Raw genomic sequence first — 67,991 nt, 5'->3', positions numbered from 1 at the left:
TAATGTAGAGTACTCGGTCGGTAATGCAGATTGCGCTGTCGGTAATGCAGTACGCTTGGCCGTAACGCAGAGTGCTCGGTCGATAATGCAATTATTTCACTTTTCACTGCGTTTTCCCATACTTTTAAGCAAGATCTAGTGCGTATTCATATAAATAGACTAGAAATTATTTCACTGCACCTTTTTGGAAATCGGTTAAATTTTTGTTCCAAAAAATTATATTATCAACGTAGATGAAGTTTCTCTTTTTTTTTCGAAAGGTACGAAGAGTCGAGGGTCGCAGAGCGTGGCTGGCCAATCTCGCAGTTTTCGAACGATTTCGGAAAATGGTTCCTTGGGACTTCGTGATCGAGATTTTCGAACTCTACGTTAATATTTATGAAATATTAATTGAATTACGAAGCACCTGACTCCAGATAAACGAAAGTTGGTAACGCAACAAAAATAGCAAAGATTTCTTGTTAGAGAAGCGAAATTAAACTTGTAATTTATCGATACTCTGATATGAAAGAAAAACAACTTATCTCTGAATATTTTCATCGAGTAATTAACCGACTTATCTCGGATAATTTTTTCTCTCGGAGGAATGCCTCGAGCAGGGATGGGGGAAATTCTTCAGATAGAAAATTCTGGTCCTCCAGCGAACGAATCCTTTTTTTTTTCAAAAAGGAGAAGGGTTGGGAAGAAGTTTCACCGCGTTGTTTGTTGAAGATCTTCAAGGACCTTCGCCGAAAGGAGTCCTTTATGCAAAACGAAAGAGGTAAGAAATTTCTGAGAAGCTGTTTTTCACTAGAAATGTTTTTCAGGGACCATTATTCGGAGAATTCGTTTTTTAATAACAGGTCGAACCACCTTCTGAAATCCAGAGGATAATTTCTTTAAATGTTTATATTTATTTAAGATTGCGCGACATGGATTTATATATACAAAGTACAATGAAATAGTGTTTTATTAACTATACCTTTAGAAATCAATAAAGAACGTGCTTTCATCGAACATACGATCAGTACTTTTCCAACTAATCAATAATAACGTGGAATCCTTTGAAATAATAATGCGAACCCATCATTTAACCGTATGTATGCTCGACAGTGATGGGAACGATAATCGGTTTCATAATCGACCGCGTGTAATCGCGGGCGGAAAACATGCGAAATTACACACCGCCGTCCCGCTCGCCGTATAATTATCTCGTTATTGATTTTAACTCGGACTACCGTGTAATTTATCGCCGCTTTGTGATAACTTTCAGCGTCGAATTTCTTCAAGGAATCGAGGGGGTTAACAATGCACACGCGTTTCATTTGATTCGGTGTACGCGATAGAAAGCGTTTGGGCGCGTTGTACAAACAGCTCTCGACACTTTCGATTCGTCCTAGAAAACATGCATACGTAACGTGATAATAAAATTCAAAATGAATTTCCCTCGCGAATTAGGCAATAATTACAAGGACATTCGAGGTGGCACGATCACGAACATCTACAAAAATTAAAATATCATTCGGTGGACTACCAATTTTTGCAATGAAACGATTGTTTTCATTTACAGATGCTCGACATCGTGAAAAAACATGAAAAATTTTACAAATCTAACCCTGAAGTTGACACCACTCTTGAACAGATCCACTCTTCTCCTCGCAAGGGTCAACCAGTATCCTAAGTTAAGAATCTTCTGCCAAATTGTGTTTCGAGCGTGAAGGTGTTAAGAACCACTGCTGTACCTCGTCTTGCGTCGATGCATTCTCCAGTTCGGTTGGTTGGATGTAAAACAGGCATCCTGAGACAGTTTGCCGCGGCTTTGGACGCCGTTTATCTCAAGAGTGGCTCTCGTCGCGGATGCCTGGTCGCACGGTTTGCATGCGTGTGTGCCTCCACGAGCAAGCTGCAACGATTAACGTGCACGGGTCGCTTCTGTTCCTCGGCCTGGTGCTGAGAGTTTGCCGCGTACCCTTCACCGGATTCCGATCGGATGCAGTTCGTGCGGGATATCGTTACGTGGGATCACGATCGCTTTGTCGAGATATGGCGGCCAATAATGATCTTAAAAGGAAAAAGAATGTAATTGGCTTCCGTTGAATGGCCATCGATACCGTCGCCATTGCTGCATTGTTGCGCTGCGATTAGGGATCCTTGATTCCAGCGGAAAAAATCAATTCTTAAATTTATACCAGGTCCAGACGGAAAGGTGGTGGAGAATTCCATCGAGGTCCCCTAGCTCCTGTAATATAGTACACGTAATTAAAACCTTTATTTATTTTTAATAGAATTCGTTGAAGAAGAGTTCAAAAGGGCCAGGACAAGATGGTCTGTTATCAAATGTTCGTTGTCCTTCGTAGAAACAGAACCAGGACAAATTCGTTAACGCGATAGCGTACGCGCAAAACTGGTAGCAGTGCGTTGGCTATTTAGGTTACTGCTCGCAATGATAATGCTCGATCCACATTCAGCTTATCGGAGGTCAGGTACACGATTGCGAATGCTACACTTTACTATCCACGGTGGTGTACGCATTCCTCGAGCTCGCCACCCTGGTTGAACAAAGTTATATATCGTTAGTGTTATCAATGCCGGAATTCGTACTGTTAGACTTGCCGCACAACTGCGTGAATTGGATCGACTAAACGCGAGTGGTATCCTCTGGAGGTTACGATTAGGTAAAGGTAGGATAAATATTTCGTAGAATGCGATGTGACGTTCGACACGTTTTTCAGGAAAATTTTTCACATTCATTCGCGCGAAACCATTAGCGTTATTAATTATACAGTCACAATTTCTGCGCAGCAGATTCGTTTTTATCACCACCTACCATCGATAGTTTCGCAGAGGTATCCATGTTTGAACGAGGGAATCGAACGGAAACATCGTTAGAAGTAATGGTTGCACAAGCGGCACCTTATTCGATTATCGAACGCCGATATACCGATCCCCGTAAAGATCTTTTTGTCGGCGCTCTTATGAAACGGGTGACACGCAACACGACGTACAAGATTCAGAGAGTGTCAGCTTCCAAGTTACATATTCAAAGTTCGAGCCAAGTAACCCACGTTGTACAGAGCATCCTAAATTCTTTAGATCCTCATGTAGGAGAGATGTTATACTATCTCCTCATAGCGAGACCTGGTAATTAGTATTACTCGCGACTAACAAGCCTTCAATGCCAATAACACGTTTGAATCGCCATTCATTTTTCCCTGGAGTAATTAGATGTTATGCTGTTCGTACTGGTTCAGCTATTAATTAGCGAACATGCTCTCTATCATCGTGTCTGATATTCTGTAATTTGTAGCAAATTTTGGAGAAAGTATCATCACGTTCGATTAACATTGATCTTGAAAAGCCGCGCATCCAGTCCAGCCATTTATCGTCTTTTCCCATCGGTGGTTTCGTATCCTCGGGCAACCTGAGATCATGTAATCCAGCGAAACGAGAATTACCGTCGGCTCGAAACGCCCGAGGCGCCTCTTCGTGGCTCGTATAACTAATCTTCATGGTCCGTGACCTACCACAAGAAATTCTCTGCCATGGTCGGCTGGAATTAACGCTTGCCGCGTTCGCAGTTAGCCTTGCTATTGTTTCTTGTCGCTGGTGACCCTCCTGCTTAGCCAATGAAGCCGTCGACAGGTTTCAACTGCCAACAGACTATCGTCCAGTGATAAAAGTCCCGTGCCACGCAATCGATCAACCATCTATAATCTTTCATTTCTGACATTTACGCTATCGGTGCGTAGCGCTCGACTGAATGCAAATTGTACGTACAGAGAAACTGGAGCGGTAATTCCTCGTTGTATTGTATTATCAAAGAGACTAACATTAGCACCTAATAAATTCAGGGTTGTTCATTTCTTCTGCGACTGATGATGTACTTGAACACTCGCTGAAAAGTGTTTCGAACTGTATCACTTCACAGGTAAAACCCCGCTAATATGCGTTAAATATTACGTCATTTTCGCCACGAGAATAATTACACCTCGTAAGTTATCTACGAGAATCTTGGCAAAAGAAGCCTGTCGATAAGGGGTCAGCGCTGACGCTGGACCATGAGTAATGGGTGATAATATCAGCGTTATGGCGTTTTTAATTGTCTCCAGTCTCGTTAAATCGATGACATAACTATCTACGAGTAGTATTAGGATCCGTTTCGCACGCATACCGCGCCCTAATCTGGAAGTACGTTGTCCGAATGTTCGACAGGCCATTGAAATGGGTGTGTACCGTTTCAGTGAAATTTCTCACGTATATTTATCGCCTAGATTTTGCACCCACACAGCGTTGCATTGACGTGTTGTCTATCAAGAGTCTATGATTTCCCTTGTTTGGAAACTAGTCCGCGTTTTATTGCCCTGACACGTTAAATCCTGTTGTTTGACCGAAAATTCCTTTCCATCGCTTTTTTAAATAAATTCGAGAGCGATTACTGAAACCTACCATTATTTAACCTGAACTATATAATTGTTCAGGGAACCCAGGAAATCGAAAGAACAGTTTTCGAGCATTAATCATCGCCTAGTTTTCGTCCGGGAACTTTTTCTATTTCGCCAACCTTACCGTGTCCGCGACTCAGGTAAAACCAGTTTCGCAGAATTTTTCAAACTTGTATGATTCAACAGAATAGTATCTGTAGACGCGACTTACATGATGCGTAGGTGGTACCTTTGACTCCGTTACTTTCATTTAGTTGATTTACTTTCATTAGACTTATCTGTAAGGATTTTCCAGGAACAGGGTATACGATATTGCATCGCAAAGGGAAAGAACAGTCATAAACGACCGAGGACCGAGGAGCCCCGAACCAGTCTTACTCGTGCGTTACTTCACGTTACGTAAGGCGGATCTTGATATCAACGCGGCACAGTTACTGTTTTCACCCGGCGTACCACCGGCAGAAAGTGAGAGCTGCAAAAGGATCAGCAGGAATTCGTCCTTTTATTCTCCCAGTCGCCTGTCGCCTTCCTGTATTTGGTCTGGACTGCGTTCCTCTGGAATGGCTCTTGTTTCTTTACTGTAACCGAATGTCTCTTTCAATACCTACCTCGGCAACGTGAACGACCCACCAAAGATGCAAGCCCTCGCAGATCCTCGATCCGTATCGCGCAGTAACCGACACACACAACATGCGAACGAAAGCGAAATGACGTACGACTATGCTCGGCTGTGACGCCAATATAATCACTATGATCGTTAATTTCGCATGAATTACAAAACAGCTTGCACGTTTACAAGCAACTGCGTACTAAACGATACAAGTCGCGATGAAAACCACAGACTGATCCGTACAATTATAGAACCACGTGTATATCATAAAATGCAAAGTCCTGAAAGTCGTGTAACGCAGATATTTTGCAGCGATATACTTCGTAAAACTACCTCGTTAATCGAATAAGTTTATTAATAATCAGAATGAGGAAACAGTCGTGCACGCGTGACTATAAAGAAACTCGAAATCCAAGTGGGGCAACGTTTTGCGATAGAAAGTCCAAGTTTCGCGACTTCCGATTATACTCATATCGGTGTTTAATCGTTTATTAACTTGTTTGTACGTGTCCTCAATTACTTTTCATACAATTACAATTGTAATTACAAACGTTTGAGGATGCTCCCTTGCGTCGGATTCATACTAAACGCAAGCTTTGGTAGGAAGTTCGCAGGGTACGAGTCGTAAAGCGATCAGACATGTCTATTTTCATTTGTTGCAATTTGCACAGCGTGATTCGAATATACAATGTGACGGATAAACACCGTTCCACTCGGTTGATCCCAACGGTATCTGGTTCTGATCAAAACCAGAGGGGAATCTGGAGGCACGACTCCAGAGAGGCCAATACGATTGACGTCACTGCAGCTAGCTCGATATTGAAATCTCGAACCAGTTTTCTAGATCGATGTGCGCGCTACGTTCCCGCGCGGGGTCTCGAAACATACAAAACGCTCGTATGTGCTAGATAGCGCGTAGAAAAAGGGTAAACCGGACAGGGGCTCTGAATCTACGTTGGTACTGCTACCTTGAGACGCTATTTTAATATTAATCTATTTAAGCTATGACATAGATTCCATTTTTGGAAAAAAGAAACGAATACGTCACCTCGCTGAGGGATTTATCTGTTACATCGAGCGTAGTGAACGAGAGGAGGGAATAAAATGGACGCGAAGCGGTAGACATTGTCCCATACTCGTTTAAAAAAAGGAACAAAAAGGGATAATGGATTCCGTGCATACGCGAGAGCACGCACTAATTACGAACGCGGTACGTAATGCGTTAAAAGCATTCGAGCCACAAGAGCAATTAAACGCCAACAATCGTGAGTCATGCGCGCGCGCGCCGGCCACGCAAGGAATTTTGTAATAAGGAACATGTCTTTATCGTGGTAATTCAGGATAAGCTCCCGAGGAATCGATAAATTTATAGCTCGGTAAAATAAATCGAGTTATGGAAACGCGTTGCGTACAGTACTTAAATGACGTTAAGCAGTCATCGGAGCTGGACTATTACGCAAACTAGCCCGCAGGAGTCGTTGAACGTTCAAGAGTATTTCTGTAATTGCGATCCATAAACGTAACAGTAATCCATTCGGGATTTACGTACACCTAACGAGTGGAATTTATAATTCGAAATTGCGTCGCAAGTAAGTTGCTACCGAGTTGTCGCGCGTGTTCTTGAAGCACGTTAATTAATACGTTCATGAATTCTTGGCGTAAAAGTTGAATGTAAACACGGTGGGGAATATATTATCTGTAACCTGTTTGCTAGAATGTGACGATAGTACACTTTTTTCCAAGCATGTAAAGCGAGTGGCCTAATTTGATCGCTAACCCAGTCATCGACGCATTCGAAGGATTTACTTTGTGATTTTTATTACGTTCGTATAATATGTCTATACGATGAAACTGAAGAAAGTATAACGAAAAGGTGCGAAATGGGGATAAGGCGCGTGTCCTCGGGAAATGAGCAAAAACGCGATCGTTTTCACAATTAACTACCAATGGTAATGCGCAGATTGACAAGGTAATTCTAATTTGCGTTTCATGCGCGTCACAGAAATCGCTTGTGAAACGTCGATCTGCGTGCAAATCAACGAGATCGCGACCGATAATACTCCGAGTTACCCCGTTTCGTTCTCAATCGACCAGGCAGGTGTTTGAAACTCCGTATTACGTCACGCTTTCTAGGCTTCGGTTTACCGATGACGAGGTTTTCATTTTTTGTTTTTCACGTCAGTTTCGAAACCCAGCCGCGCAATGACAAACAATGACGCGTGAAACGTCGAGCAGCCGTCACAATTAACATTGAAAAGCTGCACGTCGATGACGGGTAAAACTTGAAGATCTAAAATACTCCAAATTTTAAGTGACATTTCGCGATCAAGATAATATTCTATTAGGTGTATTTCATTTATTTATTTGCTTATTAAACGTCTGTAAGGGTACATGTACAACGCGTGTATTAAATTGAAGCTGAAGTTAATGAACTTCTTTCCACTTAATAAAGTCGATTGAGTTGTTGGGTACAATGTAGTAACGGTAGTGCAAACTGCCATTTCTGTCAATTCAATCTTGATAGATCATTTCACACGCTCGATTATAAGGTTGCCTTCAATCGGAACTGCTCTAAGCGGTTCGCGATTATTTAATGATTAAATAAGCGAGATCTATGTAGTCTGAGGCCCACGATGCCATAATGGGCGTGTGATTAATCGTTGCGTCGAATCACTGACAAATTTACATTCGATAATTAAGCTCTAGAACAAGGAGATTAACTAGATCTAACAAACATTATTCTAAAATATTGTCGTTGAACACCTTGCGCGAACCACGACACTTACAGTAGGTGGCGTATATGAGTAATTCTAGTTGTTGATAGTATCTGGTAAATACACGGCTCCGACAATAATAGTCACAGGTGAACGAACGCTGTGTAATCGATCAAACGCGTAGCCATTCGTCGCTGATCGTTGTTAGAAATTTATTAAATGTACGTCTAGAGTGGTTCACAAGTTTATCGAAACAACAAAAACCTATAGCAAGCAAGTTTCAGCTTGAGAAACAAGATGAAAAAAATTAGTTATTAATTATCGAGTGATTTTCATGATGTTCGATGTACCGCCTCCGCTTCTGCGGAACGCGGACTCGAAACTGGAAAATCTTCTGGTTATCGGAGAACGAAATGTAGAAATATCTCCCGGTATGCTCGTAAAGATTTATATATACAAAATTTCCTGCTTTCGAGCAGTTGCATAATTTCGTCGCGATAACCTGCACGGCTTCGACTTTGCACAATTAATTACAACATTCATTACCGATCGATTGGTTGCTATTACGTTCATTGAAAATTGCTTCGAGCGACTTTTTCACAGAAATTAATAACTCGTATGCAATTCAATTAATCTTGATTTTTCCTTGGTTGAAACGTTACGAAAATAAATATTACCTGTGGTGTATCCCTATTATCAGAAAAATCTACACTTCTTACTGACTTTTATCTAACGTCACAACGGTGCGAATGCCTTAATCGTGACCACAAGTGATTAATCAAATTTTAACGTAGATTGAGGTAGAGAGACGTTGAAATTGAAGCGAAGAAGACTTATCGTTCACCCCACGCACGAATGTTTGTCACAAAGAGAACCCTAGCCGCGGATAGGACGTTCCACTGCGGTCTGCGCCGAGCAAAAGCTTCTCCTGTCCCTGGAAGTCTCACGATCGCGAGTTTTCTCTCTAAATGCTTCGAGTCTCCTCGTTAGAGTCGCGCATATGTATCTGCATAAAGTGCGCTCTATTTACTATAGCCCCAGTCGGCCAACTCACGTTTAGTATATTATACAACCTCGCGTGCACATTATGTATTGTAATGTGTAACGAGTATGTGGCCGTATGGATCGTGAGTAAATAGTGTATGGTAGGTGTGGCGATAGAACACCGAACGGCCATTGGCTTTCGATTGGCGGGGTGTACGCAACGAATGAAAGTGAATTCCCTATATAAAGGGTGGTTTTCCTCCGGTGCAACAGAACACAATTTAATTTACCAACTCAAGACACGTTAGGCAAAGTAGTAATCGGCCGGCCATCATGAGGGTCTTGGTACGTGTAATCGTTAAGTCTCTTTGTGACTGTCGGAACACGTTCAGTGATCAATCGAGTCACGAAACCCGCGGGAATCGGTGCACTTTTTGGTAGAAATGTAGTTTTGGCAGATACCAGCAAAATTATCTGAATTAAAGTTTCGAATAGGCTACGAAACTGAATGAACCTCGTTCGTGACCAACTCGCTCTTTGTTGTCGAACATTTTATCTTTTACTTTTCGGCATTGTGCCAGAGATTATTGTTTCTTATTCTCTGTAAAATTATGATGTATAGAGAAAAAATTAGTTGCAATTTTTGTTTGTAATTCGATAGTGTATCCAAACGTTGGTAGAAACTTAATTACCATTTAAAGATCTCCTGTATCGGTTCTCTGACGTTGTTGACGAGAAAAATATTCCAAGCCCTTAATCGTTTCGCAATTTCTCCCTTAAGATTTGTGTACTGCTGATCAGCGCGGTGTTCGCTGAGGAGAACAAAGAAAAAGACAAAGCAGCGGTCCAGAAACGCGGCCTGCTCGGTCTCGGCGCGGGTGGATGGAGCGGAATTGGATATGGTGGATATGGTGGACATGGTGGACATGGTGGACATGGCATCGCGATCGCAGTCCAGGAAAAGGCTGTCGCTGTCCCAGTTCCGGTACCACAACCGTACGCAGTCCCTGTCGACCGTCCAGTCCCAGTTAAGGTGAGAAGAACACGCATGAAATTTACGTCATGAAATCAACGCGCTGTTACAAAACTCGCCGCGCTCTGTTAACTTGCGATTTTTCCTTTTATTCGCATCGTTTCCATAAATTCATTGAATCTCTCCTCACGCTCGTTGACCGTTCGACCAAAACGAGACTTGTCACCCAAGATCTGTTATTCGGCCCAAAAATGCAGGACTTTTCATAATTTTATTTTTAATTGCGTTTTCCTTTTGAAAATTATTTTTTCAAAGTTTCCTTTTGAAAATTATTTTTTAACCTATAACAACGCGTGAGACTTGTTGAATAGAATTTGAGTAATTCATTATATTTATAAGAAAATAGCCCCTCAATTAAACAAGATACTTACAACCATATTTTCCTTTATCTTTAGGTACCAGTTGCGGTTCCACACCCAGTTCCGGTGGCAGTTCCGGTTCCCCAACCGTACCCAGTGATTCAGACCAAGACCGTCGCCGTTCCAGTCGACAGACCCTACCCAGTCTCGGTTCCAGTTAAGGTTCCAGTGCCCGTGCCTGCTCCATACCCCGTCAAGGTAAGTCGAACGATCTTCGCACGGTCCACATTGTATTTTACTAATATAACATAATGATTTATTATAATTTTCAGGTCGCGGTGCCTGCTCCATACCCCGTGAAGGTAAGTCGAAACGATCGCCACACGATCCACGTTGTGTTTTACTAATTTAACATACTAATTTATTATCATTTTCAGGTCGCCGTTCCCCACGCGGTTCCAGTCGCGGTTCCACAACCCGTCATCGTTAAGGGCTACGGAGGACACGGTCACTACTAGATGAAATTATCCCTCAACCTGCCATCCTTTCACCCTCGTTCCCACCCACCCTGCAGCATCGCAAAAAGACATCATGACGAGCGTCGTACCAAAACAAGTTCTACTTCTATCGTAGCAACTACGATTCGTGAAATAAATTGATTTTATAAATGTTTTTTTTAAAAAGAAACGCCTATCATTCTTTCCCTGCGTCAGCTTCCTGCGAAACGAGTTATCAGCTCTTTGTCGCAAGCATTATTCCACGAGAGCCTCGCCGCATTGCGTCGACAGGTGGGAGGGATGATCGCTAAGCTACTCATGGGTACTTTGATTATTGCAGAAATTGCGTCGCGTCGTCCGACTACTTTCCTCGATTTTTTGCTTTCCAACGGCACGGGAACCTTCGAATCGAGCCCGATTCCTCGAAACCAGTGCTGTTCTAGCGTAATAAATTCACGGCGAGACGGGACTGACGCAACGTAACAGAAACACACGAAATCCTATGACAGCGTCTGGGGCATGAACACCTCGGTTGATCGTAAAATCGGATTACAGGACTGTCGTGCAATACGTCGGCACGACGCGAACTTGCTGGTATTAATTATGTACGAACGGAATATTTCGACACATCCTTGCGCGACAAGGTATCGCTATAGGTTTGCGAACATTATCTGATCCCTCATTGTACAGAGACTACCCAAGGAACGCGAAGTTCCCGCCTCGAGACCTTGACTGAGATTCAACGTCATCTGGGAACATCCCTCGTTTGAATTTTGTCCAAGATCTCACGAAGTGTCTAGAATGTGGGTCACTGCGTGAACTTTTCACCGAGTTTCCCGATAATCTTCTCACACAAACTGATAAAGAGGTTTTCACTAGTCGCAAACAAAAGACAGGGGAGTTGACTTCCCGGAAAACGCCTCGCTGACGAAAGAACTCGATGAAACGGATTCCTAGCCGCTTATGGGAGGCTTTCCTCTCAATTGTTCCTAGAAGATCCAGGCTTCGACTATGGAAACCCATGGAACTTGCTCTACGTTTCACACTTTAGTGAAAACGCAGCGGAACGTCGATCCTCTGATCGGCGAATGATATATCGACGATACATCGTTAAGTAGATCCGCAGATGCCACGCTGTATAATTGAAACATTTCGTCACATCTTTTCATTCAGAACACGGAATAATTATAACGGTCGTAATTGCAATCGCGTTATCGACTTTGTACCACCCATCTCGCATTATACTATTCATCTCCGTTCACTTTACCGATGAACGTATACGAGCTGCTATTAATTTTTAGAAAGTAACGCGAGGCAGCTGTCACTGCCAGGTGCCACATACCGATCACGGTGCAGGAACTGCTAATTAACGCGATCCTTAATTGCCGACCTTCACGGAGCTGCGAACTGCACATTCGTGTATACATTGAAAATTCACGCCTAATGCAAACAAACAACCGCTGTCCTACGCTACAAGCATTCGCACAGTGTCAATCGTTATTTAATCTCACACCACTCGTACTACAAACGTGATAACTCGTCGGACGAGTAAATAAAAAGTGTCAACTGCTGAATTACATATTGCAGACTCGTTTAAAACTTATTGGAAAGTTAGAAAGGGAAGAAGGATTGGAAACGCTGGTTGCTGAAATCTGCGACGTCGACAAACCGATCACGGAAATTTATGATGAGTCCCTAGCCAATTAACCGAATTTTGACAACTTTTTCAACATTAATGAGGGAACGCCAATCGTAACACGCGTGCCATCTGGCTCGTTATCTTTCGCCACCGCGAGAACGGCCATCGAGCAGCCAACTTTCTTCGATAGGCAAGATTATTCAACGTGCCACGTGAAAAACGAGACTCTGGCGCTGAAAATCGAAAGATTATACAATACACTTTAACGTGACACACGCAGGTCCGCTATTACGCAAGAGTTACTTGAATCTCGGTTTATGAAAGTAAATGTAACAACGAAAACAACTCGAAACGAGTTCTTTTTACTCGTAACTCACATCACGATACGCGAATTTCAGATCAGATTCCGCTCGTCGGGTTAATTTCGCACGGGGTTTACTTCACCAGAGGAGATCGTGTTCATTTCGGTAGTAAAGCACCATGTTTTTTCGACAGAGGCATCGAAATAAAAGCTAGTCGACTCTCGTGCATTTCTTAACCGTGATCAGCATGGTTTTTATGCAAATCGATTAGTCACGGCAATTAATAAATGGAAGGAGCTGTTTATTTTGACAAATTTCTCGTAGTCTTCTGTGAATTCAGAGTAGAATTTATAACATTGTAATTATGTTAGGATGATTGATAATATTGATTAATGACGTCTCACTAGAAATCATGCAGACTAAAGTGGGAAGCTGCCCCTTAGTTTATGAGACATCTCAATATCCGAACACCACGACGCGCAATTAATTCCTGTTATACAATTCAGCGAACGTTTACGTCTATATCGAGGTGTCACTTATTACGAAACGCAACATATTTTTCCAGCTGAATTCTGCCAATAGGTTCAATCTGCGGAGGAGTTACGATCCTCGCGCTTCTGGTTTCTCCTTTCAAATGGTAAGTGACAAGATGTGAAAACAGTCGAATCAATGACGAAACGAAGACATTTGTAGGATTACCACACTGTGACATGTGCGTGGAAGAAGCTCCGATTAAGGTTATCAATGAAAGCTACACGGAAATCTCGCTTGGCGCGCTCGGTGACAAGGAATCTCGATCAAATAGAAAATATTTTCGTTCGAAACTCGTCTCTGCTTTGAAAACGCTCATTAATAAACGCGTCAGCGGCTGATCGAAAGATAAAGACAGAAACTCGAGATTTACTCGTAGCACGTGAGTAAAAAATAGTTTATATCAGCGTTTGTGTATTCCGGAATTTCGTGTCGATTGCGCAATAGAGTAGTCCTCGGTGTCTCGATTCCACGATATCGACACCGACCACCGGACAAAGTCGACTTTCTTTCTGGACGGAACACAGGCCGACAAGGTGAAATCAGACGTGTAATAATGGCTCGATCATGCTCATTTTCATGACAATAAACGACGTGGTCGGTGTCGTGAATCGGTGCGATACGGGATCCATCGCGAGTCGTACGTGAAGTTTCTGTACATTACCGCACGCGATAAGCCAATCGTGAAATCGTTTTGGTCATTTGAAATGAAGCAAATTGTACACTACCCGCGTGTACGGTTAATAAAGATGCTTAAATTGTGATATATGTACGGGAATGCGTTACGCCATCGGTAGTACCGTTTATTCGAGGAATGTCTGGTATAAGGAATTATTTGATACAGTAGGTATTTCATACAGTTTCCTTGTAAAGAATTACTACAGTATTCACGGAAATTCATTAATGAGAAATTGTAACGTTTGTCGTTCCTCCTTTTGTTTCTCAAGACTCGGAAATCCCCGACTTCCTCCTTTTTTGTTTGTTGATATTAGAGAAGTCCGTTTAAAATAACGATGTTGTTGTTTTAATATAAAACGTTCCATATTCAATTAAATTTATTGTAGCTTCTACTTAACAGATTCTTTTAAAAGTCAAGGTTAGTAATCCTTGTTTTAGAGTAACTTTTTAAAACACACTATTTATTGACGTGTCCTGTAAACAGTTGTCAAGTCTAGACACAAATTGAATTTGAAGTTATTTTGCCTGCTGTCTCATTAATATTTATTCCCTTAATCAATGCTCGAACGTCATTCTCAGCATTTCTGCACACACGAAAAATCCGAGCCGGACGGTACAATTTAGCACCTCTCCTTTGCTGTCGCGACGCATTGAAATCTCCCGAGCGTACAAATCACTATTGCATTCGCGATCGTACCGCGCGAAAACCAACAGTCATCGACTTAAATTCTTTTCTGAACGATTCATAATCTATTCACTTTGGAACCATTAAAATTCTCAATATTCAAATTTCAGCAACTTGTCTGCCTGAAATTGACGCGATTCGAACCCGGAATTTTTGTTCGCTTCGACGGACAGTGTCGCGGTGGTGCAATCGCGAAGAATGGATCCATGCTGAGTTCGTAAACAAACGCACCACGTAGACTTGTACGTTAAAAAGAAGGGAAGAAGACAGAGCCAAGTTTCCGGTGTTGAAATCGACCGAGAAACGATTTATGCAACGTGCGACGTGCGTGTTTCTCGCCGCAGTTTTTTCGCGTCGCTCCTCCCTCCAAAAATTGTATCTCTTTTCGGTCGAGTCTCCTCGATTAGGCGAAAGCAGACGGGAATACAATCGGGGACTGTTGATCGAACGAAAACGAGCAACAACTTTAACGAAGGACGGCGGAATTAAGAGGGGATTCCCATTAAAACGGCGATTATTTCAGCAATTATGGGGATTCTTTTCTAACAAAAAATGTAACGCACACAAGTAGAAACATTTATATTCCATATGTTTAGAGACTATAAAATGTACCTTCTGAATTTTTTCAGGTAATAAATATTTTTGTAATAAATATTTTTGGCGTTCCAGGCTAGGATGGGTCTTAAATTCTTACCAAGCAGAGGTGTTAATTGACCACCAGGTTTTTTGCTCTTTAAGGAATGATTGAAATGAAGACGATAAAGATAAATTTACCATCTACACCCCTTATAAGTACCGACTATGCTCGACTTGTTGCATCACGAACAAACTCATACAACATTGATGAAAGTTGACAAGTGAACTTGAGCTCCAGTCGACCTTCACTCCCTTTCGCGGTTCTATATTGCGAAAGTTATTCGCGAAACTAGAATAGAACGCGTTTCTTCGGACAAAGGTACTCCTGGTGCACGTACGCTTAGAAGAAATAAATCATGCGCGCTAGGAAATTAATATTTGTCCCAAGTACCGAAGACCTTGTAACACTAACCACTAACTCGTTCCACCAAGGGTTTAGAAATCTAAAAAAATCCTTGGTAGTATCTTCGAGTCTGCAGATTCGCTTCTGAGACTTGCTGTTGCTATAAAATACGCATTAGGGGGATAAATTGGCCAGAATCACGTACCCCACGAATCCGTGTAACTCGAGATGTACTTGTAAATTCATATCAACTAGGACGATGAATCATCGACGCCGACGGTACAAAATAACAATCGACTTAACAAGAATAAGGTGAACCAGAGGGAGGTCGGTGTTTAGAATCTGATCAGAACCGTCTGACTGGGAATGCTGAACGTCCCTCGAACGAGCCAGACAGAGTGTTAGCTCTGGGGGCTCCACTGGCGCAAAATCTCCACGAACAGATCCCTTTTTTCTCGTATCTCAGCCTGCTGCTAGGTTGTCTAGTCGTTCCCCCGTAACAAGCTGGCATTCCCCGAGAGGAGCATCATCCCGGCATTATTCAAAATGTCACACGCAAAGTTCGCAAATTTACAACATCGGTCGAAAACAATTAATTCCAGACGCGACACGGACCTGTTGGCGCAGACTAGTTCGTCGTCCTCTTTGCCACAGAAACGCGGGTCAAGGACACCCGAAAAAGCTTTTCGTCGTTTCGAGAACACACGGAATTCCCAAGTGAAGTTTCGGAGTAGGATCCGGTTTTTTGCTCTGCGAATCATCCAAGTCGATCGTCTTATTTTTAGACTGTTCACGTAGGACGATGTTTATGATCGTATCGATTACTGAAATGTTTTACTAGCTACTCAGGAAATACTATTTAGTATGTGTAAATAAATTTATAATTTCGATTCATTTACCTATTAAACGTGACATTCGGTTACAACAACGTCACGCGGATTGCACAATCGAAAGATAAATCGCTTGATGGAAATCTAAATTACGACTGTTGGGACGTCAAAATAAACTACATAAATAAATGGTCTGGAAATTCCAAAAATGTCTGCCTATACATTGTCGATGATGTAATAGAACAACACACGGTTCCTCGATTCATTTGATGGAATACAATTAACAATTCTATTTTACCTTTGGTTACACGTATTTTATTAAATAATATATTATAAAATAACTCTTTCATAACCATTCGTGGATTTAAAAATTCATGTATATATTCAAAATAAAACCATTGGGATTGGTTGTTTACGACTTGAAGCATTACCAAACAAGACGCTTCCCATCAATCGACTCGAAGATGCCCGATGCATGTTTAAAACATTAAGAGTGATCCGATGGCGAAGCAATTTTGTTATTTAAAAACTAAAGAACATCAAAAAAAAAGCATCTGAGATCACCCGAACGAGCTGATTCGGATGTTCTAATTCAAATGAACCACGTCTGGATCGTTAAGAAAAATTTACGCTCTCGTGATTATCCTGAACGCCAAGTTCTATTTGGAAAAAAAGTTCGTTAAAAGGACCCCAACGATATTCTAATCTCCTCCTTTCAAAATAGACCAAACAGCGTTTCGAGCCGCTAAAACCGCCGGGTTCTTTCTTTGACATTTTATGGTTGACCCTTAATTTTTTTTTAATACTTCAGGTGTGTTCCGCCGAGTCGACTCGAAAATTCAAAGCTCACGTCACTCCATTAGCACAAAGACTTAGTTTTACTTTGAGAAAACGATACAGTGGCAAACTACAAATGTTTACAACAACATTTCGCTTTCGGTTTATGTTCCCGTAAATGTTAGCGACTCGATAAAATCGTGTTAAATATCGTGAAGTGGCTGTTACGTGGGTCTACGTGACTGTTAACGAGGATCTTAAAATGAGGACAGCCTGACACGCTATACTTTTCCACTTCGGACAGGTGTCGATTAACGAGCAAAATTACCTGAAATTGAACAAGAATTCTGCGCCTTTGCCAACAGACTTGCGCGATCTCGATCGGTCAAAAGATATTATAAATAACGTGGCACCGAGGTCAGCTACGAATATTTACAGCAACATTTTATGAGACACACTTTTACAAAAAAATCATATACGAAGTGTACAGTTTGAAATAAAGCATATCAAACCTCGAACCTCGATACTTTGGCGACTCCACGATCGGGCAACGATGTCCAGGCATCCCCAACTTCAACTAACGAGCTATAGTAGCAAAGAACGAACCTGCAGTCGGATGCACCGGTTATTTCTCGCTGCTGACGTCACTAGAACATCAAATGCACTTCAAAAAAGAGAAGATTAGAATAAAACGATGCACCCGTCCAAAAGGCACCCTGACGCAGCCGAATAGATGACTGGCAGCGAACTGAAGACCAACCATCCAAAGTATTAATCAAGTGGTGGGGGGAGAGGGAGGGGGATATATAATTTATCTTTCGCAAGAAAAAGGAGCGCGAAGAGCTTTGCCTTGGAACGCTTTTCGGGGATCCCCTGCACGCTCCCCACGCCCAATTTCTTTTCACCGTTTCTCTGACTCGCCACTGGCCCACCACCTCCGTCCTGTTCAAGGGTTCGTCCCACACGTATAAAAGCAGAGGATCTTCTTGGTATTCCATCAGTCGCAAAACCACGACGCACCAAGCCCGATTCAGCAGCACCATGAACGCCAAGGTGAGCACACGAATTTTCTTGGTCCCGAGCATGCTTCAGCCTCTGCCGAGGATTCCAGGGCCTACCCCTGGAATCGGAGACCGTTTCGATTGCGGAGGGTTGATTCCCTCGAGAGTGGCCTAACCGTTGTAATTCGCTCGTTAGAACGTCGTAGTATTTTATCCTTTGGCAGGAACTTGGTGTTCCACTAGCCATTTCAAGCAACCCCTTCATTTATTCGTTTACTTATATTTTCAATTTCTCGTTTAGACTTTTATGCTCTTCAAAATATTTTTAACCGGTATTCCATATATTAATCATTATTTTAACCAAACTTCCATGTCTTCTTTGCAGCTATTCGTCGTCTTCGCCCTGGTAGCAGTGGCCCTGGCGGAGGAGACGAAGCCGGTAACGGAGGAGACGAAGCCGATAACGGAGGAGAAGAAGCCGGAAGCGGACGAGACACCAAAAAGCAAACGAGGAGTCTTCGGACTGGGATATGGTCTGGACAGCGGTATAGGACTGTCGCATGGTTATGGTCTCAATAGCATAGGATTCAATGGATACTCGAGCCTGCCAACCTATGGACTCCGCCATGGTGTCTCCACTGTCGTGACCAAGGAAGTAGCTGTTCCTGTACCGCACCCAGTAGCTGTTCCTGTCGACAGACACATCGCCGTTCCTGTTAAAGTAAGATCTCTTTAAGTTTATGTTAAATATCGTATTTGAATCTTTGTACCATCGATTGAATTTATTTCTGTTCGCTAATCTGAAAAGTAATTAATGAACTTAAATTTTGTCTAATCGTTAGGTCTAACGAAAAATACAAAGAGTACGAATACGTTCACTAAACAATTTCAATCGCGATTAAATTGTCGTCCAGGCGTAAAATCACCAATGACCTAATCTCCGGATTGCTATTCCCAAACAGTTCCGCGTAGATCCGGAAGATTTGCATACGAAACCAAAATTTGTCTCGCGAACGTAACGAAATCAAGGCTATCGGCTCGATAAAATGAGAGGATCTCGGTCATCGTCCAATCACGCTCTGTTTATCTCGCGATATCTGCTCGAGCGGCGATCGTCGATCGTTAATTAACGTTTCAATCCGAACGAGTGCTGGGATTTCGTAATTCGAAAACGTTACAGATAACATGGTTGCGTATTAGCTTTCCTGGAAAACATCGTACTCCGTTTAGATCAACTTCCACCGCGATTCTCGCCCGATCGCCGCCGTAAATCGTTGCGATCGGATAAGATGCAATCTACTAGGTTGAATACTTGATAATTGCAGGGATTGCGTGGTTCTTTGAAATAAATGCATTCATATGTACTTACTCGTAGTTTTCGACCTTTATATTACGAACGTCGTGAGGGAGGTATACATGTTACAGATTTTTAGAATAACTCATTAAAAATTCTCCGATAGAAGTGAAAATAAAACGCGAAGACAATAATAACCTACGACACTTATCTAATGGATCGTCTCGTGTTTTTCAGGTTCCAGTCGCAGTCCCAGTCGATCGTCCTTACCCCGTCCATGTACCCAAACCCTACCCAGTGGAGGTTACCAGGAACATCCCAGTCCCCGTCGACAGGCCAGTTCCTTACGCAGTCAACGTTCCCGTCAAGGTTCCAGTGCCAGCCCCATACGCTGTCAGGGTACCCCACCCCGTTCCCGTTCCAATCGTGAAGCACGTCCCGTACCCAGTCGCTCAACCGATCGTTGTCGAGAAACAATCCTTCGGCTGGGCGCCCTCTTACGCTGCTGGATGGTAAATCAACATCGTCGTGAATCCCGGGGAGCCAGTTTCAATCACATCCCAATGCGAAGCGACATCGTCGGATACCGTTGACAGAGAAAGTACCTGGCCACGAGCCTCCTCGAGGTCGACCAAACGGAAGAACGATTCAGGACGATTTCGAAGGCTCCAGAAGGCAACTGCTGGACATCGATCGCACCCCCACCTCGCACCCCGCCCCCCCCCCCCCCCACCCACTTGTGTTTCTCGTTAATCACGTTTTCGAACAGTTAGTTGATCTCCAATAGCGCGTAGATTGGTTCCCCCAAGTTAGACCAGGAGACTGATGCGTCCCCCATCTGTCCATCCTCTCCCCGAATCAGGGGATTCGATGGACAATCCTTTGAGAACTGAACGATTTGGATCGAGCGTATTGTGACACACTAGATGTAATTTTGTAATTGTTTAAATCATTTTTTTTTTTTTTACGTAAGTCGACGCGCGTCTTACATCACTGAAATAAAGATCTTTTTTCGTACGAAAACCGGTCGACCCTTACTCGCCTTGAAACGATTTTTCAAATTACGAGAGCACGCGGGCCCCGATACTGGAGCAGTGTTGCGTAAACAGTAATCCGCGTTACCTGTCCAGGAATACTGTTTTTTCAGTGTCTGGGATTTTAAGGAGGAGACGTTTCAACTCGATTCTCCTCTTCGGTGAAAAGTGAAACCACTTATCGTTTACCTCGAATACACTAACAGTTCACTTGGTGTTCTCTTTTTAGCTGATCGACCCGTTACTAGAAAGGATAGCAACAAGCTCGCAGGTTTCATAGTCATCAACGTTTATTTGAAAAATATAGCAGAGAGAAAACAGTAATCAACAAAAACAAATAATAATTACAAACTTAACAAGACAGACTTAACGATACGGAGCGCAATTAATCAATAAAGGCATCGAATATTTCAAAACACCCTCTTCAACTACCAACCGCTGTTTCTCGTGGCTACAGTCATCGACTGTTAGCTACGTTACCGCAACCCATCGAAAGGTCCAGATCCACGAGAAAGAAACATCAGTCCTGAAAGTAATCGCGACTCGAATTCTAACGCGTCTTTTTCAGACCCCGCGGGACCTGCCAGCCAGAAAAAACGACCCGACACTTTCCCACATTCTATCCAAGACTGATCTTTCCTTCTTCCACAGTACTCCCATTTATTCGATCACTCTTTCTCTTTTCTGTCCACTCGCACCCCTGCAACTTGTACGATTTACGACGTGGTCGTATCTTTCCCAGCGAGCATACAAGGCGACTACTCAATAATGCGCATTGTAGTCGGGCTGAGAAGGCTGGAACTGCTCGTGTCCACCTTGCTGTTGATCGTATCCACCGTGGCCCTGGTCGTTCGCCGTGTAAGAGCTGTAGCTCTCCGACTGGTGGCCAACGTGGTCGCTCGACGAGCCGTGGCCGTCACCTCCGCCTCCGCCCTCGAATTCGCTGTGCGCCTGATAAGGTATCGGGTGCGGTACCGGGTAGAAGACGGGCTTGTGCACAGCTACCGGGTGTGGAACAGGAATAGGATGCGGTATTGGCACCGCTTTGGGCACCACCAACGGCACTTGCTGATGAATCTCGATCGGGACTGGCTTGGGCACCGCGACGGGCAAGTGTTCCTGGACTTTCACTACCTTCGGGTACGGAACTGCGATGGGATGGTTTACTGGCACCGGGACTGGTATGTGATGGGGCACCTGCAAATGAAGAGAAAGGAATTCTAGATCGACTGGTATCAAGATCAACTCTCGTTGGCTTGGGCGGAAAAGGTATCCTCCGTATCCGCGGGCTGAGGGAAAGGGTGGTTCGGAGTCACGTACGTGCGTGTACGTCTTTCAAGTTCTAGGCGATTGTGGTTTCTCGTTGGGAAGCTTCTCGCGTGGCATGACTGAAATTGGCGCGATGTAATTTCAGATTGGATTGCGATCGGGTGCTTTCTATTGCCATGTCGATGCTTGGTCGAGTGTTGCTCAGGCCTGACGCAGCAGCATGACGAAGATAATAATTTTCATATTAGGGCTCGGTTAAAACATATGTGAAACAATACATGATTATATTTCAACGTGAATCTTTTTATAAATAGTAGCTTGGATGTTTTAGTAAATTTCCACTGAAGTTTGAATCTATACGGTTGTTTTTCAATAAAGTTAAACAATATCAGACATACCACTCGGTAGGAAAAGTCCATATAAATTAATGGATACTTCATAATATTTCAATTATTTCAGAGAATGAAGAGAGAAGGTTCTTGTTTGGTCGAGAGTACGCACCTTGACTGGATACGGCACTGGAACCTTGATGACTGCGGTCTTGGTGACCTTGATGATTTTCGTGGGTATTTCTTTCAGGTGGACCGATTCAGAGATGAGTTTCGGCTCGCTGCCGTAGCCATGGCCTCCCAAACCTCCCAAGGAGGAGAAATGAGAGGCCCTCGCGGTGGTCACGGCCAAGGTAAACAATAACTGCAAAGTTGCAATCGCGTGTTAAGGTTATCGAACCCTTGTCGAAACCGTAAGGCGAGATACTAGTCGATTGGAAGCACTCGAAACGCGACAAGAGAGAAATCCTGATTAAAGCCTAGGAACGCGTGACCCAATTTTTTAACGAGGTTTTAATCGAAAGCAAACCGAGTTTCAACTATGTCAAGTGGATAATATACCTAGTTTTTTTTATTCATAATATATATAAGACAGATCTACGCAAGCGATCGATACGCTGAGATTAACTTTCACTCCAAATTTTTTACCACAAACTAGAGCGTTGAATATCGATACCCTGAGGCTACGAGTAGCAATGATTTTCAAAGTGCTTTCTCGTGATCGGTACTCTGCAATCGTCATTCTACGTACTCACTTTAAATACGGCCGATCAGGTAGCAAAACATCCCCAAGAAACTACACTTTCCTAAATTCCTTACTTTTTTTCAGAGCCCTCGAGTCACTGACGTAACACCTTCACCATGTTAGAGATTCAGGAAGCGAGAGGAAGCGGAATCTCTTCCGCATCTCGTCGAACGTTCGATGAACCGTCGCTCGATTTCGAGTACTTCCTTTTCAACTCTGTCTAGATGAACTTACTAATCGCAGCATCGTGTTATCCAGTTCACAGGTATAAGCCGATAGGTGTTTGCGATGAGACGAGTCACACTGACAATTGCTGTACCGGCAGTTGCTTATATACGAGGACCTTCACCGTCGCCGATTCACGAAGAAAGCACTCTCTTTCCGACTGGCTTGCGTTCTCCAATCTTGTCTCCGCTTCTCCCTTTTTTTTTCCTCGCTCTTCTCATGGCAGGGGAGTTCGACGACCGCCGCGAACGTCCGGTCTTCGTCTTCGCGCTCGATTTCAAGTGCAATCGAAGCCGATCCTCTCCGCAGGCGCATCCTCCATCGACTGGTGCTCTCGAGCGGGGAAAATGTTCACCGTTTGGTAACTGACCTCGTCGCGCAGCTTCCCTCGGTAACCATCGAGCGGTTCTTCATTGGTTCGTTCATTGACCCAGATAATCGTGATCAATGAGCTTGTTCGATAAAGGAGAGTGGGCGGGCAGGAGTCTTCTTCAGGAATGCATTCCAATGCAGTCTAGATTTGATGTGTAAGATTCAAAGAAACTTCATTCAATTTCGTTTTAAAACTTTTATTTGATCGAAATACAGTCAGTCCAATAAGTACCTTTTATAGATATCGAAGAAATTTGTTCAATTTAAACGATTGATTTAATGCTTTCAAATAAATATGTATATGAACAAACTTTGCACATATACATACATGTTTATTTGGAAACATCAAACCTGTCGTTCGATTTGGACAATTTGGACGACAGCAAACATACGTTTCGCGGATTGTGTTCGCTGTGTCACAGCCTCGCGTGCATGTACCTCGTAATCTCAACATGAATAACTAGCCATCAGTGTTTCGAACGTGTAAACACTCGCTGGTCGTAAACGTCAGCCGCGAGATATACGATATTGCGTAATTGCCGGGATTCCTCGCGACGACACCCCCGTCGCGAGGAAAGCTACCGTTTCTCCCATAACCAGAGAGCCATGTAAACAGGTCAAGTAAGAATTCAATAGCAAATGCTTCGACGAATGCACATCACTCGTTAATCTCCCGTAAGATCACGTTTGACTGCACTTTCACCGATGACAGCGTTGACATCGCTTCCCCTTGACTTCGCAAAGTAACTCACTAGGTTGACCACTGAAAAAGTTGCACTCTAACAAGGCTAATCGCGATGCACGTTCCCTACTTTCAGAATTTGTTTTTTCTAGTCTCTTTGGAGATGTGTTTAGGAATTCTTCTGAGACTACCAAACATTTACTTTAGAGTTTAAACTAGTTGAACATTCATTACCTTTCCTACGTTGGCCTAAATTATCACGTTATCGTTAATATTTTCGTTAAAAAAAAAAAAAAGATACTTCTTTACAATAACCACCTAACGTAGTTGAACTTTAGCACGTGAAATGCTTTCACGCGTTATCTCGCGTCGCGCCAAATTCCAGTTCCCTTTCGGATTTTCAGCGGGAGGAGGAAACCACGATAGGAAATAGCATTTCATACGTGGCCTCGGCGAACGATTTCCTGGTATGAAAATAGTGAGAGCAATCGGCATTCTGAAACGTGAGCTGGCTGGGACGACTCGCGGCTGGGTAGAGGGCGGTGAAAGGATTACCCCGCCGAGACTGAAAGAACGTCCGAAGTAAAAGGACTAATCTGGATCATCTGGGGTCTCGTTCGCACGCACACGCGGGAAAAGACGTCACATTGACGTTCTCTGTAAAAAGAACATTTGTCACGTTCTACGGTCAACGAGGGATTCTGTTGTCTCGTCCTTTAATCGAATAGGACAAGGCCTCATCTCGGAAAGCTCTCTGTCCAAATGTTACTGTATTTGGTCTGAGTTATCAAACACGTGATTATTTTTTGGATCCAAACTTGACGTTGATCCTATACAGAGGATTTTACCTGGATCTGAAACTGTTAACCTTCGAATTGAGTACTTTTTTTTACCACCACCTGGCTACTTTATACTTATTCCATTCCATCGTGTGAGCGAACGTTCGTCACACGTGCCTGCAGTTCACGATTCCTGAAAGGTACCCTTGATTCTCCTCGGCGTGGGTGTGCCAGTTTAAGCAAGCGTAATGGAACGTTTATCCGAGAGCAGAAGTATCGGGTTTAATCGGTGATGGTGAGACGGTCCTCTCGTAAGGGCGATTAAACCGGTTCAGTAAGTCGCAAAGGCGAAAAAGTAATATCATTATTTGCCCAGCCTTCTTTCTCCTCTCACTTTCGATGAAAGCTAGCAACACCGTGCCGAAACATATTTGCGTTAATTGCGCAGAACTGGATCGAGACCAGTGGCTGCTTCTTGCAGAACTTACGAGCCATGATATCCTCCTGACTTAGCTGTTAGATTGAAAATAATGATCGTCATTTTTCTAGGTTACTTCAAAGATTAAATTTTCTAAATTCTTCGAACGTAAACGTATTTGCCTTTTCTTTTTAATACATATTTCCGTGTTTTTTCGAATGATAAAGGATCGGTAAAAGCCGCCACGTAGTCCTTATTTCGTCCATTGCGCGAGAGAAAGGCAGAAAGCCGCAGCAAAAGGTATACATGGAACAAATCGGAAGAGCGCGCCGTGAGAGGAAAGGCCCGCGAGTTTAACAAACCTGGAAGTTATAATTGTATTTGTACCTAATCGCGCGCGATCTCGTCGAGAAGCTCGAGTAACTTTCGTTTGTTAGCTCCCCCGATGCAATTTTCCAGTTATCTGACCGCTCCTAATAGCTTCGGACGTGTCCATTGTCGGTGCTCGCGAGACAAGCGTCTTCACGGTTCAGCTATCAAGAAAGCAGCGTAGGCGTCATTGAACTTTTACAAATAGAAAGGACAGATTATCGAAACGAGAACGAACATCAACCACCCGGTAAGGAACTTAATACCGATAGTGTGAAAGACTCGATATCGAATCTCAGGCGCTTGTGACAAAAATGCTTCGAGAAAGCTCGTCGATAGGCGAATCCTCAGAGTTCAAGAAAGTTAAGTTTAGTGACAGAGTTCATGGAACTTAAAGTAGATACTTTTAGTTAATTCCTTTAAAAAAACTCGATGGAAACTCCAGCTTTTATTAATGTAAAAACACGTTTACTGCACTCTCAACAAAATTAGACGGCGCTTAGAATAGTAGCTAAAAGGTAGCAACGATATTTTACAGAGTGTTATGAATCGTCTCAGTGAAATGCGCACCAATTTGCGTGGAACATAATGAAGGTAATTACAACGCCTAACGGAACCTTTTCCTTCCGCGTTTCGACCGTGAAGCAGTTCTATCCTACATAAATAGAATAATTTAACATACTCCCGTTCGATGGTTCTCTATGCGTTTGTTATCGACGTAGGCGCGATCAAGTTCGTCTGATATTTATAAGTTCGCTCTCACCACGATTGAAAGATATACGAGCGCTCTGGACTTGCATCAGGTTTATATTATTTGATATCGATACGGTTATTTTGCCGTAGTATTATTTACATTGCAAATAAGTTAATTTGGCCCCTTCGTTCCGATAGCCTTTTGCTCGCCTGTTCCAAGTGAAGTCTACGCGCAGGCTGCCTTCCAGATCCTGAAACGCTTTTACTTTCATCCTGTTATTAACAGATAGAGCCACTATCGAGAATTCGAGGTTGGTTCGAATTTCAAAGTACAATGGAACACGCAGTATCCGAACTAATAGGGAGACATGGAATCGGTAAAGAAAGTATTAGCACGCTCACTTCAATTTAGATGTCTTTAAGTAATTTTAGTATATGTACGGAACTTTGGTGATATATGCATTCCTGAATCGAAGATATTCCTGATCGATAAAAAATACAGGCTACCCGAATCGTCTTTAACTTAAGAGAAACAAACGGATTTTATACTCTAAAAAATTGTATATCCCTTAAAAGGTGTCTAACTTTTGATTCAATAGCGGTTCCTTAATAGTAATTGCTTCTACAATAAAAGATCCGAAGTTACCCATAACCGAATAATTAGTGTCGATTTAGCACTACTTAATGCGAAGGGGCAACTGAAATTAGTTCGAAAATATTCAAGGATCGCGACATAATTACCAGACGATCGAATATTTATCGTAGAAAAAGGACAGAAGATTCTCTTTCATTTACAATTTAAATTCGTCGCAGGGATATCTGGCGGTTACCAGCGAGAACTGCAAAAATATAAAACTCATATTTGTAATGTCACCTTGTTCGAAAACTAGAAACACAAGAAACGCTTTTATACAACTTTGATTCATCTACTCTTCGAGCACAAAGGCAGCCGGTTATCTTTAGAAAATTAAATAATGTGCAATTATAGAAGAGATGTCTCCGTTTAATAAATAAATAAAAATACAGGGGAGTCTTCGTCGCGCAACAAACACGAATAACAACTTCAGAAGACATCGTGACGCAACATAGCTGTCAAGAAATGAATCAGGCACGCGTGGCTGTTACAGAAATCAGATGAATTCGGTGCTTCCAGTTGGAAGCACACAGATTACCCGTTCCCGGTGGCGACGGTCCATTAAACCTCACAGAAATTCGTTGTTCGTTATCCGAATCCTTTAAAAGCTTCCTGTCCTCTTAACGAGGCCCGATAATGGACGTGCACGCGTTCAAGGGACGCGTCGAAAAGGGAGAGCGTTCGAGAGAAAGAGGGGAGAGAAAAGAAACGATCGAAGATCTGCATAATCGTCCTCGTCCCAACGTATCCCACCGAAGCATCCAATAAATCAATGGTTCCTAACCTTTTTAAACTTACGACACAGTCTGAAGGAAGACTCATCACCCTTCCCTTTCCAAAATGATTAAACAACCGTAAGGAAGGTATTGGCTTACAATGGCTCGCGTACTATTTCTTAAAATGAAAATGCATCTCTACACAGGCAGTCTAGATAACTACCGATATCGGTTCGAGGGACACTAAGGTATACTTCAAGTTCACTGATAAGCACAGTCATTTGATTTAAGTATCATTGAACCATTGCGGGTAGTTTTGTAGACCAGTGTGAGCAAAAAATTCCAACATTCATGCACGTGGCGATGAATGTGTTAATCCAGCGGGGCTCCCGGCACAGTTTCGAGCAAAAAACCCTGGCACAGTTCTCAATCATAATTAATAAGAAGCATGGAAAATAAAAATTCAAGAGATCATTAAGAAACATTGGCGGTACCTCGACTAAGAATCGCTGCAGACACGAAAGGAAGCGAGAGAGACGCCGATATCGTAAGCGAAGAAAGGAATTCTGTTTTCTTCGACACACAACACACTGATGACACCAACACACGCCGAGGACTTACTCTGGAAATGTTTTGGAACATCTCCCGGGAGGAGACCTTCAACATGAGTCAAATCTAGTTCTGCCAATGCCACAAGATTGCGAAATAAGCTGGGGGGAGCATCGGCCGAGTATAAAAGGTCGAAATATCATTGGGATGGTACTCGACTCCTCATTCAAACACCAAACAGGTAACATGAGGCTCCTGCTGATCGTTCTGGTAAGATCTCCTACCCCTTTAGTTTTTTTTTTTTTTGAGATAATACAATCCATTTCTTATTAATTAGAATTAAATAACGAGGACGTATGAGAATCTGATAGGTCACGTGTATTTTTGTTTCGTCTGAAACTCCTCGATGTTCCGAAAGCTATCGTCCCCATTGAATTCGAATGCAAAACTTGCTAACTTAATAAGAAGCAAACTCTTCGCGCTGGAATTGTATTAAAGACACTATTGTTTTATGAATAAAATAAATAATAAATTTGGAAACACGTTTCAGACCTGCCTGGCGGCAACTTTGGCTCAGGGAAAACAGAAGAGGGATATCCTGCCTGGAGATCCGCGTTATGGCACGGAGCATCATCATCATCACCTTCACGACCAGAATACCGTGGTAGAAGCCAGGAAATCTATCGGTAGCTATATTCACAGTATTCCAGACACCTCGTTTCAGTTACAACAGGATACTTACGGTCCCCCTGGCTACCAACCAGGTGTTCCTTTAAGGAACGACTATTTGTCGCCAGTTGTCGAAGCCAACCGTTACTCCACGCAATTATCAACTCATGGAATACCCGACACTATCCACGTAAGTATAATCAATCGTATCTATCAATAGAAATACATTTTGAAAAGAAAATATGACATCGTAACTCATATCCTCGCCAGATTCCTCAAGTAACCAAAACCGTTGTTAGACCAACCGTCGTGGAGACGAGGAAGACGGTCTCAAATGTACTACCACTTGAAAAGGTAAAAGGATTTTCAATCTGTTTCGTAAACGTTGAGTAACGTCATGTTCGTAAGTAGATAAGAATTATTTGTGTCAACTTTAGACCCTATATTTCATATCGAACGTACCATATCTCAAGATTTCAATTCTATATTATAAGATTCATTTTACGATGTATTACGAATATCTTTTTAACATTCTGGTAATTATCTAATCATAGACGGTAACTGTTTCACCTCAAACAACCTCATACGGAACTCCGCTGATAGGCCATACTAAAGTAAGTAAATAACTTTTTACCTCACTTGACACTTCGACAGAGAATAGCAGTTTGTGTTTCAATGTTTCAGACCACCTTAGGAAGCTTCACTGGACCCTCGATCAAAACGTATAAAACCGAAATCCACGGCCAAACCTTGCAAGGCTTTCAAGGTGAAAATCCATTAAATGTCAAAAACCGTTATTGAGCAACGTTTGAATTTCGAAATACTGTTAAAACATTTCGGAGTTAATTAATTTATGCAGTTAAAATTCTCCACACCTCTTCTTCGAATATAAATCACGGTGTCTTTAATGTTCGCGTTAAAAACTCTCGTCTCTCTGGCTGTAAAGGTCAAAACCGTTGTTACTTAAAGAATATACTGACCACGTTATGACAAAACGTACAATTTCCTCTACAATTCTCAATAGTTGAAAAAGTAATTGGTAGAACAAAACCCGTAACTTTTCTTTACGTTTCAGGGTTATCTCGTGACAATTACAAAGTCCAGTCACACGGACCCTCCTTTTCCACGAACTTCCAACAGGGCCACAGTGGATACGATGCACTTGGATTGAGAACAGTCCAGGTTGATGCTCCTCTAACGTCTGTCCACGTCACCAAGAACGTCCACTCCATCCAGGCACCGCACACGCTCGCACGCGTGGACCAACCGGTGCATACTCTGCAAGCCGTGAATACCGTAGAAACTGTGCAGCCTGTGCAGTCTGTGCACACCGTGAAAACTATAGAGAACCTGACGCCTCACATCCAGTCTGTACACGCTGTCCATAATTATCCAACTGTGAAGACGTTGGAGGCTGTCGCTCCTCTGCCGCAGCTTCAGTCTGTGTACAACGTGCACAGCTATCCAGGTGTGAAGACGTTGGAGGCTGTGACTCCATTGCCTAAGCTTCAGGCTGTGCACAACGTTCACAGTTTTCCAAGTGTGAAAACTGTAGAGACTGTCACCCCTCAGCCTCAGCTTCAGCCTGTGCACAACGTGCACAGCTATTCAGGTGTGAAGACCTTGGAGGCTGTGACTCCATTGCCCCAGCTTCATACAGTGCACAACGTCCACAGTTTCCCAAGTGTGAAAACTGTAGAGACTGTCACCCATCAGCCTCAGCTTCAGTCTGTGCACAACGTGCACAGCTATCCAGGTGTGGAGACCTTGGAGGCTATCACTCCTCTGCCTCAACTGCATTCTGTACATAACGTACATAGTTATCCAACTGTGAAGACCTTGGAGGCTGTGACTCCATTGCCTCAGTTGCAGTCTGTGCACAACGTGGAGACTTTGCCAACCCTGAAGACCGTGACGACGCATCATCCTTCTCAGACAGTGGACGTCCTGGCTAGAACAGGTCCGGCAGTTCACAAGAACGTGAACGTCAAAGTAGAGAGGGGCCCGATAACCGACTTCATCAACAATTTTGGATCTAACTTTGGATCACCATCATTGCCTTCCTTACCCTCGCTACCTTCGTTCCCACAATTGCCTTCGTTGCCTTCGTTGCCCTCGTTACCTTCCTTACCTCAGTTCCCCTCGCCCCCGACTTCTCCAGAACTCTCCACTGCGAGCAATCTCGACAAGGAATCCGTTACCATCGAAAACCCATTTTTGCGAGGTCATTTGCCCAGTCGGGAATACGTCCAACCCACAGACGAGAACGGAGGATACGTTTATTGAAGTCGCGTTGGAAGAACTAATCCGTAGGGTTTGATAAGTCTGAAGAGATTATCTCGAACGAAGGGAACGTTATCAAAAGGATGGAAATCGAAGAATATCGTGTTTAGAAGCGTCGAGTTCAGACGCGTCTGTCGAGTCAAGTTCGTTACTTTTGAAATTATCAGTGAATTCGATCGTTTTAATGTATAACTTTAGTTAGTCGACAATGAAATACTTTGATATGACTGTGGTCTAGTATAGTCGTAGTATCTGGTGTCCTTCAAATGAATTTTTTAATATAACTGGCAGAGATTACTTTGTCCAGGTAGAGATGTAAAGCGTGAACCAGGTAAATTTTGTAAGTAAATAAAGTTCTTTTATTACAAACATTGGACCGCCTTGTCACAATCCCGTCAGCGTTCAACGATATACTGACCAACGCAACATTTTAATAACGAAGACTTGAAAACACTCGCGGAAATCACAGGAACTCACACGTTTTATATTAACGATTATGTTGCGAGAATCAACAACGCGTTTAAGGAATAAAGTTCGATTGCGATGAAACGCACTTCCTATTCAAGTATGTCGTTGCTACCATAGTCGACACTTCTTTGCAGGATTCATGTTCGATCCCACGGGACATTTCCAAGCCTCGCTGAATTCATTGGAGTTCTTCAACACTCCGTGGAGCCTTACATGCCCAGGGCAATGGGAGTCTTGCATTATCCATTTCAGAGATACCGGTGTGTACGACTCGCACCACAACTGAAATCATTTAAAATTGTCGTAACATCGCTTCTAAATATTGCACATTATACACAAGGTTAAATTGCTACATCTTCACCACCACAGAATCGCACGTATACTAACGTCAATATCGGAGGACCAAAATTAGCATGTACACATTAGTATTCGCTTCATAAATATTCACAAAGGATTACTTAATTTATTCCGAACTTTATTTCGCCCGAGGTAGCGACTCTTAACTATCCTGTCGCGAAGACCTCTAGACTGTGCCTTGAATATTTTAGCAGATCCTAAAAAGACTAAGAATCTTCTGCTACACTGTGAGCTTAACATATTAAGAAGCATCGGTTTGGAAGATAGAGTTTCAGTTGGCGGTGGACCTTCATTAACGAGCAATAATGAAAGGTGTAAAGATCTCTTACGTGCGCGAAACTGAGGAAAACGAGCTGCTCGTGAGTGAGATTAGTGAATCCCGGAAGTAGAGGCTCCTTGCCGTGTCTAGCCTTCCACTTGTCATAAGCGACGACAGCCTCCCTGAGGCCTCCATTATCGGCTATATTCTCGCCCAATGTTCGTTCTCCGTCGATGTAATCGTCTACCTGCTCGAACAAACTCGCGGTTAGCCTGTCGACAACCTTGCGGGTCGATTTAAGTGGTCGTTCGGACGCTAACAGAGCCTGACAAAGCCGAGGTTCGACCATATTCGAGAGGAACGAAGCAGAAGTTATGGGACTTTGAATTTTCGACTTTTACGATTCGATCGTCTCTGACAGTAACATTCAGGGTCGGCTTTACGTGGTTGGCGAACGATGTTAATCGTTCAAGAGGGTCTTCTTCTGTAGGCGTTCGAGAAAATGGACTCTTTTTATTAAACATCTTCTTTGAAGTTGACGTATAAAATCTCAAAATGACAACAGGCGTTTTACTTGCCTCGACTTCGTAATAGCTGTTATAGTGTCTTATGAAACACTCTGTCTTTTCAGTGTACTCGGAAATAGTCCCATTTGTCCACCACTGCCTAACGTTTCCGTTGCTGTCGAAGTGTCTGCCGCTGTTATCGAACCCGTGTGTTAATTCGTGGCCGAGCACTGTACCGATAGCGCCATAATTCAGTGCCCTGAAACGAAACAGTCTCGTAACAATGTTGTTCGTTTCATAGAAACGCAATTGATTCCGATCTTACTCGAGGCCCAACTCGTAAAATGGAAATTGAAGAATTCCAGCAGGTATAGCTGCATGCGTGTTAAAGAAAGCAACGGTTGAACCCCATTCGTAACGATATAAAGTATTCTAATCAAATCGGGAATAACGTAATGTATTTCGAAATGCTGATTCGCTACCTACTTATGTGATTGTACTGATAGGTGTGAAACGCATTCACGTCCGTTGGATCGGTCGCCCAGCTGGAAAAGGAACGAATACGTTATGTATTCGTTTTATCTGTTGTTTATAGCGAAAACTGCTACTTACTACGACACGTTGTTGAAATTCATCTCGTGAATGCATTCCAGTTCGGAAATAGACATTAGGCGAACAATTTGGAGCATATTATTCAGGTACTCGGTCTCGGTGAGCTTTATCTAAAACAATCAAAGTTAGTCGTTAATTTTTCTCTCGATTGACAAGAACACCGTCTATTACTTACGCCTTCGTAATAGTCATTGAGGATCTCTTCATCGAACAGCCACTTGGGAAATCCGATCTGCGACTCCATCTTCCTATTTTTCTCCAACGTCGCCGTTTTTGTCTGCTTGTCCATCCAGTCGGTGCGCAAAACCAGCGAGGCGAAGGCTTCTTTTATGTCGTTTAACATCTCGAACACTTTTTTGCCCTTGTCTTCGTGGAAGGACGGGTCCACGAATAGCCACGAGACCGCCATTCCTAAATCATTACGTTCCTGCGATGAGTGACCAACAGATTTCGCAATAAATTCCAGCAATACCGGTATTCTTTTATTCGATGCAACCTTGATCTTTAAAAAAACGCACCCAAGCAAGAGCAAAATTTTCATCTGGATAAAAAATAACGAATAAAAGGTAAGCAGTTTCTAACCCATCGCTGTACTAACCCATCAACTCGTTCACAGCGGATGCGCAGAGCAGAGACTTGGATTCGCCGACCTCGACGTTTGTCACTTCGTTGATGTACTCCCGCCAGATTTTTTTCAGGCTCTCGGACGTATGGGGAACAACGATGTCCACAACGACCCACCAAATGTAGGTTTCTGAAACGGGAGTACACAGTCCGCTACCATTGTCATCTGTTAGATTTTATACAGCAAACATTCACCTAAATCTTCATCCTCGCAGGTAGCCAACACGAGAGAAATGGTTTTCAAGTACTCTAAATCGCCTATCAATATTTTATCCTTCCCATTCAAATCCAGAGACTCGACGTCCTTGTAGAGCATCTCGATGAACGGTCGCCAGAGTGGTTTAGGCGTCAGCGTCGAATTGACTTCCATCACGTATTCATCCGTCAGCTTTTGAAGATCGTCCACCGTCATGCAGGGAATGTCCGCAGAGTCTTCCTCCCACATGCTGTCGTTACCCTCCAGACGAGACAGCTGCGAGAACGTGACATTTCTGACAATTAATAAATAAACGAATAAGTAACTAGAGGTATTCAACTCCAGGATAACGTGCTCACGTAGTAGAAGGTGCTGGTATACTCGTAGAGTGTGTCAACGACTTCCTCCAACTCCTTCTCGTTGGAGAACGACAAATCGTCCTTCAAAGTGCAGGAATCGAGAGTTCCGTTGTTGACGATCTGCTTGATGATATCAGTCATGTATGCCATTTCTACTTCCTTCAGGTCATCCGAATTCTCGTCTTCCGTCTCGTCCTCCAGCTTCCGAAAATGCGATCTGACCGAGTGCAGTCGTTTCTCCAGTTCCTTGTCGCTGTTTTCGATGATAAATTTCAATTTCTTTTTTGTCAGGCCAGGGAAGGTCTGCTCGAGGAATTTGGGTGATTATACCTTGGCAATGGGCTGCTGGTGACTGGTGTGTGGAACATCATGACGTTGTTGGTGTTGTTTCGAGGATCGGGAACAATGGCAAAGCCGAAGAAGATGTCCCTTCCTAGAACTTTCTTCACTCTGGCCATCTGTTCGATGTAACTGCCCGTTTTCTTGGTAAATGCCGGAGGTATCGGTGGCAAATTGAGCTCTTCCAGTATCTCGAACAGCGGCGTCAGTCCGAGGTCGTCCACGGCCTCTGAAAAAGTGAAACTATGAACCAGGGATGGGGCTATTCGAATATTTCACAGACTCATGAAAAACTAACGTTCAAATGGACAAATTCTTTCAGTAACTTTTTTTTTTAAACAAGCAAACCACTCTTTAATTCGTCGAAGATAAATGCCAACGTACGCACGTCCATGCAGCTGTCGTACAATATTTTAGCCTGCTTCACCGCCCATGGAGCATTGCTGCTGGTAGAGTTGTCCCTTAGGAGTTCCCTGATCTTCCTGAACACTCGTTCCCTGCGCTCTTCGAACCAGGAATTCGTTAGGCTGTTGTCAGGCATGGGATGCTCCTCTGACCATTTGCCACAAGCATATCTAGGAATTACGCTACGATTAATGGCAACTCGATCGAAAAATGCGTTCCATTTTTGTTTTATTACAAGAAACATTGCATTTTGGAGAAGCAAGGTGAGAGGTTTCAGCGAACGCGGCTGTTTTGCCTAACCCCTAAGTAGACATGCTGCAATCTGCATGTGCAAAACAAAGAAAAATACGCTTGTCACAAACGTCGAGACAATAATCGTGTACTATGTCCGCGATTGCGTATACGCACTCCTCGAAGTGCAATTAATGACTTTGCAATGTGCTATAGACACGGGGTATGATCGTCTCGTCGGACACGTATACTTACTTATAAAAATCGTCGCAAGGATCTACAGACGTGTCCATAGATTCTTTCAAACTAGCGGCTAAACGAACAAAAGTTTCGTTGAAAGTTTTGTATTCGATCGATTGTGTCGATGACGCATCTGTGTTCGAATAAATACGTTTATGCGAACACAGATCATCGTTTAAATGGATTTATCGAATGTAGGTTCTTTAGGATTCTGAGCAGTGCAGAAGTAGTTTACTAGAAACGCAATTTTTCAAGTTGGCCAAATTATTGGAGACACCGAGGAAGATGGTAAATTGTCTGTTGTAAGGATGCGATGGACGCAAAAAACCTGGTGTCTCCTCAGTGTCTCTGGTAATTGCGCCAACCACTGTACTCAGGTGGCTCTCTTCAGGATACAGTAATTATCCGCAACACGTGATGGAAATGATAGGGCTTTCCTGTATTCCTACAAACAGAGGAAGAGCTATTGCTAACGCAAGATTAGTTATGTAATCAGTAGGTAGACAAGTTGTCCAAGTTTGTTTGACAATTCGAACAATCCCCTTAACTATAGCTTATAATTTATGCTGAAGATAAAGGAGAGACTGTTACTTAGACTTCCTCCAGTATCAGAATGAATCAACAATTCGTCACCAAACTGCTTACTATTAGAATAATAGTTTAATAATCCACTATTCAAAAACGTTACTTTAAGGATAAGGAAAAATAACAAGAACGATTTTGTTTATTTCTCTAGTTTATGACCTATATCAAAACTCTGGCCTGCTCGGTAAACTAAAAGACCTGCACTATTCAGATACTTGAAGACTTTGATTCATTGTTACTCACCTATACGAACGCAGCTTTCAGTTTCGCAAAGCTTCACCTGTTTGGTGGTCATGTCTGCAAAAAAACAGGTAAACTTTTCAAACGTACACCCCCTTCCACTCCTAATAATTTCTCCTTAATGTCGAACATACACAGTATACCAAATACCAGCGTCACTATCAACAAGGAGACCATCAAGAAGATCAGGAAAATGATCACCAAATTCGGCACGAGTCTTCTCTTCTTCAAACTACAAAGAGTACAGGCCAAATTATGCGATCTGAACGGCGAACGTCGATCTTTTCACTTACTAGGCGTGTCTGGATCTTATAGGCACCAGGTTCGTGTGGCTGGCGATCGTGTAAATCGACTGCGCCTCATCCTCTGAGAAAAAGAACGATGTACTAGTGAAATGATAAACGATTACCAGTTGAAACAGGATTGGAACTATTACTTTTAAGAGTACTATTACTTTTAATTGGGTTCATTACGCAAGGGTCGAACTTTCTCAGGAAACAATTAAATCATATTTTAAACCACTTAACGACATTCAAAAGAAGGATCCCTCGCAATTCTTGCCCATCGCTAATAATTCCGGCTCTGGAATTAGTGTACCTTGACAAACCTAATTTTAAGCACAGCGAAAAACAAAAATACATATCTATGAGTATTAGGACTTTAGTATAGAGTTTCTTAGAGTTGCCAGTCACTGAACAGAACAAAGTCAAAGTCAAAACAGGCAAGGGTAGATAAAGTGCGATCAGAGGAGTCAAAGAAGGTTATAGGTGCATACGCAGGTATCAGGAAGCGACGAGTAAAATGTATATATACACTCACTGCGCTCGTTCATGCTGAATGGCCCACTGACCGGATCGAACTGACGACACTGAACAACCTCGAGGGACAACGGGCTATCCATACGTTCACATTTTCCTGGTTTGCCAGTGGTTCTTGTCACGACGTCGTACAGCTCATCAATTTTCACCTGTGCCGTCGTTACGTTCACCCCAACCACGTGCCTCGCCCCATCGGAACAGCTGGCCACTTCTCTGTCGACTATACCTTCGCGAACTTTTATCAGAGTTTCGCCGCAGACCTGTCGCAAATTTCCAGATGTAACTCGAAATTTCGTGGCCAATCAAATGGTCTTCCTAATAACACGCGGTGATACTGTTCACTACAACTCTGACTTGATTTAGTCCCTAGATTTTTTAATGAATCGGTTGCTCGATTATAATAGGTGAAACTAAATTCCAAATATAACAATAAATAATACGTAAGCTCGATTTAAAAATAGACACGACAACGAGAAGCTCTGGCTGGTGTTAGAAGAGTAGAACGAACAGCTGCCAGGGCAAAAAGTTTCGATAAACTTCAATGAATTAGTAAGCAGGAATGAAACTATTTGCACGAGTTCTTGCACTATAATCGCGGTCTGCGCGTTACGCGATGGAAGGTGTAGACTTCCTTTCAGAGGGTTAAGATCAACCGTAATTACTATTTAAGACAGTCTAGGAAATCGACCTTCGTCGTAATCGACGTTCACAGACTTTATCATTAAAACATTCACTTCCGCGAAAGCTATGATCGATAGCAAATTGCTGTTCATGCTTTGTAGAGCTTTAGACTCTTGCTTCTCGTTACAAAAGGAAGTCCTACCCACTGTAACAGATAAACGATCGTCCATCCAACAACGTAACCATCTATGCAAAATTAAGTTACAAGCGTTCAAGGAGAAAAACAACCCTTAACAATTCACATTTATTTAAATAGATTTTCGTGGAAGAGCCTTGCACTACTAACTTTATTTTATTTTAAAAGAATCGAACATGGTTGCGTTTGAACACAATTTGCGATATTCCGTTAGGATGTACCATTAGTGATATAATAATACAATTTCACTCGAGTGCGTTATACATCTGGAGAAAGTAGAAACATGCGAGGCACACGTGCGCGTAATCGTCAGAGTAGTTATTAGTTATTCGTGTTACCGGTAGAATCGATTATCGATGCGATTTTGTTAAGGAAGAGTAAGGTCGTCTTTGCAAGTTATTTTTCTGCCCAATATTTCTTCCATTCTAATTTACCAAACATTCATTCGTTATAGAAAATAAAACAAGAATGAAATTAATGGAGAAGCTAAGAAATAAATTTCTGTTCTCTTTGGTTTGTAAAGCCTGTCTGAATTCCAATTGAATAGACGTAGCGAATGAATCGCTGCGTCATGTTTCTATTCATCTATTATTAGAATAACATTTGCCAATTCAAGTTGTAGACGAGCAATGAGGATAAGCAGTACGATGTTTTAACGATCGATACTGTTATCTGCGATGACTAGCTGGATATCGAAATAATATAATCGATGTCTCGTGCGGAAATGGGTGACATTGTGCCATCGCATGTCTGAATCGAGAACATCGGTACGGTGCCGTTGAACTTTCCTGAAACGTGCCAAGGTATTGGGCTGTAACACAATTATTCATCGTTTCTTTTATTAGAATAACCATCAAATCATCACGATTCGTTCCTAGTAACATTAATAAATATTCCTTTCTCTATTAAGAGCAATACACGAATAAGGAGAAGTGTCCTTTTTCTAATCGCGCAGGAATTCTCGTTATAATTCAGCTACAGTGCTCCAAGCGCATACTCGTATGTGTCAGACAACCGAGAAGTATAATTCCGAAACGCCTAGTAAACGATTGCCAAAGAAATCAACGATCGCAAACTACAGCAAAAAGTTTGCACCGAATAATCAACGAAAGAGCCGCAGGGAATTGCTGGCGGCAATTCTGTCGAGAACTGGAATTCTCCTGCAACATTTTCCCCTCTCGATTTCGTACGTCGTTCCCAACGGCACCTGACACACCCGTTCATTATAATTAACATTTCAGCGAACCAGAGACATGCTTCAGAGGGCTGTGATTTTTCGAAGCTCTCTGGCTTCTATAAATTACCGCTTCTCGAAGCTCCACGAAAAACAGGAATTTCAGATATAGTAATCTCCTTCGGTAATTACCGTCAGCACAATTTTTATTTTCAACTAGTTGTCCTGTTTTACATTGCGACCTTCTCCTTTTCAATTATCGTGTACGAAAGTTTCAAAATAACGTCACGAATCATTTCTATCTAGCAACACATCGAAAACGGCCCAGTTTTCCGTGTTCAGGGTACAATAACCCCTCGATTGCTTTTACGTGTCCAATTGTTGCGCAAGGCTCGTTAAAATTCGCGCGCAACAACGTAATTAACCCTTCCGTAATATCTGAGTCGGTTCGTCCGACATCGTGCTCCGCACACCGTGAAAAATGCCCCGCGAAAAAAAAAACTTCGAACACAATTTATTATGCGAGATTACGAGTGTCAGATCGATTATGCAACCGGGTGAAACGCAGGATAGAACGCGACGATAGGATGAAACGATTGTAATCGACGTACACGGAAGAACAGGCGTATCGCCAGATCGCCACGCAATTTGTCCATTTTCCGGTTCGTTTGTGCGGAAATGCGCTGATCACGATAATTGCAGAATTTTATACGCGCTTACGCGATGGCGATGCACTGATAATCTTAGAACGCGCCTGTTTATATATATTTGAACGAGGACAATTTTATAGCAGATAAGAAGAAACCCTAAGAAGTACATATTTCTTGAAGAAACTCTAATCGAAGGAAATTAAAAAAAAAAAAAAATAATTAAGTCACCTAGTGACAAATGTTTCATTTGTGGTTAGTTCTCGTAAATTTATGTAACCATCTATAATAATATGCTTATATTTATTTTAGTTTGTAGTAAAGAAGCCACTGCCTGTCGAATTCGACGAAAGAAAGTTTGAAATGTACGCGCGCTCCGCAATGCAGAACCCGCGAGATCCTTCAGTGAAATTCATTCGGACACGAAATGACTCGTTTCATGTTTCTACGATCGTTTTCCTCGTTCATTTTTTTACAATAGTCTCGCTGGTTTCTGTGTCAGACCGATTCACGATTCACGGCGCTTTCTCGTTACGCAATTCTTACGGTGTGATCACTCGAGCGTTTTATTTTTATTACTAATAAAGACGGTTAACGAATCCTTTCCGTTCCTTTGTTTCGTTTCTAACAGGTTCGAGGAAAAAAGGGGCCAACTTTCATGTTCGAGAAAATTCACGTTTTATTTGGAGCTTCAAGTTTAAGAACACTTCCTTAAGTACTCGTTGAAGAAGCAAATATATCACAGCGTTCTCACTCGATTAGACTTTAATTAAACGCAAGTGGTCTCTACCATTATTCCAGCTTCTCTGGGACGCTGAAAAGTAACCAATCACTGTCTCGTTTCAGCTTCCTCGCGTCTGATTAAAAAGCATTGCGACACTCTAAGCGACGGTCGTTGCATGCAGATACTCCGAGATCTGACGTTGCGAAATTCTATCGGAAGTTTTTTAAGTCGCAAACGAAACGATTCGACGTGTTTTTTTTTCTCCCAGCACGTTGCACTGCGATGGCAACCATAGCGAGTTGAACGTTCTGTTTGCGCGATCGGTTACCCTGGCGACATCGGATTGATTTCTATCATGGAACTTACTTTACTGCCTTGTCGCGCACAGGGGCTTTGGAAACGCGTGTCAACTCGGACAGATAACGGAAATGTAAATAGATGAAAATAAAAGATACCGCAGTAGTGGGAATCTCGTACATTTTAGGGAAATCGATGTTTCTTCGCAGATAGTCATGAAAGGGTTAACGGGATAGTGTCGAACAAACGAATGGAAAAGTGGACGATCTTTGAGATGTGTTTTGCGACACCCACACGAGGGATTGAAATGAAACTCTTTGGGGTTATCGATATACTCGTGAACACTTTGTACGAATTTTTGTTGGAATTAAAGAGCTATTATCAAGAAAGATATGCACTGGAGAACGCTCGACGACGATTACGTAGTAAGAAGGAGTCAGGGATACGGATCAACAGAAATGACCACAGCCAACGTTTATCACAAGACATAAAAATTAACTTTTATTAGAAAATAAATAAAAGTGTTGTTGCAGAAGTATGATCGGGGTTGAGGGAGGGTGGGGTAGGCGGAAAGAAGAAAAGAGAATATACAACGAAGGGTCCGATGTCGTGATGTCTTCTTCAATATCACATGCCGCACGTGAATTTCTACGCGATAATCAAGGATTAAGTAGGGTCTACGGGGAGACAGAGGCAAAGTGGAGGAGAGGTGAGACTGTAAAGAAGTCGCCGCGCCGATCGTGTGTCGTGTACGTGTGTGTCGTGTGTATAACTGCTCTAAGAGAAAGACAAGAAAATGAAAAGTAGATTTTTTTTAAGATTGGCTGCCTGGTCTGAAGGTCTTCGGGTGGTCCAAAGCTCTGGCCGATCCTGAGGGCGCCGATTTTCACGACTGCCGCGGTACTTCGCGTCCTTCATCCTTCGCGTTCCAAATTTTAGCTGAGTAATACTGATCTGTGGGCACCTGGCACTTTTGCGTTCCAAAACGACGAACACTCGTTTTCCCTAGGACGAAGGACTCGAGCCCCTGATTTGCCCCGACTCCTGCCGACGCGGTTGCTTCGAGTGCATATCGTCTCAGGCCTCTTTCCCGCCGAGAGAATTTCGATGATTGGCCGTGGTTATCGTTGTGCATCGCAAGGCGTCGCTACGTCAAGCACCTCAGGACGCGGCTCGTCCAGGATGGATCACCCTGAACCAGCGAGTTCAGTTGGTGCCGTTCAGAACCTTAATCCCAGGGTTGATGGACGGGCTGGTGGACAGCCTTGACGATCTTCACGGGCTCCACGTACTGCTCGACGCCGATCAGATGAGGTTTCACGATGCCAGCTGGGTGGTAAGGTATTCTAACGGATTGGGCATGTACCTTGATGTTCAACGGCTGGGGATGTAGGGGCGGAATTGGCGGCTGCTGGGGGATCTGGACCGCGTGGATCACTTGCGGAGCATGTACCTGCGGGAACGGTGGTCAAGTGTTAATCGATTTGCCTGGTGTTCGACCCTCTGTAACCCAAACTATGGGATGCAAATTAAAAAGAAAATAATAGTCTATTTGTGATTCTTTTGAGAAGAAAAGAAGAAATCCTTCAAAAATACTCTGAAAATTCAAGAATTTTTTCAAGGACAAAGGGTTACGAGGGTTGCACTTGATCCTCTCGAATGGTCTCTCGTTGCTATTCCGAAGCTTGAAAGAATATTCACATCGAACCCGATTAACTCCACTGGCCACTATTAACGCAATTTGTAATCTACCAAAATCTCCTCGGTCCTAAGTACTACTCTAACGCAATCAACCGTCAAATATTCTTCAAGGTAGCTCACGAGATTACATCACTCGTCCCAAATGTAGGAAAAATAATCGTTGCACGAATTAGAGAGAAGGCACTGGGGCAACGATCGGTGAATTAGAGCGACTCGTTGCGTAAGGACTCCGATTCGCCTGCGAGTGACTCGGTCATGATTTCGTCAGGAGGTTCACAGGTACCTGGGCTAGCAAGAAATTCAATTAGACGGTGATCAGCGTTTCGATTCCGTCTCTCGGCTGGAAAGCCGCGTTACGTGATTCGTAACTAGCGCTCGGCATTAGACGAACCGTTAATCATGGAAAATGAGAAGTTATCGATGATGCGGTAGTCGTTACGAGAAAATCACCGGTCGACTCAGAAATTACGGTGATGGGAAGAAACGGTCTGGATGAGCGATTCGAGAAACACGGAACAGAGCCAGTGAAGCTGATCAAACAATTCTGACCATCTAAAGATCGTTGGATAACGTTCGCTGTTTCAGAATTGTCTCCAGAAAATAATAGTTGTAATAGCACATCTCGCGCTAATCGATAAGGGTCGAAATACAAATGTATGAGTTGCTTGGGAGGACCACGAATGTCCACGAATTCGATTCTTTTGATGTTTCCTTATCTGATGAACGATAGTCCATGCGAGCAGAGTACCAAGAAAATTAACAGACGTTGATTCGCGTTACCTGACGGTGACAATACCGATCTCAAATCATCTTTGTCGTTACCTGTGGCACCGCGACCTTCACGTACGAAGGTGCTGGAGCAACCTTCACGTACGAAGGTGCTGGAGCAACCTTCACGTACGAAGGTGCTGGAGCAACCTTCACGTACGAAGGTGCTGGAGCAGGTGCTGGCCACGCTGCAGGTGCTGGCCACGCTGCAGGTGCTGGCCAAGGTTGAGGTGCTGGCCACGGTTGCGCTACCTAAGTGTTTCAAAATCACGAATTCAATACAACCGTTCCTCTAACACCTCGTAACGAGCTTGGTTACGTTTGGTTATTCCCCGCCGAGTGCGTCCAGTTACTCGGTTGTCGAAGAACGATGGTGAACGTGTCGAGGAGACAGTGGCGGATAAGACGTCCAGAGTATTAAACGATGAACGAGAAGATGGACGGAAAGTGGATGCTGAAGAGATGACATTAGACAATTATGAAGAGAACGTCGAGTGGTGCTCGCTTCTCGTCGAATCCTTTGCAGTCCAAGCTTTGTCGAAGGAGACTTGGACCTCCGGAAAGAGTTACACGATGTCTATATTAATGAGCGATTGATCGAAGACGGTCGAACATTGTCAGAACCGTACGTTGTCACCACAAAATTCTTATCCAGGTAAATTGGAATTATTTTCGAAACGAGCACTGTTTCGTTAAATAAAGCTACAGCGGTTGGTACCCTTCTGACAACGTTCCTTTGATGGTAAACTGCTAAACTTGGTTGACGAGTGTCGATTACTCTTGTTACATCATCCAAAAAGTGTTAACAGAGCGAAATTAAACTTGTTCACCTTTCAGAGAAAATCATTCCATGAAACGCGGAGAGTCGTGTTACGTTTTTAATGTTCGAAGACCAATGCTACGTTGCCTTGCGTTCCACTGGATGTAGAAGATTATTAGAAGATTGTTACGCAACATGCAATAGCAATTTCTAGAAGTTACAGCGTGAAACATTACGCGCTGTTCGACTTACTCAAAATCGCCACCGAGACACGAGAAAGTTGCAGTTTTCACTTACCGGTGCAGCCCATGGGTGTCCGGGGAAGGCACTGGCGACGGCCATGGTGGCGAACAGAACAATCTGCAATTGCAAAAAGGGATCTTTATCTTTCATTTGCTATTCGAAGTTTTCATCTAAAGGGCTATGAAATAGGATCCAAAGCGCGACAGACTATAAGCGTGACAAATTTATCTATTTATTTTATTTTATCAACGATTCTCTTGCACGCGATTATACCAATGCAGCACAGAAAAGTTGAGGCACAACAAAACGAAAAGTGCATAAGGCACAATCATCCAGAAAGGTTTCCACGTTGCAACGCAAAATTATTCTCAAAGATTTCCCGTCGATAAAAGGAAACCAAGGATTAACGTTTAACGATATTTCTATGTTTCAACTCGAATCATTCTCAAGTTCTCGAAAGAAGACCAAAGACTCGAAGTCGAAGTCCGTGCAACACGGGCCAAGCAATAGCGGACAATGAGAGGCTCGGTTGAAACTTACGACGAACTTCATTGTGGGCGGTTTTTCTTGTGCGGTACACGGGAAAACACTACGTATCTAAGGGGCGACGCAGTATGCTTTTATAGCGGTGCCCTGCCCAAGCCCAGGGAGCCAAGATGAGGCGGGGGTACAACGATTGCATTGCATACGGACCCCTTTCACCAATAGCCATCGACCCTTTCGGACCCCTTATTCGGTGCTCCGTTGACCGCGGAATCGTTCCACTTCCGGCAACCGCGTGGACACCCTCGAAAATCCAAAATCGTGACCCGTGACCTCGTGGAAGCTATCAGGAAAAGAGACAGACAGTCAACCATTAACCTGGTTTACAGTTCCAACGACATCGCGGTCGCATACTTCGATCGAGAAAAAACTGAGAGCTTGGAGCACGCGAAAAATTCATCGGCGATTCCGTCCATATCTTTCGCGTAAGAAATTAATCGTTTAATCTAAGATTTTTCAGGCTTTTATTAGTTAATTAAGGAGTTTCAAAACCTATTAGGAAAAAAACTGTTGTATAAGCTTCAGGCATAAGTAGATCGATCTTCCTGCTTTGCTAAGCAATAAACCAAGCAGCTTGTGTACATGCGCAGTAAAGATATAGAATATTCATGAATTGGTATAATTCCCAATAGAAAACGGTACGAATGGATCCTGCGTGTTTGTTAGTCGATGCGTCTGTTCTCAAAAGTTTAAAAGAAAGTTTCCTCGACGCGGTGCCATTACATTAGACATCGCCGTGTTTCGTTATCCATCAGATTGCAGTCCCAACGTCGATCATCTCGAAACAGCTGGATGGCAATAGAGAGAATCGCACAGCGGAAAATAAAGCGCGACTTCCGGTTGTGGTGACGTAACCACGAAATCACAACAATATTTCGTCGAGGATTTTGTGAAATTTCCCGCTGAAAATTTTTCCATTTCGCCGCATATTAATTCTCCGGTTCTAGTTCTGACGTGCCTCGTTTCCATCCGACAGTGTCGATTTATTAACCGACTTCGAAAAGGAGGAGATTACTCAATTCGACATGTGTATTTTTCCTTCTTTTTTTTTTTTTTTATCGATATAGTTGGCAACACGTGCCAAGGAGTATGCGAATCGACGCGATTCCTAGCGATCCTCGCGCTTCCGTTTCACTCCATCGTACGGTTGCACAATTTTTTGGTAAAACCAGGCTCGTCAAAGCAAGAAATCGTTACATGCGCGCCAACAACTAAAACAACGTATCGGCATTGCGAGTAAAAACGCCCGAAGGCGCGCCACCGTTTTATTGTTTCCCATTTACGACGAGCATTGTACTGACGTGAAATTAGAACGCGCCACGTTTTCTCGAGATACAGTAACACGCTAAATTTAATTTGGCAACGAAAAACGAATTCGTTCCATTTGATGGGTAAAAGGACTCGGATCGCTTTCAAATTACTCGCTGTATTAAACATTGGTCAGTTGACACTGCGAAAATATTCGGAGCATTACCATTAGGAGACATTATAATCGGTATGTCTTTATTTTTATTTGCGAAGCTGTCAATCTCACTCCTTAGGACCTCTTTAGAAACAATCGATACACATGTCGGAATAACAATAATACAAGGGGGAAATTGTAGCAAGAACACGCATCTCGAATTAGAGATATAATAGCAGGCTAAATAGACAATGTAATCGCAAACATAAAGATAGAAATGGCGGTAACATTTCATTTCGCAATTTGAAGTGGATTGCCATATGACTACAGTGGGAATGAAGAGGTTAACGAAGGAGGAAAGCGAACACAGTGTTCGTTGCGAGGCAAAATTCTTTGTACTGGATTTTTATTTAAGGAATATTGTGCAATCGCGAGGGAAAAAGGTGTGTTTCCGTGCGACCGAGCGACACGGCTAAAATTCAGTATCAATTTTCGTCTCTCCCACCCTATTTAGTCCAATTATCCCTCTAGTCGCTAACAGGCCGGCTTTTACGACTCGCCAATTTCGTAAGCGCTGTAAACGCTAGAACGCTGTAACCTAACGAGCCGACGCGGTGCAAGCGAAGTCGTAAATGCATTCAGTCCTCGATCGTGCATTTACATTGTGTTCATATCGCGCGCAAACCGAAGGAAAAATCTGCTCTTCTTTGTTCGGCCACGCTGCTCCGGACGAAATCACGTCGAACGAATTAAATTTCAGATGGAAAGTTCGAGCACCCTCTCAGTCGACATCTCGACGCATGGATATTGAAATTCTTACCGACATTGGGGTGAGACAGCGAGCGTGTTCCACCTTTATGGTTTAGGCTGTCAACGTTCTCAAAAGCTACGCGAATTTGAAATCAATTTTTTGATAACGTAAATTTTTCAATGCGTCAATGCTCGATGATTTCAGCAACGCGAACCTGTCCTTGGGACGATCGATTGAGAGACCAGAGATGCTAATTCGTACGCTGACACCTCGTCCTATACAAAAACGTCGAGAACCTCTGTCTCCTTTGAACAGCAGATAGACATTCACCTACGTACTCTTCAGCTTCAAGCACGAAGGTTGCAACTATTCGCAAAGTTTCCACCTTGGCACGGATTCCCTGGAACAACATTTCTCGCTACCTTTGGCCTGCTCGATCGCCTTTTCGAGAAAACTGGCCGCCCTTTACATGGGAGTGTGCCAACCAGTTGGCCAATCTTCGCTACGCGAGCGGAAAACGTTTTGACCCGTCACGCCTAGGGAAGTCTTTTTTTTTTAAAAGATGATCAAAATTCTACTGTTCTACGTACGTACTCGATCGTTAATATTTGATACAGTTTCAGCGTTTGCGTTACACCGTGTTCCCGATTATGTCAAAAGAGAATTACCTAACTAATTGTAAGTTGAAGTGAACGGCGCCGGCGTGTGGTTTATAGACGGAGGAAAGGGTTTTGAGCTCGAAGCTGGAATGCTGCAGATCTGATTGGAAATTATTACATTTCCTGGACAGCGATATTAACGATCCCCTATCATTTGTTCGCCAGGCAAGCCGTGCCTTCTTTAATAATAACTCGCGACAAATCCAATCGGTGTCAGATTGAAATTCAAACCACCTCGAAACGGTAGAAACCAATAAACTTTGGTTCAACGCCTAGAAATTAAGTACCGAAATTCAATGTTTCGATCCACTCTTTAATTTGAACCTCAAACAGAGCGTAAACAGCGGCGAAGCGGGCGAATCAGACAACCGAGCGATTAACGAATGCAGAATTTACCAGATTAGGAAATCTGCATTTCAAATCTGCATTTAAGCAACGTCGGTTGCGAACGTTGCGTATTTGTCTAGGAAGTGCTGCCACTTTTGAAACAGATAAGACAATCCCACATTCGATCTATAGAATATGTACTATTTTTTACTCCTTTTATAATGTGAATAATTCGAATGCGATTGCGCGGTACGATTCCGTTTTCCTTCTTTTACGCAAACGTAAAGAAACGCGGTGTTTTTTAACGCAGATTTTCTTCCAACTGATGAACGATTAGACGAGAACACGAGCCTCGCCGGTAACCGCTGTCGCTTTGCGCAACTCCGAGCTCATTGTTTCTGGACGTGTGCCCACGGAGAGACTGGAAGACAACCCCACGGATCTCAACGCGCACGGGGAAGCTCTTGCAAAATCTGGAAAGTTTAACTATTCGCTTGAATTAAATATGAAACGTTCGGCCACGGTTCCGTGGGCCTCTATGCCTGAGAACTTCATAGGAAACGGTGATCATTTCGCAACGGCGCTATTGGTATCTCTTCCTGGAGTCCTCGTTCCGATAATCACTTTTCGATAGGGTAACCCTATCGTAAATTAAGGATATAATTACTGTGTGGAGAAATTATCAGTCGGAAAAAGCACTTTGTATCGTGGAAAATGAATTCAACCCGAGTCAATTTGAATCGAGTTCAATCGCTTGCTAATTAACTGCGGCCAACGTAACGCGATTGGTCGTGGAGCCGCGTTTTATTAGAGCGCCTTATTGAGATACGATCTTCCAGAATCCTCGAGAAACCTGATCGATCCGGTCGTTCTAATCCTGTCAACGCAGCTCACGTCTCACTACCAGCAGCTTCTGTTGGTCCAAGTTCCAGAGGAATGCGCTGTTTGTTTGTTCTTTTACTTGAATTAATAATCCTCGTTATAACTTATTTCTAAACTTTCGGTATCATAATTTCTCGATTCACACGTTTCGTCTCCAACTATACACAACTTTATATTGCAGAAGGATTATAAATAAGGTCGAAGCATAATATGTACATTAATCTGTGTAACGAATCTACGATCATCACTTTTCGATATCACAACGCACATTCGATGCGAATTCACGCTTCGTCGAGCGAGCAAATTCGAAATGCGCCGCGAGTTTCCCATGTCGAAGCGTTTCGATCGCGAAAAACGATCTACGCGTCGTGATCAGCGGTGCACGAGGAAGTTCCTCGTGCAACGAATTAGGCAATCCGTTTGTCCAGATAGAATTGCTGGCTCGCGGCCCGTTGGATCGTAGGTATCGGGAAAATTAAAGAAATTAATAATCAGAAGACTGGATCGCAGCGTGGATCAGATTTGCCAAAAGGAAATTGTTACACTTCACGCGGGTATCAATCTTCCTCTCCCAACGGCGCGATTTCTAAATCAGATGGCGCACGGTTTCCTCTTACCCATTTGTTTCTGTCAATAAAATTTAATTGCTCATTGTTGGCTCGTTAGGCGAGTGCAATTAGTTATGAATTCTTCCAAGTGGCGAGGAAGTCGAGATTGCTTGCAAACAGACGTTATTAACAGAGACGTTAATGTCACGATATCTCACAATAGTTATCATTCGGGAGAATTAAGAATAAAAATTGTGACAATCCAATGGACAGAAGCAAGCTCGACGACCATTTTTTTCCTCGTTTCCATCCATCCGTTTTAATTGATCAAAACATTCTAACAAGGTGCTATTACGCGTAAGTATCTATCAGGAATTTTCTTTTCCCACTTTCATCACGTACAGCATACATTATTAATAATGGCACAGTTTAATAGCCGCGTATGTAACGACAACGATTTTATGGTCATTCAATTTGGCTGGATCTTTTTCTCAGAATGAAATTGGATATTATAGGAACGCTTCGAGCGATCACTCTGAGACGCCGACATGAAACCGGTCATAGCGCAACAAAAAATCTGATTAAGTTTCCCGCGAGCGAAACGAATTAAATTCGTTAACACCTTTGCATGAAGATTAGCTCGATCTATCCAAGAAATCTCCTAAACGACGTGACAACAAAATTAAACGTCTACATCTACGACGAGTTAAATATGACACTTCTTTCGATTAATGTTTATTTAAACAGGCTTAATTAAATTAAGCTCATTAATTAAATGGTATTCTGACATTCAAGCCAAGTGCGTTTCGATATTACAGAAATTTTATTTTATTTCTCAGAATAGGTCAAAACTGCTTCAATTAACATTTCTAGAATAGTTTTTATTGAATTCCCGATCGATTATAGCATGCAGTAGCGGTTAAATATGCATGCATATCTTACGAGCCTCGTAAACAAATAGATTTACACAAATCGAATAGATATATTGTAAGCGTTTAATTATCGTTAATACTAGCGCATGGAGAACAGTTGAAGCTTATGATTTACGTCATTTTTACGCGATCGAACTCTGTAAATTTCTTTTCAGCTGCTCGTTACGGTGCGCAGCAACGAATAGAAAACTCGGATCTCTTCACCTGTGAACATAAAGGAGACAAAGGTACTCTGACGCACCAGGCGAACTTCGTTTACTTCGTTGACATTTTCAATCGGTTTCGTCGAGGTAATGGTCCCTGCCCTGTCAATTTCCTTCACGGGAAGATTATTATGCTATAAATCGCCGTAGAGCGGCGCACACGTGTCATTAGAAGTACTTGAGGAGATCGTGGAGCTAAAAGTCGAGGCGATCGTTTCCAATACGTTCCCTGGACATTTTTCTGCCTGGCGGACAGCTGAATTTGTCCTCGTGAACCTCGATCGTGCTCGATCGCGACGAATGGCAGAATGTGATTTCTTGTACCCTCGGTGATCGCGTTTCTTGATTATTCGCAAACTGTAGATCGCCCACGGGCTAACGTAACGGGTGATCCGACAATCAAACCCACTTATCCAGACTTAGTTTTTCCACAGTGTCGGTTGTTTCATCGTGGATCCATAGCAATCCGTGACAAAAATAGGAGAACGATCGTGCCAGAGCAGCCTTTGAACCGAATCTTACGATTGGAAAGAGTTTGATTTCAACAAAAGCGCGTTGGCTAGAACTAAACGATATTTATTTAATTACGTAGCCAATCAAATGAAACATGTATTTATTTAATCACTCGTACGATTATATTTAAATCGCCGAATGATAGCGAAGACGAGAGAGAAAAGTGCGAGCAGAATTTGCAGTACGAAACTGACAGTGATGGAAACAGACGGTTCCTCCCTCCTACCGACAGTCGTGTCGCTAAAATTTACGACTTTAATAACGGTGTCGATTACACGAATTCCTAGCGCAAATTTTTACGAGAACCCTCCGCAACGGCCAGGTAAAATTTACGAAATCGTCGCGCAGAGAGGCATAAAAAATAGGCGTCGTTACCGGAGCGACTTGCAACAGAACGCAATTCGAGGAATAGCAAAATACGATTCCCAATTCCTCGGCATACCTGGCCGCTGGCACGGTGCCCCGGGGACCACGTGTACCGGGTGAACCGATTGTCAACCCATTTCCATCGTTATGTATAGAGGCTAGCAACAAAAGGCCGGTTCTCTCGAACCGGAGCCCCCTATAGTTTGTCGCAAAATGTCAGAGCATGGGTTTGGAGGGTTCGGAGCTTCCCTTGAGTGTAACGTTGAATTTGAAATTTGTAGAAAGAAAAATATGAATTTTTCGTGATCTCCAAACTGGACAAGCGGTCCGCAGCTGATGGACCGCGGTGATTGGTCGCGTTCTCTATGTCCACTGACGGAGCCAAGTGCTCCAGATTCGTATCCCAAGGATGGCGATTGCAACAATCCCGATGCCCCCGGGGCCAACACGGATTCCCATATCTGCGAGAGCACAGAGCAACGCCAACGAGCTTAGAAAGTAAACTGCCATGCGGGGGGGACTACGCCTTCGGCTGCTTACTGCTTAATTATTTAATTATACGAATCCCGCGGCGGCGGGAGCCCGGTTCGCGGAAGAAAACAGAGCACCCTCCGTTGTTTGCCGCAACACGATCCCCAGACATGGCGCAGTACGATTATTATCTAGCTGAGGCTTCGTATTACCATGCCAACTTGGATTTCAGGAAAATAGGAAAGTCTCCGGGCTCGCAGCTTCGTGGAATAATCGATAGAACGTCTGTTAATCCAAACAGAACTCTCAACTAGGTGAACTTCTTATGGTGTCTCTGAATGGTCCTAAATGCCTTAATGATCCAACCTGTGATAAAGTCAGAGGTCGGATCTTCCAAGCTTCCAATCCATCCTGACTGCTACTTTCCGGAGCCAATTAGAGGGTCTTTCGACCTTATTCCGCAAGCGACTAAACGCAACATTGACGTACCCTAGAGAGGAACGACAGGCATCCATAGAATGGGACTACTCCTAAGAAGACCAAGGTTAAATTAATCTGGCGAATCCCTACTCATCCCCACTGATTATTAAGCAAAGGTAACGGTCGGTTGGACGTGGAGGGACATTTGCTTAAGGACTGGTGCAACATTATTTCATCTCGTTGTACCAGAGCCCCGGGCAATGACTTTGAGAGCGACAAACTTGGAATCGACGCTTCTCGGATGACGCACCTGATCCAGAGGCAGTCCCAACTTGCGCCAGCCATTTAGGTACTCGAACAAAATCGAAATAAAAATATACGTCTGTGAATTACTAAATCAGATCACAGTTGGACACATCGGATCACTGTTTTCCTCGATAATGTTTGTCGCGCATGATGCTAGCTCGTGCAATAAAATAGAAACAAATAATTAAGCGGGGCTCGAAACACCTTCGCAATGGTACACCTGTCGAGTGAACATGACTCACCGCGTTAGATTGGAACACATCGGGGCACGAGACCCGTTCGTTAATTCGATATGATAATTTCGCAGAAGGCACGTTACGCAATAATGATAAGTCGAGAAAAGTGAAGATCTGCACGCGATGTCGATCAAGATTAACGTAATAGCTCGCGTATAATTCTCATTTTCTACGGAAGCACGTTCATCGGAAGGCCTAGCATGCATGGACTTTCATCGCGAAAGCGTAGCGATAGGTATAGAAAAGCGTATTACATCCCGGAAGAAAATACGCGCCGACGGTTACCGCAACCTGAGGAATCAGTGCCTCGTAAAATCTCGTATTAAACAGTTCGTAACTAAATTGCATCGCTCGACTACGCGTGCAACATTTCTCCTCAGAGGTGCACGGGTCGCCTGTTATGTGTAACAACTACAGTTCTAAAGTGAAACTACACGAACTAAATTAATAGAAATATTGTTTGAACATTCGTGTAGTCTTACGTGCACGTATTATGTTAAATAACTACGTTGTATAATATAAATTAACTAAATAATATTTTTTCGAACCAGTAGCCACCTAGAGGTGAGAGGGTCGAACTAATTTTCGGAGTTTGATTAGGGCCTCTATCAGGAAAACGCTCAAGTTTGTCCTCGTTTAGTTCCTGTTTTCAATTCTAGATGGCACTGTTTACAGTGTTTTTTTTACCGACCTGTCGGCACATTACCATCAAGTCTCTCGCCACTAGAGAGCACCACTGAAAAATGTCGGTAAATTATCCATAGTCTTTTTTGCAGTTTATAGAAAAGGTTGCGACGTGTATGGCAACAGAGAGCGCCCTAATAACTTCCTATATTGCAAATGGCCGAGGCATTAAAAAACAATATCGTGATCGCGGCAAAAAGAGTATCTTTATTTCCTATTTTATCGTATAAATTCGACGATCACGCACGTTCAAGTGTGAGAAATTAGTGGTATGCTGTCTCTAGACAGTAATGAAACTCACCAAGATGAGGTACGCCTATCCTGTCTATCCTAAAGTGTCATAAGCAGTACATCCTTCAAGTAATTTAGGTTATCTTGTGTTTGTCACTGTGACATATCTTTTGTATTTTTAAAGACACTCGTCTACACGTTAACGTTTATATTCTTGATTTTCATAAAACCACTTTAGACTGTTCGAATCAAATAGTATTATATATTACATTCGCGTATTATATGGTTTGTTTGCCATAAACTGTCCCGTGTTTACGCCGCGTCAAAGGAAACTAGAATAAAAAGATTATTTTTTAGGAAACTGCCAGCGAGAATGGATCGGACGATTATCCAAGAATACCTATCACTATGGGTGAACCGAAAGAATGGACTTATACAATGAGAAGACACATGCAGGTACATCGGATGTACATTTATCAAAAGAATATCTCTTAAATTCATGATTACCTTATATTAGGAGGTGGTACCTGGATTATACCTTGGTCCGTACAGTGCAGCTAGTCGGTCGAAACTGCAATCTTTATTAGAACATGGCATAACTCATATAGTCTGTGTTAGGCAGGATATAGAAGCAAATTTCATAAAGCCTAACTTTCCCGACAAATTCAAGTATAAAATTTATAAGTTATTACTAGATCCTGGATAAAACGATAATAAGCATAGCAACCATTCTCTAATCGTTTTGCCTAGGTCAAATTTAATTTTTTTCGTGCAACCTATACTAAGAAGTCGTGTTGCAGGTATCTTGTTTTGAATATCGCCGACACAGCAACAGAAAACATCATTCAACATTTTCAAAAAGTTAAAACGTTTATCGACGACGGTTTAAATTCTGGTGGTCAAGTCTTGGTACACGGCAATGCTGGTATATCGAGATCCGCGGCATTAGTTTTAGCGTATGTTATGGAAACATACGGACTCTCCCAAATGTAAATTTTTGTTTTATAAAAAGCAGTACAGTATCTAGTTCATAAGAAAAAACAAAAAATACTGAAACATGAAATATTTTTCAGACGTGCGTACGCAATGGTTCAACAAAGACGATTTTGTATAAATCCTAACGAGGGTTTCATAGCACAATTAAAAGAATATGAACCTATATACCAAGCACAAAAGACTTTAAAAAATGGACAACAAAGTTCAGTGAGACAAAGAACTAAAAGGACTATTCACCAAATGGATACAGAACGAGTGGAAGATAGATGCGATGAAATGGACAGTTGATGTTAATTGTGAAAATGTTAAAGCTACCAAAAGACTTATCCTAGACTAGGTAAAAAAGAGATAGACTTGACGAAGAGTAGCACGCTATACGTCGTCATGTTCTAAAAAATACCTAGACATAGGTATATTGTAAAATCAAATCCAATTGCTAATATGATATATAAGAATCGAAAATTTATCGAAACATCTTCGTATACGTATTAGCTAAACAAATTGTTTATCTAGATAAACATGACATAGCTTTTGAAGCCGTCTAAATTTTAGACTACAATACACACTTATAATAATCAATAAACTGTAAAAAAATTTTTAAACGTACGCGATATGAATAATAATACTATTTTTTATTTATTCAGCATTTAAGTTGTTTATAACTTGTTACATACTTGCTAAGGAAATATAGATAATATTTTTCAGCTCTTCATTATTTATTGCCACAGCATAATGTCCTATATTTATTTCTGCCAAAACTTATACAAAATTTTAGTATATTTGTTGTATTAAAACAATTTAACTTTTTTAAGGAACAGGATGAACCAAGTTTTACAGTTGTAAAAGTTTTGTATTTCTTTCATATCATTTTTCCATAATACACATTTTCTTAAACATGATATTACAATAAATTGAATTAACAATACCTATTTAATTTTTGCTGGAATCAGAATACAAACTATGTCTTCGTTGTTTTCGTCTCGGAGCTCCCATCTTACGGTAACGGATAACTAAAATTTATTAATAAAAATTATAAATGTAGACTTAATACCTAATTTAACTAATAAAAATTAATAATAATTTTAAATACCGCAGGATAAGATTTTAGGACCGGTAATGTGTTCATATAGTGATACGTTTGATCCTTAGCGAGAGGACATATGATGCCCGAATCGGAGTGTTTGCAAGCATCTGCATTTGATAATGGAAAAGGCATAGGTATATCCATTATAATACCACGTACAACCGCATAAACTTCTTTAACATCTTTATCTGTAAACCGGTCATTTTTTATATTTCAATTGTCAAGATGACTACAAATACATAATTGAAAATGTTTAATAACGAAATATACCAACCAAGTGTAAATTCTATGTGAATTGATGCATTTGTATTCCGCACCAAGTCACATACAGGTTTGGTCATATCACAACCTGCTAAAGTTACAGATGTAAACTTTCCTACCTTGGACCCTGTATATAAAAAAAAAACTTGTGAAACATATATTACTCAATTTCTTATTCAGATGTAAAAGTCAAGGATAATTCTATTAGCATTATGTTGATTGAATTAACTGAATATTTGTCAGCAGCCAATAAATGCAGCTCACAACGGTTTCATTATTGTGAATAACAAAAATGTCGACTGTAAACAAACCATATAAAAAACAATTCTCATTTGTACCTCTTACATAAAAGGATATTCACACTGACATAAGAATCAGTGAATAGCAAATGTCATGACTTGGTATATTTTCCTGGGGACAGGAATTTCCTCTACTATCATTGCAACCACATACCATTAGATCAATTACACACTATTCAATCAATAATTAAGTATCATTTTATTAGATAAGATACTTGCCACATGGATTAAAAGAAAATTGGTACCAAGTATACTTGTATTTGAAGAATTAACTACTACCAGAATTAGGACAATTTTTATTTTTACATTCTTTATTTATGCCAATTAAATTTATCGATTCCCCCCTCCACCCACAACCCACTCCGAATAGAATTAATCGTCTGTTGTAAATACGCAAATTTCGATTAATAATGATTTAAATATTAAAATTCAAATACGTTTTTCAACTGGAATTTAAAAAATTATTTATTGCGATTCTCTGGAATCTCTGAATTCTCTTTATCCAAATTTTCGTAATTTTTGGAAACAAAAGTATAAATATGATAAATCAATAAATTCTATAAAAATAAGGACAAATTAATAATCTCAAATCGACATAAATACATTCTGAATTGTTTAAAATATCTCAGGATAATTAATACGGCAAATTCATTTCAGTTATCAATTGAGATTGCGCGTACACATATGTATATTAAATTATCTGTTGTCTGTTATTCAAGCGATATGATGTATTAATATTTGACAAAGCGTGTCCCCTAACAAAGAAAACAGACTTGTTCAATGCCGTATTGTGTTTACATGAAATTATATACGAAAGTGGAAATGACGGGTAAATTATATTCATTAGAATTTTTATTACATCAGTAATTTTAGTCTCCAAGAAATGTTTCTTTCGAAATTGAGCATGATTACGATAAAACGTCGATTATTCGAAATAATAGGGAAATAAACTTATTCGAATAATTGGATTAGGAAAATAAAAGTTGTAACTACACAACAAAATAACAGGAACAAAAATAATGTAATTGTAATATTATAATAATTTACGTAATAATCGTATTTTTTTTTAAACATTCGATAACATTTAACTATTATTACAATTCTAAGCCACGCTTTTTCTTCTCTTACTCATACCGTATACGAAATGTGTAATTTAACCTTGTGTTTACATTTAGTTCTTGCGTGAGGATAAATTAGAACACGAATTCTGTGGCATAATTAAGACTTTGTAAAAGAGATATTATATTTGTTACATATAATGTAAGATCTGTAAGTACCTTAATCGTCTCGTTAGAAAATCTTACAATTTAATTCTATCGAAGAAAAATCGTTTCAACAATCTCTGGTTATTACTTTCCTTCAAAAATTAAAAAGTATCACGTTTACTTTAATAGTTCTTAAGATTAAGATAGAATTAACTTTCTTCTAAAAGGGCCTCAGAAAATATAAACGCACAAGGGTTTAAAATTGCTAGATACGCCACTGGTTAATTCGTAAACACAATGTATCGTGGAGGTTAACAAATTCAAAGTATAAACAATGCTGGCGAAGAACTTGAAATACTACAAAAATATTATAAGACTATTTAATTGTAGAAAAGTCGAAACTTACCGCAATCGATGATCTCGAAAGCTTGGCATATCGGTGATATACTCAAAGCCAGGAGACCTAGTACAAAAGTCGCTGTAATTGTTCGATACATGTTGTTCGTTCGGCGTCCAAGCGGGTATTAAATGGTTTTAAAGTTTCCCGATGCCTTGTATACAAACGAACATCGGTACTAAGATGATTAGAGTATATATACACTGCGTCATCGTCGTGTTCCTAAATTGCATGTATATCATCTTAACGCGTACCAAATTACAGTAGAAGCAAGCTTCCTCGATGTATGCGTCACCTTCCCGACGCGGACGACGATTTTATGCACTAAATACGGCGTAATTTATGTACCGAGTTCTATAAGAGCCATACTCGAACAAAATTTACGTGGGTATAATGAAAATTAGATCTTCTTTACTTGACATTTGATCAACAATACGTCATGGAAGTACGGGGAAGTATTTAGTAACGAAATAAGACCTTAATACACTATTGTTTTATTTATGTACAATACCATAATGAAAGGTAGGAATATAAATAATTGTAATGTAATACAATAACGTGATATTATAGTGCATTCAAAATAAAGATTGATTAGACAAAAAATGAGGGGAATATGTTTAATACATGTATGCATAAGTGATGCATAGTTATGAACGTTAAAGAGTACAACAAATTTAAGAAGTTTTTAAGATAATGATTCTTATTGGATGCTACGTTAAATCATTTTAAAATTGAACGCATGAATCTAAAAAAAAAAAATGATAGTGGCGTCATCGGTGGTAGAACGGCCAAGTTTGTAGTGAAAATAGTTCTCACCGTTTCTGCAAGATGGCACAACTGATAAATTTTAATCAATTATTCTATCTCTTTGTTTGTTTGTTTAAACCTTTTTCTATTTCTACTATTCACAGAAATATCTTCCATTCTTATCAGTCCAATTTTATATTATTACAACCTTGAAGGAGTAGTCTGGTGTTTTATGCTGAAATCATCAAGCTTTCAAAATCAAGTTTTCTAGTTTGAATGGAAGAAAAGTAAATGTTTAAAAAGAGGGGGGCGCCTAAATTAGAAACTGCATCGGGGCATTAGTAACTCTTAGGCCGGTTCTGTTCATACGACTCGAAATGTTTATGCCAATGTATGCTGCTTGAAACATTCGAATTTGTAAAGACAGACCTAACAAAATTCCAATCTTGTCTCGCATTGCGAGATCTCGGTTTCGTCCAGTTTCGTCGAATCGAGATTTCTGTGGCAGATACTGTCAGCCTTTTGTTGAAATGGAGTGAAAACAAAATTGAAAGTGTACAATGAATAAGACCGCTACGATGACTGCGTTTTTCTAAGGGTTTACGTATAAAAATTCTCTATATTAGGCTGACGAAGTTCGATCTTTCCTAAAAAATATGATTCGTCTTTAAAAATAGGTGAAGTTGCTAAGTTCGAGGTTATCTCAAGATTAAATGCAAATGGTAAGAATTAAGTTTATTAATCACTCGCGTTCGTATCCACTCTTGGTGTTTGAATATGATCATTTTTATTACTGTCAGTCTTATGTGCGACAATACATTTCGAAGTGGAAGGGGTTACTGATATCTATACATGGATATGTCTCGTCTCGTATCGCATCGTCATATTACTTGTCAACAGTTCATCTTTTCCGCGACAAATTTCGTTTTTCACTCAGAAATAAAGACACTTCTGTAATCGTATTATATTTCTTTTTATTTATGAATAGTGGCATTGAAAATGTGATTAGAAATACCAATTATATTTGAAGAGACACCAATCTCAATAAATCAATTCTTATTATAAAAAATACACATATGTAACATTTATATTGTGTAATTTGTTTTATAGTCCGATTCTGTGATAAGTGGAAATTTATTCGCCGCTGCTAAACAATTAGCAGATAGTGAAATTCAGCTCATAAAGGTAATAGAAAATTCAAAGAGTACAAATAACAAAAGTATTACTAGTAAAATGTCTATGTCAGTCAAAAAGGGTGCCAAAAAGTCTGCAAAAACTTCTAGTGTAAGTGTACATTTTAAATAGGATCACTAACAATAAAATATTTATATTTCTATCATGTATAATATTAGGTTCGACCATCTGCTGCTTTAATAGCTGCTAAGCGTGAAGCAACTCAACAAAATAAATTACAGAAAAAGAAATGTAATACTGTCTTTGTACGTGATATATATCAGAAAGCCATAGATGCCTATAATCTAAAGAGGAAAGAAACTGGTCTAGTATTCGATCGGTCTATGGCAGAACACAAGTGTCTTTGGGATTCAAATTACCCAGAATGTCCTGCTAGATTGACAAGAGTTTTACAGAGATGTGAAGAATTAGGTTTAGTAAATAGGTGCAAATTCATTGCATCAAGACAGGCTACTGAAAATGAAGTACTCCTGAAGCACAGCCAAAAACAATTAGATATCTTAAAGGCCACTGATGGATGTACAGATGCAGATAATCTAGAGTTACTATCATCCAAGTATGATGCAGTTTATATACACCCTGTATGTAAATATTTATAAAATACAAAATAAATTATAAGGTGATAGTATATTATTTTAATACTAAATTGTTTAAAACTGCTCTAGTCTACCTATAACTTGTCCTTGTTAGCTGTGGGTTCAACAATAAACTTAGTGGAAAGCATTTGTAAAGGAGAGGTTCAAAATGGAATGGCCATTATAAGGTAATATAATTTAATGATTGATTTATAAACAGGAAGTAATTCATTTTTGTTTTGATATTTCATTTTAGGCCACCTGGACATCATGCAATGAAGTCAGAGTATTGTGGATATTGCTTCTTTAATAATGTTGCAATTGCAGCTGAGAAAGCTTTAAGCAATAATTTGGCTAATAAGATTTTGATTGTTGATTGGGATGTACATCATGGGCAAGCAACTCAACAAATGTTTTATAACGATCCACGGTATGGTGTTACATTTATGATTAACTTACAACGTTTTTCATAATAAGTATTTCCTTCACATACAATTTTTTTACTAGGGTAATTTATTTTTCCATTCATCGTTACGAGAACGGCGAATTTTGGCCAAATCTTAAAGAGTCTAACTTTCATTTTATCGGCGATGATTTAGGACAAGGATATAACTTTAATGTACCACTTAATAAAACTGGTATGACGAATGCTGATTATTTAGCCATATTTCAGCAAGTGTTATTGCCAATGGCGTACGAGGTAAATAGCATACCGTGGTAGTTCATCTTATTAAATCGATATAAAATTCGGTCTAGCGATTTGGACGTCTGACGTAAAATAGATAAATTTGAAATATTATAGTTTCAACCAGATCTCGTAATAGTGTCAGCTGGTTATGACGCTGCCTTGGGATGTCCAGAGGTAAAATAATAAATAGTATTCATTAATATCTTTTTTTGTCCTAGTTTAATCCAGATTTTGTTATTGTTTCGGCTGGTTTTGATTCCTCAATTGGAGATGAAAAGGTTAATGTTGCAATGTTTTTTGTTGCATATATCAATTTTTTTAGTTTCAAAATTGTTATTACATTTTTTAATACTCTGTAATTGCATCTTATTTTGAGGTTATGCACAATTAAAGTTTAACCTTTGCATTATTTATAATATTAAGGGAGAGATGTTGGTGACCCCTCCATGTTATGCTCATTTGCTATCATCTCTACTGAGTCTGGCATCTGGAAAAGTTGCTGTTGTGCTAGAGGTATGAAAGGTACCTTAAGCACGATTGATTTATAATTTTCTAAATATGTTATTTACAGCATATCTTTGTTTGTAGGGTGGTTACTGTTTGAAATCATTAGCTGAAAGCGCAGCATTAACGCTACGCGCTTTATTGGGTGATCCGTGTCCTATGTTACAAAATCTTGAATTACCTTCGTTAAGGTAAGCTCGAGGATATAATATAAGAAACTTGAAAAATTGATGTATATATATTTATTACTATTTCAGTATACGCGACACAATTTTAAATACGATTTACGCCCATAAATTGTATTGGAAATGTTATCAATACCAGGACACATACAGCAATAATTTTACAGCACATAATAAAGAACAAAATATAAATCAACATTTACCAGTAGTTACATTCAAGTAAGAAATTAAATAATCTTTGGCGAAAATTTTAATTTTAATTGCATAAACGTATAACTTGTATTTTATAGAGGAAGCGATATTAGGCCAACAGTGTATGAAACTCGCGATTGCTATCCAGTTCAAAGTAAAGATGTTATCGAACAGATAGAAAAGCAATTAAATGCGATAATCCAAAGTATGTTTCTACCTCAATATTATTTATCTTACGAAATAAACGGTTACATAAATATTAGCATTTTGTTTTAGTTACTAATTTATCCATGGCACCGAACAAGGTCTGCGTTGTTTACGATGATAGAATGCTAAACCATCGTGATTTAATTGACGATAGTCATCCAGAAAAACCAAATCGTATTAGCGGTATTTACAAAAAGTATGAAGAATATAATTTACTTGATCGATGCTATGTGCAACAGGTATGGCATTGCATTATATGAAATATTAACCTGTATACTTTTGTCCGAAATATTACGTTTTTCTTACTGGTTTTTATAAAGGGACGAAGTGCGTCAATCGAAGAATTGTTGTTGGCTCATTCGAAAGAATACATAGACAAAATAAAGGATACTGAAAATTTAAAACCCAAGGAGCTGCAAAAACTAGCAACGACCTTTAACTCAGTGTATCTACATCCTGAAACTTGGACGAGTGCATGTATATCGACTGGATCGTTATTACAAGTAGTTGATAGCGTACTAAACGGAGAAAGTCAATCTGGTGTCGCTATTGTAAGACCTCCAGGACATCATGCAGAAGAGGATGCACCATGTGGTTTCTGTATTTTTAACAATATTGCCGTGGCAGCTAGATATGCCACAGAATTTCATCATTTAAAAAAGTAATTGCCATTTCTTCGATCTATTCTTAACTATACACGCTTGCAATAAAGATAACATGTCGCGACTTTCAGAGTATTAATAGTTGACTGGGATGTACACCACGGCAATGGAACCCAATCTATCTTCGAAGAGGACCCAAAAGTTCTCTACATGTCCGTTCATCGTTACGACAACGGCAGTTTCTTTCCAAATTCTAAACGTGCTAATTATACCTCCGTTGGTTCTGGATTAGGAGAAGGATTTAATATCAATATACCATGGAACAAAGTCAGTTCTGGTGAATATGCAAAAGACTAATACGAATAAAATTGATTTTTAACATATTTTATTTGTATGTATGTGATAGAAAGGAATGGGTGACGCAGAGTATATAGCAGCATTTCAACAAGTAGTAATGCCAATTGCATATCAGTTTAACCCAGAACTGATTTTAGTCTCTGCGGGTTTCGATGCGTGCATTGGCGATCCTCTTGGAGGTAACAAATTGATTTTATAAGTTTCGTAGATTAAAGTTTACGTTGTTCAAATATTATGGTTTTGATTTTCCAGGTTGTCTAGTAACGCCAGAGATGTATGGACATTTAACGCAATGGTTATCTTCGTTAGCTAATGGCCGCGTTATCCTCAGTCTCGAAGGAGGCTACAATATTAATTCGATATCAAATGCAATGGCTATTTGTACGAAAACTTTGCTTGGCGATCCTTTGCCAATGTTAGAAAGCGATCAAATTCCATGCTCAAGTGCTATTAATAGTATAAACAATGTTATAAAAACACAGAAGCAATATTGGCCCAATTTAATATTTAACATGTCTCTACCGAAAGAGAATGTACTTCCCAAGGCTAAAATATCACATACGAAAACAAATGAACAAGTGAAAAATATCGAAAAAGTTTTTAAACAGTCTGAATCTAAGATAGCGCTGGAAGAAATTGAAAGCGAGAAATTGGAGTTGAAAATTTCGATCAATAAGACTTCTTTAAATTCCGTGACAGATGAAGAAATTTCAAAGTTGCAAAACGAGGTGGAGAATATAAAAATAAAGAACTCATCATACGACGATACTTCAAAGGCGATTGAAGAAGCTCGCAATAAATTATTGAACATGCAGGATAACGACAAAGTTTCCGAATATACAAAGAAATGTGTAAATCAACCCGGAAAAGAAGCATCTTCCGACAAGAATTTTGACGTCTCTATTCCGGGTAGCAGTAATGGACAGAATGAAGGAGCAACCGCTCAAGAAGGTGCTGCTACAAACTTGTACGATTACCTTTCTCAAAATTTTCAGGTAATTGAATCAGTAATAGCTTTTAAATTAAGTCGATTCAAGACGACTGAACTGCCGTTAAACTGAGAATTCAACATAACCTTTATAGGCATTAGTAGATGAAGAGATGTTTGCTGTGGTGCCTCTACGAGAATGTCCACATTTGAACACAGTCAGGGATGTACCTGCTTCGGGAATCGATGTGCATTCACCATGCCAAGAATGCGGCAGCAACGTTGAAAACTGGATCTGCCTGCAATGTTACACTGTACATTGTGCGCGGCAAATTAATCAACATGGTATATTACACGCAGAGGAAATGGATCACCCTTTGACTCTGAGTTTCAGCGATATTTCAGTTTGGTGCTACAGGTGTGAGGCATACATAGATAATCCGGTAAGTTCTCATTTTAATACGTATAAATAATTATCGAGTTGAACAAAATTTAGACGAGATATCTATTTTGATTTGTCTTGTAAATTATCTTTTAGCGATTATTCGCTGCACGTAACGCCGCGCATCAGAGTAAATTTAACGAAGAATTACCATGGACATACAGTGAGGATCGAAGTGCAAATATGTAATAATAAATTATGTCATTAATACTGTATGTATTTTCGAATATTTGTAAATGATTTATACAATAGAAGTATCATTAGTTTCAATATTTGTTATACGCTTACTTTATGGTTAGATAAATTGAAAACTTTTCAACAATTTATATTTACAAAGATTCGCTTACTAGCACAAGACTAATTATATTAAAATCATTGACCTTCTTGAGTAAATAGTACATGTATAAATCTTTTAATTTTATTAATCAAATTACTTGTAAATTAATTTTAAGTATACACAATATTTTTGTTTATTAACAGTGTATTTTGCTAAACTAAACATAGTGACTCATTCTATTTTTTTATATAGGATAGTGACTATTAAATCATTAACGAAAATGTAGATTGGAATTCAGTGCCCATAAATGAATTTTACTTTTTCAAAATTACTTATATCGCAGTCATCGATGTTTGAAACTATTTTTGTTTCAAAACTGCGCATAGGAAAGTTTTTATGTCCATATCTGTAACATATGGACGTATTTATGAACATTAATTTGATCTCAAGTTTCATATTTCGTAGGAATAAAGTTGTTGCTTTATTGAAGATTACAAATATTACAGCATTTTATTTTTTATTTTATTAATTAATAAATGTAACAAGTATAGCGATGATCGATAATAAATACATATATCTTAATTTTATTCTGTACAAATAAATAATTTAATTAAAAATTTGTATTTCGTTCGCGATGTACACCTTGCCATTTGTTATGTATGAAATATTCTATTCGTAATAATAACAATTCGAATTGTTGAAAAGTGTCGATTACGTCGTTCTTAACCCCTATAAATGTTTGTACCGACAAACTATTCATATTTGTCAAACGCAGAACGTTAATAACTTTTGGGAATGGCAATTTCTCAACGGTTACATGTGGATAAAATTTATTTACAATATGATAATTAAATAAATTTGTATTATTTTGAATAGACATAAACTCTTCCATATCTGTAGCAGGAAAAGCATAATATATCCTATATGGCACCCTTCTGGTGAAATACTTATGCTCGCATTCCCGAAGTTTTAAGGCAATGATGTTACACACATCTCTTATAGGCTTTGAACCTTGTTCGTAGAGATAGAAATCTTTAACTAACTTATACTTGTGATTTCCGGTACTTATGTATGTCCTTTTAGTATTTCTTAAATGCAAAAGCGCCGTTGGTACAGAATAACTATGCGATGTAAATAAATGTATATGCGTGAGCTCTGGTTTTGCTTTCAATTCAGTTGCTATATGAGACGTTAAAGGTAAAATTCCACCTTGATGAGCGAACCCATAAAAAAATGCTAGCAAAGCGTTACACGCGAACCAAAAAATCTGCAGTTTACTGAGTTTAGTCTTTTGCGTACAAGTTTTGGGGTACGTATTATTTTCGGTGATACGCGAAACTGTATCAACTCCTGATATTTGATTCATATTCGGAGCGTACAAAAAAACTAGAGGTAATAAAGTCGGGATTATAAATCGAGGTTCTTGATGAGGAAAAATCGATAGCAATGCGATTGGTACAATAAAAGATAGTGTCATCAAACCGACAACGCTTTGTATACGCGGTAAATCCAACCATCGAGCTTTCAAACCGCTGTAAATAATTATCTTTAGTTAAAAATTTTATATTTTAATTTCTTAAAATATAATAAATAATATTAATAAATTGATCACCTATATAACATTTTCGCAAATGTCAGGAGGCCAATAACTCCGAGAACGTTGTATAAAAGAGGTACATTTATTAAGAAATGTACATAATAGGGATGCAAACCATGATTCTGTAGGTTTTTGGTGTTTGCATTGTATTTGAAAAAATTGAGCGGTGTTACTACAAAATTGTTGATGCTAATGTCAAGATTACCTATCTCTGCCATTGTTAAATAACCAAAATAAAAGCTGTCGACTAGAATAAACATGATAGCCGTCGGTATTCCATACGCGATAAAAGTAAAGATTCGAATGTGAAAATCACCAAAACCTACACTTTTTGATCCTAAACCTCTTTGTAACCAAAAGAAGATAGGGGAAAGGGCAAATGCAATGAATGTTGGTCTGTTAAATATACCAATCACAGTAATTGTTGCAATTTTAAAGCAATGATTCAAAGAATGTGAGGGTAAAGAAGCTTTAAGCTTATAATATTTTACTCTTTCCACTCCATTTTTTGCTTTATTATATTTATCTTTAAGATAATCACTTTGGATTACTACCTGAAAAGATAAATATACATTACATTATCAGATTTTGATAACCTAATACATATTTACAACAGAGTATTTATACCTTCTCTGAATATGCCATACAATACGATATATAATACAGTAGCAAAGCCATTAGTATTAACTCAATAGCATTCGAAAATGTCCTAGTTGCATAAACAAGCATAACATAGGAACTGGCATATGTGATCAGTCTTATTTTATAATTTTGTCCATACATGTAACATATTCTGTACAAACAGTAATCTGATACAAAGGACAAGATGCATACTAACAGACGTGGAAATAATACAAGAAAGTATGGAGATTTCAATGATATACCAAAGTAGAAACGTGTATATTGTGAAATTCTTGTTAAAATTGAGTATGGTACACCAACAATGATCTGTGGTATCAAAACAGTTCTTACAGGAAATGTAGAATTAAATTCCCATGGTTTACTAATGTCGATATCAAAATAATCACCTGTAGGGTTATAGATTGTTATGATGTATCATTTTTATTTGCATAACATCAAGTCTTTACCCACCTGATATAACTTCAATCGACTGAAAATACTCATCAGGATGAATGTACCCTGTTTGTGGGATTAATGTCAAAATAATTCTTAAAGAAGCCAAAATCCAATAGAGGCCTATCTTTCTTCTTATGGGTATAGCAGGTTTGTATTCGTCGATTGACCTTCGATATTCATTCTTGGAGTGCATTTTCGTGCGCGAATTAGTTCGCAAAATAAAGCCGGTTTCTCGTATCGAATCAATTTAGCAAGAAGACAACAAACAGAAAAATTTTGTCTATCGAATGAATCAT

The 67,991-nt window shown here is 40.8% G+C and overlaps 8 protein-coding genes across 12 annotated transcripts in view; 4 read left to right on the top strand and 4 right to left on the bottom strand.

Annotated features, from left to right (window-relative positions):
• Nucleotides 1-7,394: 7,394 nt before the first annotated feature.
• LOC128886235 (cuticle protein 65-like) lies at nt 7,395-10,579 on the top strand. Its single transcript, XM_054140934.1, has 5 exons — nt 7,395-9,074; nt 9,511-9,762; nt 10,158-10,319; nt 10,394-10,423; nt 10,499-10,579. Exons 1-5 carry the CDS (start codon nt 9,063-9,065, stop codon nt 10,577-10,579), a joined length of 537 nt encoding a protein of 178 aa, XP_053996909.1. The 5' UTR covers nt 7,395-9,062.
• Nucleotides 10,580-18,020: 7,441 nt separating this feature from the next.
• Nucleotides 18,021-19,806, top strand: LOC128886234 (tetra-peptide repeat homeobox protein 1-like). Its single transcript, XM_054140933.1, has 3 exons — nt 18,021-18,032; nt 18,366-18,701; nt 19,512-19,806. The coding sequence occupies exons 1-3, from the start codon at nt 18,021-18,023 to the stop codon at nt 19,788-19,790; spliced, it is 627 nt and encodes a 208-aa protein (XP_053996908.1). The 3' UTR covers nt 19,791-19,806.
• Nucleotides 19,807-20,575: 769 nt separating this feature from the next.
• Nucleotides 20,576-23,197, bottom strand: LOC128886462 (zinc finger protein 512B-like). The gene is made up of 3 exons (XM_054141380.1): nt 22,886-23,197; nt 22,079-22,270; nt 20,576-21,505 (listed from the first exon to the last, which is right to left on the bottom strand). Exons 1-3 carry the CDS (start codon nt 22,895-22,897, stop codon nt 21,071-21,073), a joined length of 639 nt encoding a protein of 212 aa, XP_053997355.1. The 5' UTR covers nt 22,898-23,197; the 3' UTR covers nt 20,576-21,070.
• An 8,179-nt stretch (nt 23,198-31,376) lies between these two features.
• On the bottom strand, nt 31,377-37,362 carry LOC128886464 (neprilysin-4). Of its 2 annotated transcripts, XM_054141384.1 has the most exons (17): nt 37,281-37,362; nt 36,755-36,827; nt 36,596-36,693; nt 36,465-36,518; nt 35,652-35,709; nt 35,145-35,335; nt 34,752-34,989; nt 34,422-34,674; nt 34,062-34,338; nt 33,841-33,996; nt 33,418-33,653; nt 33,243-33,352; nt 33,117-33,175; nt 32,956-33,004; nt 32,699-32,889; nt 32,195-32,367; nt 31,377-31,790 (listed from the first exon to the last, which is right to left on the bottom strand). In XM_054141384.1, the coding sequence occupies exons 1-17, from the start codon at nt 37,360-37,362 to the stop codon at nt 31,617-31,619; spliced, it is 2,472 nt and encodes an 823-aa protein (XP_053997359.1). In that variant the 3' UTR covers nt 31,377-31,616. The 2 variants fall into 2 exon arrangements, with proteins under 2 accessions (XP_053997359.1, XP_053997360.1); XM_054141385.1 differs by lacking the exons at nt 35,652-35,709; nt 36,755-36,827; nt 37,281-37,362 and having other exon boundaries at nt 36,596-36,683.
• A 16,434-nt stretch (nt 37,363-53,796) lies between these two features.
• On the top strand, nt 53,797-55,584 carry LOC128885905 (serine/threonine/tyrosine-interacting protein-like). Its single transcript, XM_054140270.1, has 5 exons — nt 53,797-53,963; nt 54,242-54,340; nt 54,402-54,553; nt 54,685-54,873; nt 54,958-55,584. The coding sequence occupies exons 1-5, from the start codon at nt 53,925-53,927 to the stop codon at nt 55,166-55,168; spliced, it is 690 nt and encodes a 229-aa protein (XP_053996245.1). The 5' UTR covers nt 53,797-53,924; the 3' UTR covers nt 55,169-55,584.
• A 125-nt stretch (nt 55,585-55,709) lies between these two features.
• On the bottom strand, nt 55,710-58,421 carry LOC128885906 (NPC intracellular cholesterol transporter 2 homolog a-like). Its single transcript, XM_054140271.1, has 4 exons — nt 58,136-58,421; nt 56,239-56,352; nt 55,971-56,152; nt 55,710-55,890 (listed from the first exon to the last, which is right to left on the bottom strand). The coding sequence occupies exons 1-4, from the start codon at nt 58,224-58,226 to the stop codon at nt 55,807-55,809; spliced, it is 471 nt and encodes a 156-aa protein (XP_053996246.1). The 5' UTR covers nt 58,227-58,421; the 3' UTR covers nt 55,710-55,806.
• Nucleotides 58,422-59,044: 623 nt separating this feature from the next.
• On the top strand, nt 59,045-65,603 carry LOC128885885 (histone deacetylase 6). 3 transcript variants are annotated; one of them, XM_054140211.1, is made up of 19 exons: nt 59,045-59,595; nt 59,984-60,157; nt 60,226-60,648; nt 60,733-60,830; nt 60,899-61,072; nt 61,150-61,342; nt 61,445-61,504; nt 61,754-61,843; nt 61,919-62,025; nt 62,092-62,235; nt 62,307-62,413; nt 62,485-62,654; nt 62,736-63,076; nt 63,149-63,344; nt 63,424-63,553; nt 63,627-64,369; nt 64,458-64,745; nt 64,841-64,956; nt 65,274-65,603. In XM_054140211.1, the coding sequence occupies exons 1-18, from the start codon at nt 59,587-59,589 to the stop codon at nt 64,931-64,933; spliced, it is 3,540 nt and encodes a 1,179-aa protein (XP_053996186.1). In that variant the 5' UTR covers nt 59,045-59,586; the 3' UTR covers nt 64,934-64,956; nt 65,274-65,603. The 3 variants fall into 3 exon arrangements, with proteins under 3 accessions (XP_053996186.1, XP_053996185.1, XP_053996184.1); XM_054140210.1 differs by lacking the exons at nt 61,445-61,504; nt 65,274-65,603 and adding an exon at nt 61,549-61,608 and having other exon boundaries at nt 64,841-65,014; XM_054140209.1 differs by lacking the exon at nt 65,274-65,603 and having other exon boundaries at nt 59,046-59,595; nt 64,841-65,014.
• The window catches only part of LOC128885893 (GPI mannosyltransferase 4), a 2,662-nt gene continuing 192 nt past the window's right edge, over nt 65,522-67,991 (bottom strand). Inside the window, exons 1-4 of one of the 2 annotated variants that reach the window (XM_054140225.1) lie at nt 67,711-67,991; nt 67,246-67,646; nt 66,634-67,172; nt 65,522-66,553 (exon numbers count right to left, since the gene is read on the bottom strand). The exon at nt 67,711-67,991 is cut by the window's right edge and continues 192 nt beyond it. In XM_054140225.1, the coding sequence (XP_053996200.1) occupies nt 65,632-66,553; nt 66,634-67,172; nt 67,246-67,646; nt 67,711-67,888 (2,040 nt within the window). In that variant the 5' untranslated portion in view covers nt 67,889-67,991 and the 3' untranslated portion in view covers nt 65,522-65,631. The remainder of the gene's footprint in view (nt 66,554-66,633; nt 67,173-67,245; nt 67,647-67,710) is intronic. The other variant, XM_054140226.1, reaches the window with a different exon arrangement.

The sequence above is a fragment of the Hylaeus anthracinus genome, unplaced genomic scaffold (assembly GCF_026225885.1).
Source record: "Hylaeus anthracinus isolate JK02 unplaced genomic scaffold, UHH_iyHylAnth1.0_haploid 11982, whole genome shotgun sequence".
NCBI classification, from domain to species: Eukaryota; Metazoa; Arthropoda; class Insecta; order Hymenoptera; family Colletidae; genus Hylaeus; species Hylaeus anthracinus.
The sequence above is the reverse complement of the archived record's forward strand: the minus strand, read 5'-3'. Positions and strand labels throughout refer to the sequence as shown.

Bases quoted from the DNA above. Each gene is read 5' to 3' on its own strand.
- LOC128886235 (XM_054140934.1), top strand. The intron at 10,320-10,393 runs GTAAGTCGAACG...TATAATTTTCAG, and splicing joins CTGCTCCATACCCCGTCAAG to GTCGCGGTGCCTGCTCCATA. The intron at 10,424-10,498 runs GTAAGTCGAAAC...TATCATTTTCAG, and splicing joins CTGCTCCATACCCCGTGAAG to GTCGCCGTTCCCCACGCGGT.
- LOC128885885 (XM_054140211.1), top strand. The intron at 62,026-62,091 runs GTAAGCTCGAGG...TTACTATTTCAG, and splicing joins CTTGAATTACCTTCGTTAAG to TATACGCGACACAATTTTAA. The intron at 62,655-62,735 runs GTATGGCATTGC...GTTTTTATAAAG, and splicing joins ATCGATGCTATGTGCAACAG to GGACGAAGTGCGTCAATCGA.
- LOC128886464 (XM_054141384.1), bottom strand. From the start codon at position 37,362: ATGGATAGCCCGTTGTCCCTCGAGGTTGTTCAGTGTCGTCAGTTCGAT. The intron at 35,336-35,651 runs GTAAGTATACGT...CGTAATTCCTAG, and splicing joins CCTTGCGACGATTTTTATAA to ATATGCTTGTGGCAAATGGT. The intron at 33,997-34,061 runs GTGAATGTTTGC...CTCCCGTTTCAG, and splicing joins CTGCGAGGATGAAGATTTAG to AAACCTACATTTGGTGGGTC.
- LOC128886234 (XM_054140933.1), top strand. The intron at 18,702-19,511 runs GTAAGATCTCTT...CGTGTTTTTCAG, and splicing joins ACATCGCCGTTCCTGTTAAA to GTTCCAGTCGCAGTCCCAGT.
- LOC128886462 (XM_054141380.1), bottom strand. The intron at 21,506-22,078 runs GTGCGTACTCTC...CTTCATTTGCAG, and splicing joins CAGTGCCGTATCCAGTCAAG to GTGCCCCATCACATACCAGT.
- LOC128885905 (XM_054140270.1), top strand. From the start codon at position 53,925: ATGCTGTCTCTAGACAGTAATGAAACTCACCAAGATGAG. The intron at 53,964-54,241 runs GTACGCCTATCC...ATTATTTTTTAG, and splicing joins ATGAAACTCACCAAGATGAG to GAAACTGCCAGCGAGAATGG. The intron at 54,554-54,684 runs GTATAAAATTTA...GTCGTGTTGCAG, and splicing joins AACTTTCCCGACAAATTCAA to GTATCTTGTTTTGAATATCG.
- LOC128885906 (XM_054140271.1), bottom strand. From the start codon at position 58,226: ATGTATCGAACAATTACAGCGACTTTTGTACTAGGTCTCCTGGCTTTG. The intron at 56,353-58,135 runs GTAAGTTTCGAC...TTTTATATACAG, and splicing joins TTTCGAGATCATCGATTGCG to GGTCCAAGGTAGGAAAGTTT. The intron at 56,153-56,238 runs GTTGGTATATTT...ACCGGTTTACAG, and splicing joins TCACATAGAATTTACACTTG to ATAAAGATGTTAAAGAAGTT.